The sequence below is a fragment of the Glandiceps talaboti genome, chromosome 2 (assembly GCF_964340395.1).
Source record: "Glandiceps talaboti chromosome 2, keGlaTala1.1, whole genome shotgun sequence".
Classification (NCBI taxonomy): domain Eukaryota; kingdom Metazoa; phylum Hemichordata; class Enteropneusta; family Spengelidae; genus Glandiceps; species Glandiceps talaboti.
The window spans coordinates 24,385,869-24,451,675 of record NC_135550.1 but is presented as its reverse complement, the minus strand read 5'-3'; the positions used below and the strand labels follow the sequence as shown (position 1 = coordinate 24,451,675).

Below are 65,807 nucleotides of genomic sequence, written 5' to 3'. Positions count from 1 at the left end.
CTCTATCTTATTCAAAGTTGTGACAAAGTTGTAAGTGCAGCTTTGGTGAGGTAATTTTTGATAACACGTTCTCTTTAAGAAAAAGAAAAAGAAATGAAAGACTAGACAGAGAATGAAATTCGGTTCCTAACCGTGTCTTTCCGAAAGGGAAGACCTAGGCTGTTTCTTTGTAGTAGCATAAATTGCGATTTGGCCTACGTACGTGTTAACCAAATAATAAGTGGAACGCTTCAATTATAGGGTAATTAACAACTTCACACATGATATTGTATCTAATAAGAGTAATATGGAAATGATAATTATGTTAGAGGCGAGTATGACACACTCTCTTTGTTGAATTGACATCAGTCAGTTGGTTTGATGACGTCATAGGCCATCCCTCGGGTCGTGGAATACAGAAAACTACACTGCTCATGAGAAATTTAATAGACAAAACCTCAAACATCGATAAAATAAACTCGTACGGTAGCTGTGTGCTTCTGCCATTAATGGTCTTATGCCGGGGAAATATTCAACCAGATGTAGGCACATTTAGGTTACAAGTGCCATTTCCCTTTTTTGTGTAGTTGAAGCAGGATGTCTTCTCAGCCTTACATTTGTTAGGAATATCATACATACACAAGATTTTGTTTATAAGATTGTTATAGACATTGACACAATTCTACATTTGGTCGAAAATGCCTCGAAAATAATGAACATGAAATGCTCGATATACTGAAACAGCAACGAATACGTACTCAAAATAAGGACTTCTAATGTAAACAAACGCGGGGCCTGATTTGACATGAGAGGCGCTGAACGATTCAGGTGTTCTATGAAATGAATTACCGGCTATACGTCAAGAAAATTAGTCTTTGTGAGGAACGCCGCTTAAAGGAAGAGGCCCAGAGCAGGCAGTCCTCTTTGGGTCAAGTCATCGATCTGAAAGGTCACCACTATATCGTCAATTTACTGTTTTGTTAAATCAAAGAATGTTAGCCCTTAAAATAAGCTTAATCATTCATAAATGATCATAAAAAAGAAAAGTCATCAATATGATTCAAATTCTGAGAATTTTAGTCAACATCGCCACTGCTACTAGTATGCTGTGTGTTTTTCTTCTAAGAGGCGTCTAGAGTCTCTGTGTGAAATGCATGCAGCGCTTCAACGCCTACACATACAGCTTACAGCCACATCAAGAAGGCATATCGATCTAAATATTTCTACGACGTCGACAACGTAGAGATTATTACAATCAGAAGTATTATAGAATTAATCCTATACATGTATAAACTATGTGTGTGGACTCCGGCGTCGTTCTAAATACAAGTGAATCATTTTTGACAATTTTCCGTGTAGTATTGTTTTCGCCTACTTCCATTGTGACTGTAGGATTGACGTACAGCGTGTATTGATCGACAGGTATCCTGAAAGCTATCTGAAACGGTAGTCGCTGCGTACAGGAAATAATACATACAAAGACATATGAAAAGATATATAAAGACTATACCAAAATCTTCAAGTATTGTTCACAGACAATCCCATTTCTCTTTCCCTGAATAATGAATTTCTTGTAACGTTTTAGTGTTCAAATTTTTGACCGCTATATTTTCATACCTGTGTTCATCTGCGTACTGTTAAAGGACATACGATATAAAATCTCGTGGAAGGTGGTTATATTTTGACACTCGCTGATACGTAGGTGAAATTTTCAAAAAAAAACCTTTCTGACATAATCCCTGATATCCGTCTTGAACACCTGCACCCGACTATGCGTCTCCACTTCCCCTTGCCTACTTTTTTCGTACATGGTATGTGATATATTTAAAAGTCGAAGGAAAGATTTAAAAAAAAAATATAAAAAATTTCCTTACCGATCGTTTATAAATAAATCCATTTCTTAAAGCTATATGTCTCGGGTCGTCATCCGCACCGTTCTTCAACAACTCTACTATGAAATCATTACTGTATATTTTTGCAGAATAGACATGGACTATACACACGGCAAAACACACCAGTAAACACACTGGCAATCTGGAGGCTTCAACCATCGTCTGGATAGACGATAGAATAGAGGGGATTTGAAATCGAGCTCTTCAGGAGAAAAAGAGAGAAGTACCGAAATTGGCCTCAGCTACTCATGGGTCGAAATGTCGTGTAGAATTTTAGAAAAGAATCTGTAAAAACCTCCAAAAAATTAGCAATACTGCTTTCTATTACTGTAGCTCGTACGTACTCTCGCGCTCAGGTTCTTTCCTAGAGTGATTCACAAGAAAGACATGAATTATTAATTCAGTCAGACGAATGCAAATTTTCGCATTATATATTATTTAAAATAGCTATAGCTTACAGTATAGTGATGTACTAGTGCAAAGGTTGAGCGAGAGGAATATATGTATGGAATTTGCATGTTTAAATTATTCATATATGGAAATTAGTGACGTCACGATATCATCCAAATATGGCGGTTAATTGTCTTTCGAAGTATTGCCGATGTATATAGCAGTCGCATTGTTTGTTCAGGCAAAGCTATCAATTATATTAAACAGCACTATTACGGTCAAGCGATGTTTCATCCTTAATGAACTGGACAAACATGACTTACGGTATCAAACCGGAATTTTGGAGTAACGTTTCTCTCATTGATAATCAGGGAACAGGGTGGGGTTAGATCTTTGCGAGTCAAAATCTAAAAGAGTCGAGGAAATAGGTAAACTACTCTCTTGTCAATACGAAACCATGTTGAACAAAATATTACGTGCATTATTGTCGAAAAGACTAATATTCACACGCGTTAAATTTCAGTGTGTTCTATTCTTTATATCGTGTCTTTTTTTCATACTCATACACATATACAGGTAATTGCCCAATATCTTATTTTTCAATTATTTCGTGTGTGTTGTTACGGCGAAACCAAGGTATTTTGCATAACAATTGACGTCATCAAATGAATATATTGGCTTCATTAATGAAGGCTGCGTGCGAAATGTTTCCATAGTAACGACTGACGTTACAAGTAATGACAAACAATGGGAAATAGACGGTGCGGGGTATGATGTACGAAATCCCTCGTAAAGAACGAGGAATGTTATAAATGTACAAGAACTGTGATGTATGTTAAACCATAGATCCTGTAGTGAACTGTTGTCATAGAAACAGTGACGTAGTGTCCTTGCCGCTCGAATAAGGTGTCGATACTGGGGATGATAGAAGTGGGGTGGGGGTTTAGGTGTTAATGTGATTTGCGAAATCCAGACATTTGAAGGTTTATTATTGGACCTTTGCATTATTTACTTCTTGACTGATAGTTTATGTATGTATGTATGTATGTATGTATGTATGTATGTATGTATGTATGTATGTATGTATGTATGTACGTATGTACGTACGTACGTACGTACGTACGTACGTATGTATGTATGTATGTACGTACGTACGTATGTATGTATGTATGTATGTATGTATGTATACCATGTGTGTGTGTGTGTGTGTGTGTGTGTGTGTGTACCGTGTGTGTGTGTGTGTGTGTGTCATGAAAAACCCGACTTGAAAACAAGAAGTAACATGTATTTTACTCTCCATTTATCTTTGATAGCATACTTCACGAGTATACTAGTAATCGGAGAACATAATCCAAGGGCTTCTTAATTGATTGGTGTCATGATATCGGAAGTATCTTCTCAAACTGAAATCTTGAAGGATATAATTGAGAAGTACGAATGTATAGCCCCATCGACATGTCTCTAGGCAGCAGAATAAACAAATACATGAAAAGAAGTATGGATAAATGGATTAAGAAATAAAACAATGAACAGTAAAAATCAGTTTTATTAAAATAATTATTGATGAGAAAATGCTTTTAATATCTAGCGGGTGACAAAGAATGTCTGTAAGTCTGTACCAAATGGTGTGACATTGTTTATCATTCAATCGGAAACGAACACATGACAGCGGCAACTGCACTACCGATCTACTCCCAATCAATACATGGAAATGTTAACATTATCAATCTGAAATAAGCTTACTAAATCTTCGTCCTTCGTCAAACACATAATCTCCACCATGTTATCTAATTCGTATTATGATTTTTTTACAACTATGGTTGCCATTCAGTCAAAGTGATGTGCACAATTGGACTACAGTATCTGACATTTGCGCCAGGTTTGGTTGAAACTGGTCCATGTATGTCAGAGCTAGTGTACATACAAGTACATACTTTGAACATATATTTTGAACAGAGGTCGATGTCAAAATCTCATAAGAAAGCTTGCCATTGATAACATGAGTGTAGACGTTTGAATAAAGTCTAGTATTTAAGCTCCCAGTGTTAATTGCAATATGTCAATTTTTATGACAAAATGTAGATGCCATTTTGCTGTTATCATGAAGGCGATGTGCACTATACATGGTGACTATAGTATCTGACACTTGTCGAAGGTTTGGTTGAAATTGGCCAATAAATGTTCGAGATATAGATGAACATGGGTGGATGGACAGATGAAGGGATGAGTGGGAAGACAGACACATGGGACCCAGGGTAGGAGCCCACCCCTCTTAACTATGGCAATTGGGGCTAAAAATGTGAAAGATAAGAACACGTCAAAGCTTGGGTCACAGGCACGTTTATACCCATTATGAATATATAAAAGCAAACTATGATGAAACTGTTCAGTGACTCCTTACTTTGTTGACAAGTTAAGCTTTTATTAGATGAAATACAAAAATTAGTGCATAAAAAGGCACTACAGATCACTATACAATTGCATTTCCAGAAGACTTTGTAGTCAACAGATGGAAAACTTGACCAATTCAAAATAGCAGCAATTCCTGATATTCTTTACGTAATAACACAATATATCTGTTGCCTCATCTACTATTTCTGCCCAGTCCACAGTAACAGGACAAGTTCTTCCAATTCTCTGTAAATGTTCCCAGAGAGTATCACAACCATTCTCACATGACATTTGCACCTTGAAGAATAATGGTTGACCATATTCCTAGATCAAACATCAGAATATCTCACATGACCATATTCATAGATCAAACATCAGAAAGTCTCAATGACCATACTCCAAGATCAAACACCATAATCTCTCACATGGCCATACTCTTCCTTGGGTACAACATCAGAAACTCTCACATGACAGTACTCCTACAGCAAACTTCAGAATGTCTCACATGACCATAGTTCTCGGTCAAACACCAGAATCTCTCACATGACATTGACAATTTATCATTGACTACTATTACGATCAATTATACACATTACTAGTCACTTGGGGTTGATGTGAAAACTATACACCTTCTGTACAATCTTTCAATTTGTCTTAAAATTTGTAACAATTGTCAAAAACATTCAATTTATCATATCAATCAATGAAACATTGTCATGGTTACATACTGGAAAATGTATTCAAGACATGTATTGTGAAATGTTTGTAATACTTTATTACATTCTTTAAAAAATATGCTAGTGGTAACACATTCTAGTTTTGATTACATAAATTTCTTTAAAACTATAAATTATTATTTCAAGACACATTGTTGGTATATGGTAAAGGAACCATTCAAGCATTCCTCTTTTCCGCAAAACACAAACACCAAACTTATATCACAATTTGGTTAAAATGTAGGAGATTAGGTAATGGTAAAACTTGTAATCATCCATTTTAAGTTTGTCCGGAAAACTAGGCACACATAGTGTATGGTGAGGAAAGCAATACAAGCACCATCCACTTTGTCAAGATCACATACTAGCAATCTATTAATAATATATAAGGAGAAATTTTCAAATGTGTTTTAGTTGGACGGATAGTGGTACTTCAGGTTCAGTGATTTCAAATATCGCAAAGTGAATTCAAATATCAAACAGCAAATGAGAATTGAACTGCTGTCATGGTATCGTGAGATATAAATGTCAAACCTAGGGAACAAATAAAATGAAATCTTCAAACAATCAAGAAAGTTGTTATTGACACAAAAAACTCTACATTAATACATAAATGAACCCTTCATTGCACTGACTGAAAAAAATGTAAAAAGTTGGCTTCCAAACAAAATGTTCTACACCACTGCATTACGGTGGAGTCTCATCATCTTTTGGCAAAAGTTATTTCAGCACATAATTTGTATGTGCTCCTGAACAGTTGGCAAATAAGGTTGGATCAGATTTCATCACATTTAATAGTTACCTGGCTCTGATTTCAAGGAATTTGTTTTACATTCTTGTATTACAGCACTATTTTCTGTTAGGTCAGAGTGTGCTGCAATGCATGCCCAGTTCTCCCCTAATTAATGTATTTAGCTGACAGGTAAAATGCATACGTGTGTTCCCTAAAAATAAGGAAGCGTTTCACTGGACGATTTTGGCAGAAATATGCACATACTATTTATATAAATTCTTGAGTAATACATTGTTGTATTTACCTGCAAGATATTGAAACTGACATGATATGATACGTGTGTTGATATTTTAATTTTCTACAAAAATATGATTTTAATGGAGCACATCATGCAACCATCGACAAGTGATTTCTCTCCGCTGTCAATGGTACAACCTTGTGATCCAGTTTTGTATTTCATATCATAAAGTTATTTATTCTAACCAATAAACTAGGTGACAACATTTTCTGGTAAATAGATAAACACAAAATGGTACAAAAGAGCACACTCCTCATTTAAATTTGAATCTTGACAATCCTTATTACTGGTTGTAGCACTCTATGGTGATTCCAGTTGTTGTAAGTTGCTTATTTTCTGATTCCCGGATGCACTTCCTGAGTGGATGTTACCTCTGTGGTTACATTTTGGCTTATATTACACTTGAATTAACATTTTCATCAGTACACTATGGAAAAACATGTCGACCTATATAATAAATTCAAAACAGTTTGCATAAATCAGGGGTACTGTCAGGTGACAACAACGCCCCATCCCTTCTCCGTCTTCTGAGTAGAAGATATGCATGATTGTACATGCACACTGTGTACAGTATACATGTCACTATATGGGGAGATGTGATGTGTCCTAGAACAGGCAACAGGACAATTAGGTTTGTCCTGGGTAGATTTAAACTTTTCGTTCAAATAGTCCTATGAACTCTGGAAGCCAACTACAAACTATGCTTTGGGGAAAATTTATCACTAGCACAGATCTGTAATGAACGTGGCAATTTTCACAAAATAAAACACTACAAATCAATCAAGTAATGCTACACATCACGGTTCAAGTTTAACAAAATTTACTGTAACAAAATATTTCAGTAAGTTGGAAAAAGCTAGTATCCTTCAACTGTACACAGTAGATCGATAGGTTGTCAAATAGCCTGGGGGTTAGATTTAATGTGTACCAACTCCCATCTGTTGTGAACAAGTATGACTTGATTGGCTATGAATATAAATATGTTTCTCATTCATTCATATTCTGAACAATTTCAACCATACACGTTCATCAAGTTCCTATTGTGTGATGATCATATTTCATGATGTTTTTTTGAACTGTCCCAAGAAAAATGTAAATGAAAAGATGGACCTTCCTCTGTGACGACTGTTGTGATGCTGCTATGAAACCATTTGATTGGTGTTTAACCTTGTGCAGTCTCATTTTCTTTTTCATATTTGCTGTGACATTGAAGCTTTCCTGTTTCTGCATCCATGCACTCACTACTTGGGTTTCAAATGGAAAACGTACTTTGTCAAAATAGATAATATTGACTGCACATGAATAAGCTTTAAGAGAATAATCAATCGAAGGTGTTCCATCTTAAAGGTATCACTTGTGTTGTCTAGGCAACAGTATGTCGTCATGGTAATCACAGCCTATAGTGTGTTCAAATTGTTATTTCTTTAAATACAAAAAAAATTGATTTTCGAATTTCTAATGTACGTGTAACAAAGAGATTCATATAACAATGTGAGTTTTAAATATGTCATGTTTTTTCTCTTTAAAAACGAAAAACATGATGTGTTAAATTAATATCATTTAATATAATATATAAAATAATTCTGAATCTAGACACTAGCACAAAATCCTCAAAGTATTCTCATTTGGCAATTTAGTATCACACTGCCCAAAATTAATTTGGCGATTTAGTATCACACTGCCCAAAATTAATTTGGCATTAAAGCTTATTTATTAAGTCTTCTCTAAAAAAAAATAAATCAGACTTTCTATTGATCACAAATTGATTATTTTTATTAAATATGATAGTGATAAGATAAGTCTTTTGTACACTACTTGCATAGTTAATATTCACACTGATACTGTCAGTAGAGAGAGCACACTAATAAACACATGGCCTAGTACTGACTTCAATGTCATATCAAAATCCCTATTCTTCTATCCGTCATCTGTGACTGATTCTTCATTTTCAGCTGTTTCACCATGATGTTTTTCCATGTCATCAATTTGTGACACAAGCTGAGAATGTTCTTCCAACAACTGCTGCAGTTCAGTCTGTTTCCTGTTGGCCGTCTCCTAGGAAACCGTGAAAAAAGGGAAGAAGACTGTTAGCATGTTAGCTAGGGAAAACTCATCACTTTAAATTACCTTCTAGATTGCTTGTCCACCAATGCACACTTCCCTACCATTTAGCTTTATGCGATCTTCTCTTTATCTAGAATTCTTGATAGTTTCGCAAAAAAAAATCATAATTTGCCTATTATCACTGAAGACATATGTTGATCAGTACTTTTGTAAGAACTGGAGATATGATAATGCAAAATAACACTGCACAATAGATGAACCAATAGAGATAACAAGAGAGCTCATTTCATAACAGGAAAACATATAAATCCTCTGAAGTACTAAATGTCTTAGGTTCATTATTACTGTCTTTTTGTGTGGAGCTTGAACCAGGTAGTAATCTTCAGCAAACACAAATATATAAAATAGTCACTAAAAAAGCACCTACATACACTTTGGCAATGGCAATATTAAAATCATTACAATGGGTCAGTAATTTGGTTTTTGTTACACAGTGTTTTGACATCAGCTCTAACTACATATATTTTGTGTAATCACTGAAGTCTCAATTTGTTTTATGTTGCAGCTTACAAGGGGAATCTTTCCAGAGAAAGTGTACTAAAATACTGAAGATGCTTAGAAAGAAGATGATTTACTGCTCTAAAATGCCATTCCTAAAGGTATTTCAAATAGGTAGGTATTACTAAATGTAGAGTATTTCTTATACCTGGTAAGTACATAGAATATGCTATATAGTACCACTACCGAAACTATGGTATAATGTATGCCAAAATGTCATTTTTTATCAAATTTACCTTCACTACATTGAGCATAGCGAAACTCTGGCATAAAATAACAATCTATTGGTCAAAAATAAAGCAAAATCAAAAACTAACATCATTTGATAAATTGTTTTCTGTATGCTTGTTATGCTTCATAGATGATGGCTTGTTAAGTGACATAGCTCAATTTGCGATATTCACAAAAATGCATTTCCTATTTGCCGGGTGGTCTTGTAGTAAGGACTTAGATCTGCACTTTAGGGTTGCCGAATAAAGCTTAAAGGTGATGAGTAATTCTGTTTGGGCACCGGTTAGGGTTAGGCAACGTTCGGTCGCTTTTGAAGTGAGCAGAACAGCCTAAGGGGTCTAGCAGATACTAATTTGCCAATAGCATTTACAATATATGTACAGAAAAATTCATGTTACTGCATTGTATTACTGTATTGTTGAAGGAAGCAAATTTTCGGTAATTGATTTGGTTAAAGTAAACAAGAAGATGTATTCTTGCAACACTCCAATCAAGTGCTGTCATATGTGTGATATTCATCATATTTTCATTGAACATCACAAAACACATATCTACTTTCACCCCTACAGTACTAGACAATGACGTTTGGCCCCTTCATCACCCCCACAGATAACTGGAGGCTGCATTTCTGAAAAAACTTTTGAGAAATGTGACCACATTTGTTAACTTGAATTTCTAGGCTATTGGTTTTTTTATGTCAGTGTAAAATTATGAGAACAATAGTTCTTGAAATTAATGTGAGAACAAAGCAAAGTATTGTCTGATCTTTCATATGACTGCTTGTCCATGACAACATGACAATGCAGGAGAAAATGTGGATTATCACTGATTAGTCGATAACTTTCCGAGACAGTGGGTGCTCTCATTTGCATACATTATTACCATATGTACCAATATTCTATAAAGTAATGATTTTCTCTTCTACGATGCCCACAATTACAACATCACGTTTTAATCAAAAGTGTAAGGTCCTTTGATCTTCATCTACTAATTATGTGTACAGTGGTGTGCTCAGAATTATATTCAAGGATATAACATATAATATTAGACTAATACAACATCTGAAAGGGCGTGAGCATACTCATTTACAGACATTATTACCATTTGTACATGTGCAGTTTTTGTATTCTGGTGTCTGTGAATGTGACTCTAGTAGCCATACTGTTATGGGAGGATGAGATATTTTTAGAGATGTACTATAGATACTGTTCTGGGAGTAGGAGAGAGGACTCTTACGGACGTATTGATAAAATATGGTAATGAATGTACATATATGTAGACAATAGGTACTAATTGCACAGAGTTTAATATTGAAACATTTTGGACGCATCCAGAAAATATGGTCAAACACGTATCAAGGTTGCACATAATTTTGGGGTTATTCACCAAATTTGGACAAGCATATATCAAGATTGTAGGCATTATTAAATACTGATCCCATTTTGATAAGATATCGATGTAAGTCTCAAATGAGAGCCAATATTTTGACTTTTAAGAAATTATCTTGTGCACAAATCATATATTTTGTAGTCTAGAGGCTATCAATGGCTTCAAATCTCAAGATCTTATCTCTACCCTGTCTAGCTTAATGAGAAATTATGAACCAAAAGTTGTTTGTGCAAATGAATAAACCTCTAACTGTAAAAATGATGTATAAGAAGCATCCTGATATCACAAAAAATATACCACATTTGGACATTACGTAACTGCCACCAATAGCCACTAACTTATCATTATTGGGCAGAATTCTGTGATTGATTAACAAAGACATGATGTTAATGACTGTGTGGCTGGCTTCCTTTGAATTTGAAATTTCATCTCAGTTCCTCATTGACTGAGACATGGGAAGAGATTGAAAGCCACAGATAGCCTCAAGACTATATATTTTGAATCACCACACTCTTCCTTGTATATTAAAGTTCAGCCACTGACATTGTCAATTTAAATACCATTAATTAGATGGAACCTATGATGCATGATTGTTATGTGGCCTACTTGGGGTATTAGCGTGACTGCGTGAAAGTTCAGCCGAAAATATCAACAGTACGAGTGCAAATACCCTACTACCGACATTGACACTCACGCATCATGGAGTTCTGCAGTGTATATGTTTTTAGCTAAAGAGCAACTTTTGTAAAAATTATAACTGAATTGATGTGATTTTGTGGCATGAGTAATTGTGCGTTCACTTGTATACAGGTACATGTATGCAATAATGATTTAGGTACTGCACTGCAAGTACCAACACTGTATACACATTCACCCATGCAAATAATCAATGGTTGATACAGTCTGCATTAACAAAAAAAAAATAGTGTTTACAATTTTGGACTTTGCTGAAAGGATTTGAGCCCAAGCATATTTTTACGAATAATCATTATAAAGCAACTATATTATTATTATACATTACCACAAGTACAATTGAGATATTAAAAGAAGATTGCTATTAGAAATAGGTGATTAGTATTGATAGCCAAGGGAGACAAAGATGTGTTATGACGTGCAGAGAAGTATAATAGCATTACCATATATGGTATAACAACAAGTTTTCAATGCAGGTGACATTTTGCTATTTTAAGTGATAACCCTTAATACCCATTAATTTAAATTATAGAATCAGTTTCTTGTACTTGAATATATTATTTACAGTTTCCATACTGAATTTCACTTTATGGAATATTTCTCATCTAACAATGTAACTACGGTAAAATTTCTTTTATGTAAATGTTTTAGAAGGAACGGAGGTCTAACTGCCACTATTAGCATCTATGTCATCAATCAAGACAGCCTGTGGGCTGACAGTGGTTATAAAATACAATCAAATACACTAAAGCCTTACACAGTTATTGGCGTAATTCTGGTCGATTTCATGTTACAGAGAATTTAGTGAATTGTCTAAAGGGAACTGTGATTGGCAGATGTCAATATGCAAGGCTGAAGCTGATAAATGTAAGTTTTAAACTTTCTTGGATTATCACATCATGAAAATCACTCCCCATGATGATGCGAGATATATCGTTACACATAACAGCAATTATCAGAACATCATCATGTGTCTGTCATCTGCCCTATATTATCCAAATTGCCATATTTACTTTACATGCTTCAAGTACAGGTGTTTATATTAAAGGGACATGGTCTGCAACTTTTGCGTATTTCTTTGCATTTTTGTTTCCTTTTTAAAGGTTACTTATATTATACCACTTACTGTAACTTGTCTAAACAGCGGTTAGTCACTGGCAAACCTGTACGCAATAAACTGCTGTGATACGATATCTGATTAAATGGTACGTTTTTTTAATCGACCCCTGACCCCGTTCAAACCAGTAACGTCGATGTTCAAACGCGAGAATTTGACCCGGTCACCTAACGGTTTTGGTTTGAACGCAATTATGCGCATGCGCACTCACTACGACCTCTTCAACATGGCGGACACCAACAGTACAGATGCAAGGTCGTCCAACTCTTACGGATTCAGCCAGGAAACGAAGGAAAACAAAATCGTCCATCGGCAAAATAAATATATTTGGACAGATCGACCGCTGGAAAGCACTGAAAGAAGCAAATTCGCTACAATTTCACTGGAAAGTCGCGGAGTTTCTAAGTTTTAGACTGGTAAGTAAGTACATACGCATTTCCTATCTGTGAATGACACATGAACAGCTGAGTTGTGTTTACATTCGTGTATTGATGCATTTGTTGAAATTTAGCGAGTATATCACTCACATGCAAGAGTATTTTAGAATTGAAATCTTTAACGCAGATACAGTGAATAGTTGTTTGTTTGTGACACCACATTTACGTTTATGACATTGGCGAAAAAGCATGAATATTTGTTTGTTTGTGACACCATATTTATGTTTATGACATTGGCGAAAGCATGGCGCTATAACGCTCGTATACTTTTAGTAGTAGTTATAGTACGACTAAAATACACACAGCTGCAAACCTGTGATGTTTTGTCTTTGTAAAATGATGACCGGTTGTTTATGTAACTACTAATTGTGGTAAAATTGGTGACAGGCTGTCCAAACCACAATGGACAATACTGCATTCTCACAGTTGTATGTACGGTAGAGTTGATGTTCCATCTTGCTAGTATAGCTTGTAAGAATGATAAAGACAACAACCACCATTGTAGTGTACTATTCTTATGTTGATCATAGTACAATACTATAGCATACATTGATGTCTTATATGAACAATAACTTTGAGTTTTAGAAATACAAAAAATGTAGTATTACATATTAGTGCACCAATATTTTGCTATCACTACAGTTTTTAATACTCCAAAACTCAAATTCTGGAAGAAGGTAATTTTGGTGTGTTTACTTGACACCACTCTAGAGCTACACGTAAATGTTAGTTTTGAAAATTACGAGTCTAACGTTGGTATATGTGCTTATTTTCCTTCCCTAAACATTTCAATATTTTCTGTTTTTTGGGGTTTTGTTTTTCTAAATGTCTAATGTATTATTGTGAATGTTTCCAATTTTACACAGGTACTATGATCATCAACCCAGTAAAGGCAGAGTACTTGCTGAGGGAAAAGATACATCACAGCCAGTAGCCAGTACTTCCCAAGCTACTACAGGAAGAGTTGGCCAATTTCAACAGATCAAGTATGTATAGAGAATATGAATCATAATTTTGATTTTAAATTATTACACAAACTATTCTGCCATTTATTATCTAACCATTATTCTATGCATAAAACTGAAAGTTACAACCATGTAGTTTAATAAAACCATGCACAGTTTTTAATAACTGTATGAACAGTATGTTTATTGTATTCAGAAGCAACCAGCAATATATTGTAAAGTGAGGAAAACATTTCTTTACATGTAATTTAATGTTTTATTTTTATCAATCACATTTTATAAATATTGCTGACTCGGATATCTTACTAACTTTTTGTATTTACACAAAGCTATGGCACTCAGAACATTAGAGTAAATACAATGTAATATTGAATTTGTTTTTACATTTTTGCAAATCATGTACAGTTTCTTTCAAACCATATTGATATCTTTTTATCATTGTTAATGTGTACATTATACTCTACATTTTAAAAAAATAGACATATTTCATTTTTGAATTGGCTTCCAACAATATTACTATTATTATAGTGTGTGCATTTTGTGCTCATTGTAGAAGTGGACACACAGTGCCTCAAACATCAACACAACAACTGGTCACTGAGGTGAAGGTGTGCAGATGTTGGGTCAAATGAGTGGTCCAGATGTGTCTAAATTTTTATCAATGGAATCTGATAGGTAAGATTTCTAGTTATACATAACATATGACATACAAATGTACAATGTATTGTTGTCAAATATTTCTGTTGCTTTCCCATGTTACCAATAACAGACCACTTTGTCCAAAATATCACTGGCATGAACAGTTATCAGACTTAATATTCTTAGTAATTTACTAGCCATGTTGTGGGTTTGCATTTAGCAAGAAGGCAGTTTAGACGTGTATGTGGGCATTAAAAAAATTCTGGCTGTTACATGTATTCTTAATATGACTATTTGGATCAAGTCATACATGTAGCTGTGAACACGACTACAGGTTGACCAATGTTTGTTGCATCATTGAACATTTGGTTTTCTTTCCTTCACAGGGGTTCTATCATGTCAGGAATTAATGTGTTATATCAGAAATCACCTGTAGTAGTACAGTTGTGAATCCTCCATCAAGAATGTACACCTGACTGCAACTTCCTCCCAGTCACAGGCACAAAGTGAAAGGTACATAATTTATGATGATCAATTGCATTTCATATCGTACATATGTGGAAATACATGTACATTGTAGATACTGGTAAAATACATACAAATGGTAATGATTATTTTAACATTCATAGCGAACATGAACATGTTATATTTATTGGTCATACAACGTGGATGTGCTTCTTTGTATTTTTACCCTGTTCCTCATGTCTCACAAATTCTGTATTTTACCTACAGCACCTGTCGAACACAAAAGTGCAAGTGCAAGATTATGTCAGAATCATTCATTGATCCATTTGAGGAAGTACTCACATGATTGCTTACCACATGATGTACAAGCTTGCGTTACATCAGATTCATTGCAGATTACATGGTTATACTTGCCAAATAGTTTGTTGTGTCTAGTTGTACATACAAAGAACTGGTACTAGGAATGTGTCATTATGTTACATATCTGTTTTATTTCATTTATCACTAACAGGTTTGAAACATGCTGAGAGTAATGACTTAGAAGAGTCCGGTGAAGAAGATTCAGACTAGTATGAACCAAGCTTCAATATAACTATGCTGTGAGTATATGTACATTGTATGAAATTTATTTTTGAAATGATATTGACAGTGTACATGTACATACAGTGATGTGGTGGAGTAGAGTGAATGTATTTGTTACTGCGTAGGGGGCAGTGAGCATGTAATTTATCGATTGATCAATCAGTTGATTGATTATTATTTGGTTGAATGATTAATCAATTGAATGATCAATCTTTGTGGTGCAATATGACTTATTTTATGTTGGATATTGATCAATTCACTCATTGAGTTTTGTGGCGATATAAAACTCACTACAATTCTGCCAATGCGTTTTCGGAGACAAATGTGGACACGTAGGAGATTTTGAGGTAGTCTACAAAGATATCATGATGAGACGACGCATCGATTAGCTGAACAATCTAGACTGCATCATTATTTTCGACATGTTTTGATGCGTTTTAAGAGTCACAGTTCAAGATCAGACGCCTTCTTACTATCCATGATTGCTTGTGTTACTTCTGATGACCAGTTCACTCCTCTTGTTGCGGCCATGTTTGCGAATGACTATCTTAAATTCTTAGTCGCTAGGCTCATGGGTCACTTTGACAATGGTAACAAGGTCAACATATACTGTAGGGGAGGGTGTCATCTGAGACAAGGTATGCTTTCACACTGCCTTTGGCACCTTCTTCAACTGTTTGTCTAGTGTGATAATCTCCCAGAAGATGAGAGATAAAGCAAACTGTTAATGTGAGTGATCTCTCACCAATTATGAAATTAATGGTGTTTTAATTTAGATCAGAGGAGAAAAATGGATATGGCATCTTTATTTAGTCAATAAAGAGAGAATTACATACAACTGAAAGAGAGAAAAGCAGATAGGAAAAGAGAACTAAATGAGTGACTTGATCAATATCACACAAAATAATTTTTATTGCACCACAAAAATTGATCATTCAATCGATCAATCATTCAACCAAATAATAAATCAATCAATAAAACGATCGATCAGTCGATCTATGGATCAAACAATTACATGTTCGCTGCACCTGTGGTTAGTGTTAGAGGGTGATTCACACGATAAATAATAATTGTCAATATTTTGTAGGGATGATGGACATATAGAGCCAGATGATGAAGATGCTGATGTTGATATTGACAGTAAGTGACAATAAAGATGAAAGTCTTGACAATACTAATAACACAAGTCAAGTTCAAGGAATTCAACATGTTCAAAGTGATGAGGACAAAGATTCTTTGCTCAGTGATACTATGTGCCTTGTGTATCTGAAGCAGTTACTCAGCTCAAGCCAGAGTTTCCTCGGTGTGCACAATAGCTGACTGCAATGGTGAAATCAATATTTCTAATGAATTCGTTGATTCTGCCTTATACTTGAAGTGGGTGAGTATATTGGAGGAATGACAACCATGTAATATTCATGGTGATCTATATTTCAATCACCGATATGATGTTGACTTGGGTTTTGATACTACACCATCCTAATATACTGGAGTGCTTTAAGAAATTGAAAGGTATGAATGAAACCTATCACATTCTCAATATGTGTATAGGACAGATACCAATGATCAAAGTGTACATACTTTTGGCATTTTACCAATCTTTGTTAGAACCATGGAAATGAATGTATTTTTGAAAAAGATCACAAGTGGTTTTGTTTCAGTTTTGAAAGCAGAATTCCTATTGAGGTACATCAGGCACTGTACTCTATTCAGTAGTCAAATCACCCTACTAACGTTGATATAGTCCTTGTGTTTATGCTGTGATCGCATGCTTGACTTCATCCCTACTGACGTAGATATAATCATTGTGTTTAGGTTGTGATCACATGCTTGAATTCATCCCAAAATTGTAAAAAATATTGTGTTTAGCATTACTGTAACACGCTTGATAGGAAAGTATTGAATAATCATGTGTTCTAGCTATCATTACTAGTTAAACCTTTGATGCTATTTTCAAGTTATTGACTGTGTCAATTTTAGACCATTATTGCATGCTCCATAAGCAAACAAAGAAATAAAATTAAATTGTATGTTTTCTGTGTACCATGTACCAATAAGTACAGCTAAAATGATGTAGGCTTGGTGTTTCACTCATGTGAAATAACTGTTAAATGCACACCCTCAGACAGCTTGTAATGTAAAAGAAATAATTACATAGGTGCTGTGCAGTGTGATGTAGAAGTAGTCAAGTTGAAATGTAGATTATCAGTTAGAAAATAAACAACTGCAGCCATTAAAAACCATCAAGTCCATGTGTAATGTTTTCACTAGAAGCCTGCTTTTACTACACTGTGAAAGAATAGCAATACTAAGGAACCTACTGTGTTTGTTGTCTCTGTTATTGTTAGTCTAGAGTTTAACTATGTCTAGTTCTGTATCAAAAACATAATTTTCTATGAGTGAATCACCAAGCCTACATTATTTTAGCTGTAAATCAATGTGATATAACAAAGCCAATAAAGGTTGTTGTGTGGTTTCTTATTCTCACAGAAATGTCAAGCTGAACATGTTGAGTATGCATGGTGCTCACAACCAATTTTGAATAGGCACTTCCATAGTGGAGACCTTATATACTGTTCTGTGTATTTGTTTTCAGGACAACTTCAGACCTGGAGTCTTTTCACCAACATACATTGAATGATTGATGTATGCATCTAAGTGCTCAGCAAATACACCACCTGTTTACAGGGCAAGAAACTTGCTTGCAGCTCTAGATCACAATGTACATGTTGACAGAGATTTACTGAGGACAAGGGAAGGAGTGATTCGGTAACAATAAATAGTTCTCTTTTAATATAAACATATATACATGTATCAGAAATATACTTAGTACATATTAGGTAAATCATGTCAAAGGAAGAACATTGGATGAAGTCTAATCTGGTACAATATTTCAATACAAAAATTATCCAGTGTAGTTAACCACTAAGACAGAAATATAGAGTCTCATCAATGTCAAAAAGTGTATTCAAAATGATAATGTCAAACACTGAACAGTGCATGAATAAAAAAAAACTTCAATCATTCACTTACACATGCACGCACACACACACACACACACACACACACACACACACACACACTACTATAATGAACATAGATTATAACACTATTTGACCAAGCAGCATAGTTTGCCTATCACAAGCTGTGCTAAACTACCCACTTGTGATGAGTTTTTCTGTTGAAATGTACAAGTCTATCATGTAATCACTATAATAAAAAAATGTCAATCACGTAAATTTGGCTACACTCAAACATGGCTTTCTACTTGACACAACACCAAGTATGCACAGAGTTAACATTTTTCTAAGTGAAGCTGTTAGGTTTTTTTTTTTGTGTGTGTGGGTGTGGGTGTGTGGGTGTGTGTGTGTAATATGTGTAGTAGAATAACTAAGGCAATGATCAAATCTGTTATAATAATCACCAGGGAGGGAAAGATTTGTAGATATGTTTTGAACAGCTGGTGAAAGGCAAACTCGGAAGGCTGAGAGATTTGTGTTGAATGATACACCAAATTATAGTAGCATGCCTGCAGCACTGAGTCTGCAACTTTAGTAACTCCTATCTACTGTCCTGCTAGTAATACTATGTGTATGAGTAAAAGTAAGCTGATGGGGGGGGGGGGGGATTATATGACAAGCATACAGGTATGTATTTTTGTAATGTTATTTGTTTAGGTGTGGCTAATAGAATAAACTGTAAATAGCACAAGCAGGATAGTAGACACTAGCAAAATTGTAAATCAAGTGCCATACACAGGCTAAAACTGCATTAACATGAATGCTTATTGTAACAACAAATTTTGTCTCTTTTCCTGTATTATGAATTTTAGCCACCACAGAGTATTCCAAAAAAAAAAAAGAGTTGTAGATGGGCTATCACACCTCTCAAAGTGGAGAAAACATACCCACATTTGCTTGCCTTGAAGAAACTAATAGTGGACACAAGACTACTTGACTGACAAGGAATGAAGCGAAGGAAGGAACTGGAAGCCAGTGACCCTAGATGACTGTCAAGAAATCTTGCTCCCATATCTCCACCCCCAACAGCATCATTGGTTGAAGTGCAAGTGTTGAGACGACCTTGATTCACTATGCATTCACTGAAGTCTGGATGGTCTAAATCCAGTGTATGTTAAGAATGGGTCAGGGTATCTGTCCCTTATCACCCAGACACAACAGCTTGGAACAACAACATGGTTGCCAACCCCTAGTCTACCATGTTGCCAAAGAACAAAATTTGTGCAAGCAGCATGCTGTTGGCATCATTGTTATCTTCAACATCATCTACTGCAAAAATTCTTGTCGCCATCTTCTGCTATTGCCAGAACAGCCTCATTTGGTACAAGAAAATTAAAGTCCTGTAAAGGAAGAGGAAAAAAATAGGTTTTTTTAGTTTATATGGAGGACAATGTCTAAAATCATGAGTTATATGGTATGAAATAGGACATTTTGAAAGGAAGAATAGTGCAGTTCTTTTGATTTTCAACTTTATAGCAATAAGTGAATCCATCCATAATGCTGCATATACTTCATGTACATGTACATGTTTATTTGTTACATTTAATACATTTATGCAAACTTTGGTTTGTGTAATCTTCATAAACCATTCAATTGATCCAGTTTGATTTGTTTAGATGTGTTATTTTGGTTGAATCACAGTTCAAATGTTATCATCTGCTGTCATTTGTGATGTAACCAGAGACTACTATTCATTTGTCATTACAGTTACTTTTAAATGACAGGATTTCATGAACTTGAAGGTACTTCTAATTTAGCATGATTGCGAAAAGGTGCATGGCTGTCATGCAGCATTCAAAGGGACACGGCCGCTCACAATATGATAATAATTTTTAGGAAGTGAGGCCCAAATTTTTTCTGATGTCTTGTCAGTATTTTCTAGGGTGTACTGCAATGGGCCGTACCATGTATCATCACGATATGATTACGAACAGGTTGTGACATCACAGGACATACTAAGGGAGCCATCAGTAGGGTAGGGCCAAAGGAATCAGGGGGTGGGTCACATTTTACAAACCTGTTCTTGGGGGTCATATTTTGGATAGTAATGTTTAGGGGAGGGTCACATTTTACAATCTGTAGTTTTGTGACCAAATTTAAGATTCAATGATTGTCAATTTGTTTTGTGTTTTGAGATGTAAAAGTGAGATGAACACTCATCATTTACTTTTACGAGTCTTTTACATGCCAAAGTACAAATACATATAATGTAAGAAAATTGTGTATAAAATGATGCATTTTATTGATTGTACCATCTCACCTTATCACTCACAATGCAAAAAGCACTGGCAACTATGACAGTGTTGTTACATATGGTAACTTTGTGATCACCAATATTAGTGCTCTCAGAACTGATACCACAAAATTAGTGTTGAATCAAAGCTTTTGTATTGCTTAATCTTTCGTATGAGTGCTTGAGCATGACAATATGATAGTTCAAAAGAAAACAACAAGGATCATGGGACGAGTTGATATCTGTCCAAAAACAGAGTCTGTCCGAAAACTGCAACAGTGAGTGTATACATATAATGGGAAGATTGATTAACATTCAGTTTATGGAATTATCATGGGGAGGGTCATGTTTTACAAAATGGGACAAAGGGGAGGGTCACTTTTTACAAATGGGGGGAGGGGGGTCATGTTTTACTTAACAGATCATGTGTGATTTCCTCTGGCCCTTCACCCTGTCAATACTGAAGGCTCCCTAATTTGGGAAGCTTGTATGTACAGATCCTTAATAAGCTTTACCACTCCACCTTGTTTCACATTTCTTTGGACAGGTACAAACAGCCCATATGGTAGTAGTACAGTGCTAACAAGATGTCGGTGAAAATGTGGGATTTGCTTCTAAGAAATATTGTTACTGTATGTAGAAATTTCCATTAGATACTAATGAATCCAGAGTTCATGAACATCTATGCTCAAATGTAGCATAGTCTTCATAAATTGTGAATGTGTGTTTGTCTCTCTTGATATCAGAATAGTTGTTTCCTGTTGCATTGTATGCATGGTTCCTAATCTAATTCAAGGCCTTGATAACTTATGACTTACAGTAAAAAACTTGGATATCACATTGAGAATGTACATTTACTTTCGTTTCAATTTTATTGTCACTAGAGGTCCACGGTGGAGGTCATACTACAAATATTGAAATAGTGCTTGTAGCTGATTAACAACCTGTAATACTAAAACTGTAAACAACACAGAATAGTAAATGTAGATCGAGATGAAAACATCACTAACTGTAACTGAAATGTTTTTTTTTATTGGACAGCCCACGATTAGAAATCAGTAATATTGTTTTCATCAAAGCAGTACAGTATTAGGTTGAAATTGTGATGTCATTGGATAACTACAATTGTAACAACAGATTATTTGGTTTAGATTTATAGTGTGTGTACAGATACTGTATGTTTCACCACCTGTGATTGTATAGTGGTCATTAGGGTGGACAATATCATTAGGAAGTCATTACATCTAACAAAAATATGGACAACAAACATTTCAGAAGCTGCTAGTGCAGCTTTGAAAGAAGCGTTTGTGAGATGTGAATAATGTCATGTTCATTCTGTGGTCAGCTATTAAATATATATGTACTCATAGACCCTTGAGGTTCTATGATGTACTATTGTTAAAATGAACATATGTTCTTACTTCCATTCTTTGTTGTCTGTCTTGTAATTGGTTGTCAATATCACCAATGGTAGGCATACTACCTTCCCTAACCCTACCCTGTTACCCCTTCCTGTCATTCTGCATACAGCACCCTCTTCCAAACCACTAAAACTAGCCTGAAGAAAGAAAAGTAGCACTTACATACATACATACATACATACATACATACACACACACACACACACACACAAATACATACATACATACATACATACATACATACATACATACATACATACATGTTGTGTATGTGTAATAATAATGTTCTTATATAGTGCTTTCCCACTCCATGCTCAAAGTGCTTTAATTATTATCCCTGGCTCGGAAACGGCACAGCGGCCCTTTAGTCTTCCTCAACTCCCTGGGGAGCATACAATCCATTGCAGCCATTTAAGCACATAGGATTAAAGCCTTCACATTGCAACCTACATCCCACCAGGTCCCCGGTTATACAGTTGGTTTGACTGAGGCACAGTCATGGTTCAAATTTTGCCCAAGGACTTTAGCCACTCAAAAATAAACAGCAGGCAGCAACAGGGCTCGAACCTGCAATCTGTAGATTTCAAGCCACGCTAACCATTCACCCATCATGACTCCACAAAGTGTGTTTGTGTATATGTGTGAGTCTATGGGGGGGGGGGGGGGCATGGAAAAATAAAGTACTTGCAGGGGGGCATCAATTTTTCCCAAGTTTTTGTGGGGGGGGGGGGGCTTGAAAAAAATACACAAGGAAAAGTGGAAATCCTCTGGGGTCCCCCTTGAAGTAAAATCTGGACACTCCCTTATGTACTTTATTACATGTATTTACTTGAAAATAATGAAACAATACATATATTTTGCATACATTTGATAATGGACAGATTAAAGGAAAATAAAACAAAAAACATTTGGAATCGTATGGGACCTATCAATGAGTATCATGACACACATTGGGGAAATAACCAATACTATGCACAAAAATTGCAGCCAAAAAAGTTGCATTCTTGCACAATTTATTTCAAATGGAAGTTTCCTGAAAAAACAATTGTATTTGTAAATTCTGGTTCGATTTGTCGGCAAAAGTAATGCTTTCTGCTCGTTACATGTCCCAAATAACTTTGACCTTCACACAACGCAATTGTTTTTGTACTTTGATGGCCATAAAACTTGGTTTGTGCAAACAAATCACCAGTTTATTAGATCTAGAGCCCATGCCATCACGATGTCACACACAATAAAGATTTTACTATTTGCACAAATCGTCTACATATTCTCATCAAGCGATGACACATTTACAGATTTGCAATATGTGGTGGAAAGATCTCGAAAACACTGGTTAGAAACACGTGTATTTGTTTATATACTTACATCTGACATGGCTGGGTCACGTTCCGATCCTGGGCCGGCCGGGCATAGGTCACCGAGCTAGGTCACCGCATAAATTACTTCTGCGCATGCTCATTACATGTGGTTGTCAGGTGATCGATTCTGAACGTTTTGAATCATGGCGGGTCATACATATTCTGCCGTGGGGTCAACTCAAACTTTATCGCTCAGAAACAACGCCGGAAGATGAATTTTCATACAATTCACGTCATGTATCCTTTTTACACTTGTACTAGAGTAGTTTTGTGTAAGTATTTAATGTGCATCGAAATAATGTAAAAGCATTCAGTTGCAGACCAAGTAACTTTAATATTAATGCAGTTATCAAAACTGTATATAGCCAAATTGCTAATGTGTGTCAGGAATGGAGTCAAGCACACTTGAAATACTAGCTTGTCTCAAGTCTTTGTTGATAACATTTCAATGTACTATTACTAATTCATTTAAATGATAAATTATACTAATTCATTTATTATGAAAGTCAGGAAATAAAGTGATGTGTACAAATGGAAGTACAGTAGCTGACAGTTGTGTGGGTTTTGGTTGAAACCAGTCCATGCACAGCAGAGGTATACATGAAGACTTTGAACATTTTGACTATGAAGATAGAGGTCAAAGTTCAAGGTCACATATGAAAGTGCTGCATGGATATCATGGGTATAGGCACTCAAATGCAGTCTATATCTGGTAAGCTTCCAGAGTTACAGAGCAAATTTGAATTTTTATGTATTAAAGTATGGCCGCCATACAAATATTAACAAAGTAATGCGCATATGTGGACAACTGTATCTGACATTTGTACCAAGTTTGGTTGAAATCGGTCATAAATGTCAGAGATATACATGTACACTTTAATAATATTATACCTATTTGACCTTGAATATGAAGGTCATTGGTCAAAGTCTCATTAGAAAGCTTGCTATTGATAACTGGGTATAGGCTTGAATAAAGTCTATCTATCAATAAGCTTGCAATGTTTATGGGCAAAATGTGAATTTTTATGAAAATATGGCCACCATTTAGCTGCTATTGCAAAGGTCATGAAATAAAATGAAGTACATATGCTGCTGTCAATTGTATCTGACATTTGTTGAACGTTTCATTAAAATTGACCTATCCTATACATGTTTTAGCAAGTGAACAGCGAAACGCAGGAAATAATGTACTGTAGTAGCAACCCATCTGGCTTTGCCTATTGGGGCTAATTATTTATAAAGATCAGAGGTAGTGGGGGATGGAACTTGGTATATTAAAATATATGCTTCGTAAAAATGTCCCTGAGCACTAGTCTCAAAGAATTAGAAGTAGAGGCATTATTATCTCAATGGGAAGAGTAAAGATGAGGCAAATGATCTTTAATGTATATTATTATTATTGAGTACATCTGATGTTAGTATAATTCCTGCCTTCTACATATATAGAGAGATAATTATTGTTATTGGACGTGTGAACTTTTCAAATCAGTAAACCCAGTATGGAAACTGTAAGGTACCCTTATAACTAATTCACTTACGATGTACTCAGCCAGTTGTTCATCAGAAGAGTGAGAGTTTTGAGAAACCCCTTTGTCAGTTTGACCTGCAGAAAGCACAGTGAATGACAGACAAAGATGAAAAACAAACGTTTAAAGTACATAGAAACACACCAAGTTGAAAACAAACACTCTGTTTCAAGTCACTGCAGGACTTTTTGTCATACTTAATAAGTCCATATTTCTGGTATCAAGATATCAAAGAACTGGCTTCGCCAAAAATTTGCATGTATGTGATTTTCTAGAAGGAAATCATAAATATATTCATGCTATGCAAATATTTGGCACCCTTTGTGATCATGAAATTGTGCTCAACTGTCTCACATGTCCACTTGACAGTAATGAATATTTATCGAAATAGATACAAATTGGAAAGTAATTTTGATTTGATTAGTTTGCAAGGCAACAAAATTTGATAAATTTCTCGCAGTTTAATAAGATAACCTGTAGTGACTTGACAGAGTTCAAGTGAACAGACATAATCCTGAAAGTAGAATTTCAAGTCAAATGGAGTGAAAACAGTCTGTAGAAAAGATTATTAAAGTCATCCATAATCCTTGTCCCATATCACCTGTAGTATAAAGACACCAATGTCAAGGATGTCCTTTGACAATAAGAATTAGATATGAATTTTTTGCATGCTCACATCTTAACTGTCATGAAAAATCAAGATATGGAGAAATGATTTTTTTTAACTCTTAGTTTTTGATAATTTAAGTGATAAAAAAAAGTTGTAACTGGGGCATTTTTGTGCCATAGTCACTTACTATTGATGTCGTAAATCCTGTTCTCATTGAATATTCCTAGTGGCAAACTTTGTGCACATGCTCATATTGTGTGACAGCATATACATGAAAATCTATATATTGTTTGGTGAGGAAATTTCAATCATATTTACAATATCAAGTTTGGCAGAACATGTGTACAATATCTCTACACACTAATTTATTTAATGAAATATATGATACAACATTACTCCAGACACTCACAGTCTTAGAGATTAACGACTGTATCACAGTTAGAATATTAATCCACATTTGGAATTTATGAAATCATGGGTTCTGTAATCTTCCTCTATGACGTTCAAACTATCAAGTTATATCAGAAAAGTGCCTGGACAGGAAGCTATACATCAAATAGGTAAAAGGTAGTGACATATGGCCATAAATTTTGTGAAGAAGGAAGGGTCTTTATTACTTTGTGATATTGACATAGAAATATTTACTAAACATGATTGACCGTGGATCAGACCTCACTGTTGATTGTGACTAGTGATCACCATACAACTACGTCATAAAGTGGGAGAATTTACCTATTGGCTAAATCAATTAAGGAAATAGACAGCAAAAACCAAGACTGGAAATATCACACAGATTTATCTCAATCCATTCTACAGATTATAATAAACTGCTTTGAATCCTTTTCACTTGAGGCTAAATAAAATGGTTGACATTTTCTGTCTCTATGTTATAATTAGATTAGAAGGAGTAGATCTGTGAAATGGAAATACCTAGAATCACAGACTTTCATCTGTATGTTAAACCATGGTAAGAGGTAGGTAGTGTTTACTGACCTGTTTCAGTGGGAGTATCGTCAATCACAACAGGCTGACTTTCACCATCATCGTTTTCCACTGCAATTAGAATAATGGGTTGTGGAAGATTTGCACTAGGAGCTGCTGTTTCAGCATTTTTATTTTCATTCTCTGATAAAGTTTCCTGACTTTTCACTGCTGAACTTTCAGAGGGACCTTTCCCAGAATCCTCTGCTATTGAGTTATCAACTTTGGCATTTGACCCTTGTTCCTGATCATTTGAGTCTGTTTTCTCAACAATGGGTCCTTCATTTTCACCAGTCTCTTGCACCTGTTCATTTCTATCTTCACTTTTTAATATATTTTCATTTTTATCTGTGCTTTCTTCATATTTTAGATTTTCACTTTTGTCGGTGGCATCTTCTAAATTATAGTTATCATTTTCATTTTGTTTAGAAGAGTTGTTGGTTTCTTCCAGAGGTTCCTCTTCTACCAGTTGTGGGGTTGATGCTCTTGAATCTGGTTGCATGTGATCAACGGAAGGAAGAGACACCTGAATGCTGCCTGAGATAGACATCTTATCATGATCTTCTTGCAGGGGATCCTTATAGGTTGATGAGGCTCCTATACACAAAATAAAAAATCCATGAAAATTAATGTCCAGTGAATTATTTTACTTCATCATCCTCTGTGGAGTTGCCATTAAAACGAAATACCACACTGTAAAAGAGAGCATTCATTACTTTAACAAACACAGCAGTCACTACAAACTCACTATTTGGAAAGTTCAGCAAAGATAAAAGGGGAACATAGATAATTCAAAGACTATGCAGCATCTCAGGAAACACTGTGAAAATGGAAGTTCCTTCTACCACATCATGTAAAGAAATGTGAATAGATGCTGTTCTGTACATTGCGAGGGTGGGTGTTTTGGGAGAAAATGGATTCATCCAATGGGATTCATTATGGAAACCTACTCCCACATGACTTAATCCACATCTTATCCTGAATCGGTGACAGCTCACTGTCTTTCTCTGCAAATGCTGGTAAGTAATCCATCACAGAAAATAAAGAATCGTTTGAACTTAAAATTACTGAGAATAACAGTGCATTGTTGCAACACTATAAACAAATATAATTTCATGTTTATTAAAGTGCTATTTAAGGACATCAAATATGGTATGAGTGTATACCATATGTATGTTGACGGATGCCTGTTTAGATGCCTGTTCTGATCCATGGTATGAGTGTATATACCATATGTATGTTGACGGATGCCTGTTCTGATCCAATGCATTCCAGTTGTATAGATACAACTCCAATAAAAGGACTGCCTCAAGAGAATTGCCTAGCACTTGCTAGAATGTTTCATCTGCATAGTCATTGGAGCAATTTTTGCAATTCATTGTTTAGTACTTTTGATAACTTGTGTGCAAAACCAGAATATAGTAACATAAACTGAGATAGAATATAACATTGTTTCAAGTTCATAACAGGGATGAGCCTTTTCAGTGTCAAGGAATGTTAGCCTATAGGCCTAATTAGTACAAAGCATGGCGCCAGACAATGCATGTCAGCAGCATCTTTGACCTGATAGCAGTGCTTAGCATATACAAATGTATGTCAGAATGTATGCATTTATGCCAGGTGTGGTTGAAATAAAGTAGTAATTTAAGTATAAAGAACACAGATAAATATATACAACAGTCTAGAGAGTTGATGCTGTACAAGACACCAGTCCCTTGAGACAACTTGTATAGCATAACGTAAATCGGTAGGGAATAGTCTCCTTACACAGTTTAATATTTAATGTCCCTACAAGCATCAAACAATTTAACTTCTCAATTACAACAAAAAAGATATTTTTTTGGTCGAGATTCAGTTCATTTCAGTCTCAGATTACATTGATGAATTCAAATGTGTAATCAAATATATTGGATTTCTATATGTGAATATATTCCATTGGGATATCCTTGCATATCAAATCAGCTTACAGCATTAGAAACATTATTACAGAGTAATAAAGTCTTAATGACAAAGTGGATTTTTCTGTAATGCATATTATTTTGTCTAAAATAACCAATTTTGACGTCATTAGTGTGTAATAAAACACTGGACAATATGCAGTCTTTTATAGTCACTCTCTGCAGTTGTATGTCATAAGTTCAGGTATAATGTATATCGATCATTTGAAGTTGTTGCAGTGGCTGTGAATTCAAAACTTCAAGAAAAGTGTTTATGATGTGTTGAACTCAAATATTTAATAGGAAAATGAGTGAAAATGATAGGAAAGTGAATAGAATATACAATATCAATTCTCCAGTGTGTTGTTCATGATGTGTTCAAAGCAAACACACCATCTGAAAGTCATTTGATTTGACGTTATGTATTATAGATGGCTTTTGATGATAAAGCTATGTCATAAAACGAGGTCATTTGTGCAAAGCAGAGTGCCCGCTAATGAAAGACAACATTTTGTGTTGTTAGTCAAAATGATAAAAATACGCTTTTCTTCTGTGTCACCACACAATAACAAATAGGGGGTCACCAAATTTTGGTGGGTTAACTTTAATACACAGCCTAGGAAGTTAACCCTTTGTGCAAAAATTTTTAGGAGCAATATGCTCCTAGAACATAAAACTTAGGAGCAAATAAAAATAAAATAAAAAAATATATATATATCAAACTTTCATTCTTATCAACATTCATTTCGACAAATGCCATGTTTATCTGTTGAACAAAAATAATCATCAGTTTTGTTGCAAAAAAAGAGAAAAGATTCCTAATTATCATGAAAATAGTCAATATACAAGTGGGCTTCAAAATGTGTCTCTTAAATGCAGTTAAAGTTGAATTTTTACCTGTTAAATGCCAGTCAATTTAAAATGTCACCTGCTGAATGCAGATATTTACAAAAATTCACCTGCATTGAACCCTTTATCACCTGCAAATGCCAGTAATTACTGGCAACTTCTTAAACTGTTACAAGAATTTGATGTGCATCAGTGGCACATGAACTTGACCTACAGGGCATATTGGTGAAAGTATGTTTTGTGTGTGTGTGTGTGTGTGTGTGTGTGTGTGTGTGTGTGTGTGTGTGTGTGTGTGTGTGTGTGTGTGTGTGTGTGTGTGTGTGTATCTATGTGTGTATCTGTATATATATATATATATATATTAACACTTAACACATTGTTCATGGTTCATATGTATGGCCACAAAATATATATAATATATATATATATGATCTTAAAGATCAACTAAAGGATCCTGCATGGCAGCTCCATATATATGTAAGAGTTATTGAATGTACAGAAATTAGTTCATCAAACACACTTCATGCCTATCAGCAACGCTATGAATTAGTAAATAAAACACAGTTGAAATCAATCTGACTAAAATCTGATAGTGGAGCTGGCCTAATTTACCTTATGTATCGCCATTCACAAATTCCACATTTTTGTGACCTTTGTCTGATTATATTATTTGGGTGTACACATATTTGTCAATCAAATTTTTTCCAATGTAAATCACATGCATGGGACTTGTCAGCTGCTTAGACAATATTTTGCAAAAGCATAGTGTTGGTATTGGTTTTTTTCTACTTTGGAATGTAATAGTCCGTGTCACCTGTGATTCCAACCATATACATTTGAAAGATGGTGACTAGCTTGCTGACAATTTCCATCGATATGCAAGATTTGGAACATGATTTAATGGAAGAGAGAGGACATAGTGCACAACCAAATGATGTAATCAAATCATAGACCCTAAACGAAATCATGTAGGGTCTATGATCAAATGCACAAAACTAAAATACAGTGGAAATAGAAATCATTCCAATGGTAGATTAGGCCTGGTTTACATCAGCTTTAGTGCATTTTGAATACAGTTAGATCATCACACAGTGATATCACACATTTAATTCTGGTTCACAACACACACATTTTGAATTTTTTCGTCTAATTTTGCTAAAGTAGCAAAATGACTCCTGGTTTGCGAGTATATGAGCAGAGTGAATGTTATGCAATTAACTTACCCACAGAGTAAGCGTGACACGTGCAACACTTGGGGAGGAAAACAAAATTGAATTTGTCAAAGGATTAGAAGTGATGGTTATTAAATATTGATATTAACCGGGGTCACATCATAACATCGCTACCCTATATATCTCAACATAGAGAGTGATTAATTTGTACACTAAGTACTGCATATTAACGTCAGAATCTTTTACATCTCATCCTATTTTAAGGTGACTATTTTTCCTCTATCAATCATCAATCATATTACACAGACAGCCATGCAGATGTGAACTATTGCTATAAAGACAAACCAGCATAAAAATAAAACACAAATTTATCATTCAACCAGACATTTTAAACTCACATTTTGGATAAATTACTGAATTTACGGCTGAATTTATACTCACACAAAGATAGTCTAAATAGTATGTGCTTGAGTTCAATAAGGTCAGAATGAGAGAGTTTGTAGTGAAGGGTTAATCTTATTATCTTCATTTTTTCTTATATTTAACTGTAAGCAAAGTCAGTTCCTTCACTAATGACTACAGGTGATTAACTATAGTCTTTTATTGCAATTATTTTGTTAATGTGGTTGTCAAAAAAACATTAAAATCAAGAATATGACACCTTCTCATACATCATCAATGTGTGTCGAGATGTGTTGAAAAGTTGGCAGTACACTAAAATTTGATCAAAAAGTGTGGGTGGGATCCAGGGAAGGGCTAGCTTGTGTGGAGATACATGTAGTGACCGTCAATAATACATGTACTATGTAGGATAATCACAAACACAGGAAGCAGCTTCTATGCGTAGGCAACATGATATATGTAGACACACGTATTTGTTGTTTTGATGATGTACATAACTTACAAAAAAAAACCATGGGCAATTAAAATGAAAGTTGTGAACAAAACTGGTAACATGGATGGATTCATCTATAACGGATATCAGTGTAATGAAAGAGCAAAAAATAGATTTATGATTTTAATTTCGTATAAGAACACCTACCTGGCATTGTTGAATCTTGGGCTTTCATTAGCATTTCTGTCACTGACGGTGAAGGGGAAACCATTCCACCCCTTTCCTGTGTAGGTGTAGCTGTAGGCACTGGTGGATCCACTCTGGTGGTCTCCTAAAATATACATGGCCAAACAACTCTAATTTCAAATTATAAAATATCAAAGACTCAAACCAAAATGTCTAACCCATCCTACGTACTTCTTGCAAATTATCTTGCGCTTTAGTTTGACTTCTTGTACAATAAGTATATATGGTATTTTGTAATTCAATTTTTATTTTATTTTCTTTAGTCTCGTGTGTTTCATGTCTAAACATTTATATTGGTGGACTTGTATGGTTCAAAGAATCAGAAAGTAACGCAGAAATCAGAAAGAAACATACAGAAAATTTAGAGGTTAACTGCACCATCAACTGAGAGTAATACACTGTGTTTGTGCCATTGTAATTACACCTTGCACACTTGATTTTTGGTGTTTCAATTTGAAATGGCTGGACTGAGGCGTTATGGCTGTTGAAACTGATTCAGAAGTGTAAACCTACAAACTACACATCTGTGAAAGTAATTAAGCTTTAAGATATGATAATACATTTTTGCACCAGTCCGGTAGAAGCTCTTTCTTGTAGTGAAATGAATTAACTTGATAGTAATCAGAAATCATTATTAAACTTGTTAAAGCATTACCTTCTAATTGCAATACTATCATCTTTATTGAACACTGTTTATTACAAAGTCAAATAACCAGTCAGTTTGCTGTCTAAATTTCATATGGTAACATAGCTCAGAGATCATTTTTAACACCCCTAGGATTGACATCATTATCAATATGAAACCCTAAGCACCAAGTATTTTGTGCATGTAAGATTCTTTTAAAGAAGCAAATAGTCTAAAACACACACTGGACCAAGTGTTTTCCAGTCTTGCCCTATAAAAACCTACAATGCATCACCTATATTTAATATTTATACCATGCACAAGTCAAGTCATTGTCTTAAACTGAAATATGGGATATTTCCTGGTCATACTACATCATGAAAACCTGTATCTACGTTACTGGTTCTGTGGGCTTAAAATATGAGTAAAATCATTCCAAATTGCCATAATTGTCCCCCCTTTTTCACAAATTATGCTTGGGGAGGTATAATATTCTCAAATATATTTCTTCATTCTGCTGGAAAATACTTGACCTAAGGGTTTTGTCACTACTCGCCTTACAACTGATAGTGACAAGGACTCCTTAGGTCACTCATATTTTTCTTGGCTGAACGAAGCAAAATATTGGGGAATAACATCTAATTATAATAGCCTACCTGGGAGTCAACACGTTTATAAGGTTCTCTGTCCATCATTGGTAGGTTAGGTAAAGAGTCTGAGTTGCTACTTGTTGTAGGAGGTGGGTGACCTTCAATCACACTGGGTGGTCGTTTACGTATATGTTTTGATGATGCCTGTCTTGAAATGGCACCAACCCCAGGTGCAGCCAAGATCTTTGCATTACCATGCACAGTATCTGCAAATAGTTATGGGTTTAGTTAACATTGAAAAAAAATAAGGTACAAGAATGAAATACTTCATGTAATAAAAGAAATGGCAAAGGGTAGGGATAGATGTTGGGGATTAGAGTCCCACTGTTGCAAATATATTAACCAAGGTATAATAGATTTAAAAAGATATGAGTGTAAATGAAAAATTGTGCCAACAGTATTACAGCACAACTGAATACACTTTCAAATCATTTATTTTTAAACAATGGCCTAAGGATATCTGTGGCAATCATAAAATCAAACTTTGGTTAAAGCCCACCTAGGATGATAGCAGAATGTTGGATTACTCTATAAAATGCATTTCATTTATGATGAGTAATGTGTTAGTAGTAATTTTGATTGTGTATGGGGAAATAGGCATTTGTGGGAAGTTTAAATTGCTAGTTATGATAGGAGGAAATTAGTCAGCAGATAAAACAAGATACAATAGATACATAGCTTTGTGCAAAAACAACAACAACAACACGCACGGCAAACAAAAATCAGTGTGAAAAGCAAAATAGGAGAACTATATCAAGAGTCAAACATGATCACAAATGAGTGGTTGAAAAACAAACTGATATGATTACTGTCAAATCTATGGGTGAGTGAAAGATGCAAAACATTTCAGGTGTTTGGCATAAATTTCTTACCAGGTCCATAAGCCACTACTATTTGCAGAATGCCAGCTTAGTAAGTTAAAAGTGGAAAATATACCAAATGTTGTGAAAAAAAGACAATGGGGAATAAAAAGTGTACACGTGTCTACTACTGCAGCAGTTTGAATCCACAAAAGAAAGGGGTAAATGTCAAAACAGTGAAATTAAATTAATAAGCTCTTGAGGAAATTCTATCATGACACTTTTAATATTTGATATGCCATATGTCCCCTCGTGTGCTTCTTATTAAAGATAACATTATTTTTTGCTGTAAGAGGACGTCAAGATATCTCTCTCCTTCACAAGATCAATCGGTTCAATAATGATTTTACCATTACAGGCAGTTTCAATTAAGAAAGCGTAGAATCTATGTAGTGTGTATACTCCCTGCTTTAATAGTAATATTTGATAAACCTAAAAATGGAATATATAGATTTTTGTAATGTTCTCAGTTTCAGCTCATACATATGTAATAGTTGTGATGGGAAAGGTAATACGAGACAATTTAATAATGTTATTTCACTGATTTCATTGGAACAAAACATCTTTTCTGTCTGAGACCATTATAATATCAGCAAGACAAATCTCGATTAAATCTGTTAATGAAGATATTGGAAAATGTGTGGGCACGGCTAACAGACATCCTGTCTCTCATCAAGCTATTGTGTTGTAATATACAATACACATATGTAGGCGTCAGTACAAAAAATAAAACTACAAATATGGAAAAAAAAAGGAAATGAGAACACTTAGGATCATCTAGCAGATTGCATGTATTCTAGAAATGTCTCATAAAAAAATAAGCTCATGACAGATTGACATTTACATTAATATTATCTAATAGTCTTTTACATTTACAAAACTGGCAATCACAAAATGGGAAAAGGTACTGCAGATTTGAAAATTGTATGTGAAAATGTTCCATACCTAAATCTCCCTCTAGGGCATGGTACAGTTTCAAAATACCTCTTTTATGTCTAATGAGCCATTTGTACTGATTACATCAAATCTTTAATGCTATAGTTCACTGAATGATACTCGAGGGGGCAACTTCTAGTAAACTTGTTCCATATGTTGCTCTGTAACAGTATGACTGTAAATATGACAAGCCTTTATATGGCAGATATTGTGCAAATCTGAATGGTTTCTAGATACAAAACTCCATCATTTATTGACCGATTTGCTGTTTGACCTTGATTATGGAGATCAAAGTCAAAGATCAAGATTTAGAAAGCTTACCCTTGGGTATAGCCATTTTAAGTGGAATCTTTGTGTACTCAAATTCTTAAGTTAATGTAGAAAGAAAGATTTTGGTCATTTCACCTTGAAAATGTTTGTCAAGGTCAAATGTCAATGTCTCATTAGAAAGCTCATCACTGATACTATGAGGGTAGGCACTTGAATCATGTCCATATGTATCAAACTTTTGGAGATAATGGAAAATGTGATTTTTTTATCACAAATATGGCTGCCATTTTGCTATACAGGTCAAGGTCATGAAGTTAAGTGACATGCATATGCGTCATATAGTCAAACTCAAGTTATGATTATAATAATCATCATCATCACTTGAAATGTTTGATTAAAAAAAAATATGAATATAACCCAAATTTGGCTATTTAACCTTGAAGAAGACTTTCAAGATCAAAGGTCAACAGCTTAAAGGAAAGCTTATATTTTATAATATGGGTGTAGGCACTTGAATGGAGTCACTACGTATTATACATCCAAAGTTATGATGCATATTGTGAAATTTCACAAATATGGCTGACATTCGGCCATATTTGATTCAGTCACAAAACAATATCATGTGCATATATCTCACATAGTATGTTACCTTTGTGCCAGGTTTGGTTGAAATTAGTCTGCATAAATTAGTATGCATGCCAGGGATATGAGGGTGAATGTACGCACGCACCCATGCATGCACGCACACATGGAGGGATGGACAGAACCCAACGTAAAAGTTCCCTCCCGGTGGTGCCTGTTGGGGACTTACTAAAAATATGCACAATTCTTGCAGGCACTATAATTTTTCATAATGGCTAAAAACAAAATTCAACACTATCAACTCTAAAAATGCCCACTGAACTTAAAATACCAATCACTTTCCATAAGGAAATTCAGTGTACAATTATCAATATTTGTTGTTTTCAATATGTAGTCAGCAAGTTGGTAAGTATCATGGTGTTTGTTCCAAGGATTGTTCTATTTTGCTGTGTGTGTGGTACATAATGATTGAAAATTCTGAACGTCTGAAAAGTACTAACATTCACTATAGTGTTAACGTTATCACACTTACTTGGTAATTCTACCACTTTAACTCTGCCACTGCTTACATCAGCAGCTCTGATCATTTTTCTGCCATCATAGAAGTATGGTGCTGGCACAGTTGGTGGCCTGTGCTGTCCCTTAGTTGACTTTGGTCTTTCAATTTCACTATACTGGATCACGGTATGGGGATTTTGGGGGTTCCTAAAACTTCTGTAAGGGAGAGAAAGATTGTAGTGGGAGATATCAGCTAGGAGAGTGTCTCAGATTTCTGAACAAGTCAAGAGAGCACTATTTGGTTAGGAATTTTATGGTGTTGAACTTAGTATAGTGTACTTGTATCATGACATATCTCTTTACATCACAACTCGTGTACTTGTATCGTTACATCTCTACATCACAACTCGTGTACTTGTATCATGAATTATCTCTTTACATCACAACTCAAGTACTAGTATCGTGTTGTACACATGGTATACAATGATCTTTATGGGTAAATAAAGATTCAATTCAATTTCATACCCATAATACACATGTACTTGTACAAAATTGTTTTTAAAAAAGTATCCTATATGTGGAGAAAATGTGAAGTTGACCCCCCCCCCCCCCCTCCATTTGAAAGTAAACACCACTGAATTCTCCAATAATGTTATGGTACAGGAGAAATGTGCTTGCCAACACTATTCTCACCTGTGTCATAGAATACAGCAAGGTCTTTGATTTGAATGAGTTGTTTTTGTCACTTACTTGACTGTGAGTGGTGCCATTATGGATTGGTTGCGTGATCCCATGTTTACTCTTCTCTGAGGTAGTAGACTACGTAACATTGCTGCATTACCCTGGCAACAACCATTAAATGCAAATAAGATATTTTAGTAATAAACACTATATGCAAATTACATATTTGGCACTACACATTATTTGCAAACTACACATTTAGATAAAGTGTCTCCCTTTTTTTCAGAAAGACAGAAATTTTGATTGCACTCTTAAAATAAAATTAGTTATGCATACACAGTTTTATGATAGAGAGTGTTATGTTGTTGATATTATGTTCAATAATGAATATTTTAATAGTATTTCTTGTAGCATACACTTATGAAAAATTAAAGTTAGATATCAGTAAATAATAGATGAATATAATTTATCAAGATGAGAATACGATATATCAGGATGAGAGGTGATACAAGTAAAATGCAATGTATCATGTGGCACTGATAGTAAACAATACACTTACAAGTTGAATGAAATGTATGGAACTAAAACAAGTTGAATGCAATTCGTATTACTGACTATATAGATTAGCGAGATCTTCATGGAGAAGTTTAAGCAGAGCAAAATGGAGCCCAACTTGTCCATAAAGATTTCTCTAATTCTACTAGAATGTAAAAAATGGTTAGTTTGATTAATGTCATTGCCAACTGTCACTCAGGGAATCATACAATAGTTTCACATGCAACAGCATTGTCAACATGCATTGTCAGCATATCAATGAGTTGGGTATTGAATGTAGCCTAAGCCATTGTTCAACTACTCTCTGTAAAGATGTCAACATGAAGTAAGTCACTGCTATAGTAGTAGATGAACTAGTATGATTAAGATTGGTTGTTATACATCTGGGTCAACAAAGGTTGGATTCTAATTACATGATGGATCTGTAAAACTTGGTTTTTAGACAGAAATGGGAACATCAGATGTTTCGTTTCACCTTGTTTTGTGTTACATGTAAGTACACGTAAACAGCAAATTCATGTTTGATGGTAAGTTAGGACGAGGTGTGATAAAATCAATAACAAAGAATTTGTGCATCATAAACACACACTACTGGTAATCTGAATGTCACACTGATGAATTAAGAAGATGTTAGAAAATAAAACTCAACTAAAACAGTTAGCATGTTGAAAGACAACAATATATTAATAGAGTTAACACTAATTAAAGTATGACTTGGAGACTTGTTTTATGGCATCAGGTATTAGACAATTTATGAGATGTTTCATTACTGTTTCATAGTGGAACTTGGTATGAATAACTGAGAGGTACAGTAGAGAAGTTAGCAGGTTGATGTGACTTCATTTTAACTGACTGAATCATAAAATATCATCCCTACCCATGACCTTTTCATCTGTTCTCTCCTTTCTTTTAATGTGGTCATTTTAAAATCTATTTAAATTTTGAGTTTGGTGCACCAGCTTTTTGGGTAATATTTCTCAAACATTATTATTGACCAAATACTCTTAATTAATTCCTGTAGCTTAGTTTGCTCAGTACAGTACTGTTTTTATAACATTCTCATATGATCATTACAACGTGATGAATGGTCTAACAACAGAATTTAAAACAATTTTTGAATCTTAGAATATCTCAGAGAGATTGTGACAATTTTTCACATTATTGTTATAATTTAATTAAATGTTATCAGCCGACTATTAGTCAAAAATATACCTCGAACTATGCGAGTGTCAAGTCTACTTTAAGATTGTAGAACTTGTTAGAAAGTTTGAAATTGAAAGTGTAATTGCCTGAAACCAGTCAGTTTATGAGATAATCAGGAGAGAAATTTTCATCATTTATAGGAACAATTTTGAAGTTTTATCAATGAATTTCTTTGTCAAACCACCAATTGACTTGTAATGATGATGTGGGATATGGTTCTGGCAAGATAGCTCTACAATTATTGACATGACATGGCTTTAGACATTAAAATACCATGAATTCAAAATTCAAATGTTTTCATCAAGTGTGTGCATGAAAATTCTACAACAAAATCTATGGCCAAAAAATCACGCTTACACACTAGAATGATAATACATGGATGTCAATGGCTAGATTCTACTATGTGTTTACGTTTCTAAAATTAAGTTCTACAAGGCTAGCAAAACAAAGCTACATGCAACATGCACAAGAATGCTTAGATTTCTCAAGCTAAACTCAGCAGGATAATGGAAGTTACAAGCAGTAGACGTATGGATTTTCTACTATTGAATTCACACGAAGATTAAACCAGGCTAAACATGCACAGGATATTTTTACATTTTAAAAATCTCTATCACATTGGAAAATCTAGCTAAGATATAGATGGAATTCAGTATCAATTGATTTCTACTTTAAAACTCTAACAGCTGGAAATCCAAGCCAATATATAGATAGAATGTAAGGATTTTATACTACATGTACATTCTTACAAGCAGATGGCATGTGGAAACTTCTAAAACTAATATCTAAGACTAAATATGCAGTTATCTTAAATTTGAAAGCATGCATGAATTTCTTAAGTTAATTTCTACAAGCAAAAATGGAGGTTTCTTGCTGAAGATTTTGCTGAATTTTCAACTATTAAATATTTAAATGTACAAATACTAAGTTTACAACTAATACAAGTACATGGGATGCAGAAATTTCTAAAACAGCCCCCTCGCCCTAAATAAATTTATTTCCATGTGCTTAATGGATAAAATTTTATTTCTGAATTTGACCCAGAAGATCGAGGTCAAATGTAACGACACAGGTGCCGCCAAAGCTCAAATCTGGTAATATGGTCAGATAATTGCATTAAATATCTCGTAGTCTGTCTTTTTTTTTTCTGAGCTACTGTACAACCTTATAGTTTTAGTTGTACTACAAAGTGATATGAGCACCAAAAATAATGCATCTATGAAGTTCTCTTGTTCTGAAGTACCTAGCACTAGAACAGAAATATAGGATAGACACCAGAATAGAGTCTCTGTGTATCACTGTGTTTTAGAGATAGCAGTAAATTGCAAATTTTTATGACAAATTTTATGTCATGAAACAAAACAATGTGCACATAGCTGCTATAGTAATTCACCTTTATATCAAGTTTGAAAGAAATCAACTATTGCATGTAAGAGATATGACAGATGGATGGATTCCATTGTTATAGCTCCATCTTCATGCAATGCCTGGAAAAGGGGGCTCAAAATTGTATTCCCTTATATAATGGAAGGATAAACAAGATTGAAGGCGATGTGATTACTAGATTTGTTTTACTAAATTCTATGTGTAGGAAAGCTAAGTCTACATGCAGATGGCATCTGTAACTTTCAAAAACAGTATGTTCTAATGCAATGGAAGGAAAATGAAGCTTAAACGTGATGGTATGCATAGATTTCTATGACTGGGATTATAGTACTATGGGTAGGTAAATAAGCTTACATGCGGAAGGGTTTTGCTGCTACTTGCTGAATTCAAGTACCTCTGTTCTTGACTGTACCTGATTTGGATCTGAATTCAAAATAAAAGCATGCAATATCAAAGTCTCAACTGTTCCTTTCAAGCAACAAATGGTTTATATGTTATCATACCTTACACTTACAGTAAATATTTGGACCTTTAACTTTGGTAAATTTTTGTAGTCTGATTCACAACTAATTCTGTTTTTTTCTGTTATGACCTATTAATAATGATCCTATGTTCTTTTCAACACTACAAGTATTATTTTTTAAAAATTTCTACAAACTAAAAAAAAGTTTTCTTAAATTTTTTAAATAGAAAACAATTTGAATGAAACTGCATCTATTTCAAAACAATGTTAGCACAAAGAGTTGATTTCCTCTTGTTTATGACTTTCAGAACAGTAACTTCTTGCCTTATTCAATACTGTTTGGGAGGTTTGTGTTCAGTTGACATGTAATGCAAACTACTGAAATCAAAATCAACTGCTACTGTTCGTAAATGCAATTGTTACTTTTCTATAAAGCACTATTCTACATACTAGTAGCAAGTGCACTTTCCTACAGTAAGAATCATTAACCCCTCAAACCACCTTGTAATCAATCAATCAACTTTCTGAAAAATGTTCATTTTTGAACATAATCTGAGTATCCTTAAATGTGTTCATCAGGTTAAACCATAGTAAACCACTGTATCATGACCACGGGTTCTAATTACTTACAAGAAACATTTCACCTGTTCCGATTGACAGACTTTATCAAACTGTCCGTTTGCTGGCTTTAATGCTGTCTTGCAGTAAAGTCTGCAAATGGACAGTTGTGACAAAGCCTGACAACACGAAAGGGTAAAATCGTTAACGTTTTTTGCAAAGTAATTACAACCCTTGGTTGTGATACAATATCTAATTATTAATAATCTGAGTAATAATGCCACATTGCCAACAATATGAACACTAGTATAGTCACAGAGGAATGAAATAGAAACAAACAAACACACAAGTCAATTTATTATTGTGCAACACTGCAAACCAGCAAGACATGCAAAATCAGCATGGCAACTGACCAACCCAACTTACTTTACAGACATTGTTATAGACATCATCTAGTCCTAGTAAATCTCTTGAACTGGATACAACTCGGTGAATTTCATCGAGTGGGTTAGGAAGACCATTATCACTCTTACTACTCTTCAGTCTGTCTCTAGCTTCCATGTACTCTACGTGGCTTACACCATTGTTTTTCACCATTGTGAAAGACCTAGAGCTTTTCCTGACAAACAGAAAAGGGAAGAAATTGATTCAATTGTTCATTACTGCTTTTGAACAACTTTTAAAAAGAAAGAAAGGAAGAGTTATCATGCATAAACTTGTAACATGAACTCTGACATTTCTAATTACTAAGAAACCTATGGAACGGGCTATGGAAGACCAGTGAGGACAGGGACCTGTGCCTGCCAGTTACAAAACTGCGACTTAATTGTTCTTTTTTACTTTAGGATATTTTTGGGGTTATTTTAGGGGCACCTTCTTGATACAGCACGTCAGGTAGCATATTCCCTGCAAATTCGGCTAATGGTTCCCGTATAATTATAACGCTGGCGTGTGTACTATGAATTGCCCAGCGAAAAGATGGCTGCCGTGCTGTGCCAAGGCTGTGTGCATCATCCAACTCAGTGCATTGGCGAATGTAACTTTGAGTGTATTACGCATAACATAGTCATTTTATTATTTATTTTTGACCACAACACTTGCAAGAGCGAAACATACATGTGTACTGGTAAGATTAATTATTCCACAGAGTATGCGTTGACCCAACGCTAGGTCACACTCACAGGTCACAGATCACTTCGAGAGTACGAACAGTACGGCAAATAGCTAGGTCATGGGGTTGTATAAAGACAGCTTTTCGAGGCTCCTTCGTGTCTGGACGAAACTGCATGGCCAATTGGCTAAATCGCCCTTGTCAACAATAAATACCCTAATCTCTAGTATTACGAGAAAATGAGAAATCGAGGCTGACAAGTCACAGGTGTCAGTTTTCCAACTCGTATGTCGCAGTTTTGCAACTTGCAGGTCGCAGTTGTGCAACTTGCAGGTCACTGTCCTCACCGGTCTTCCATAGAAACTGGAATCAACTTCAGCTATTTTATATTCAATAATCCCTGCATCTGCATTTGAACAAATGATCTGAAATATCATAGTGGTAGACAACCTACCTTGTCAGCTGGTTATAATCAGGAGATATTGGTCTCCCTCTTGGTGATATGGGGTCGAGGTCTTCCTTTGGCTTTCCTATTCTAGGCCTACCACGCTACAAACAGAAGAACAACATTTTCTCAATGACACATGTACACGTAAAATAGCTGATCCAACAACTGTAGTGCTCCCTCTACAGTTCTAATGAAGAGGAAAGTGACCTTAAATGGTAATTTTCCAAAGGCCTGCCAATCAAATCTGCAGCTGCCTTGCTCAATCTTTCCGATTAGATTTTATATCAATTTATTATTATCTCATAACTTACAATGTGGCTGTGAGGGCGCCCTTCTTAATAGTAAAGGCCTCACTCAAACTAACTGATTACAGTACTGGAATTTTTTACAATTTGTAATCTTAATTTCAAAGTCATGTTTACATTCCGTACACTTGACATTCAAATCAAATTTTTAAGTTACACTTTCCAAATAAATATATGTATTTGTGACTTTAAAAAATTGACCATTTTGACACATAATCAATCTCACATTACTTTCTTGTGATAATTAATCTGACTTTACCATATCAATGTCAAGAATGGTTGAACTGTAAACTTTTGCTGATCAAACATCAAAATTCTGAAATAAACTTTGCATTCCTTACATTACTGCCACAGTTTTCTCATTATTATCATTCTATAGTATATGCATTACAAAAACTTTGTTACGTGGTTCTTTATGTAATTTAGGTAATTGGAGATAAGTTTCATTAATATTATACTCTGTAATAGTTTGCTATTCAATCTTAATTTCTGAGGTAAAATGATAAAACATCACTCTTTTTTATCTAAATTTCTTTTATCATAATTAGCTAATCTCTCCCTCATAATAACATATACATTATACATGTACTGTAATTTCATTGAGGTTCCACATAATGTAAACAAGGCGGTATTTGGTACATGGAAATATCTATTTTTACAAAACTTCAGTGACAATGTAAGTTGACTGTAAGCATCTTCTAGATGGCGAAGATATCTAAAGAATATCATAGCAATACAGTTCTTTGATGCACTTGGGGGTTCACTTTAAAGGCCGGGTTCTTGCATTTAATAGTGCTATCACATCAGTAGAGCCATAAAAGTTAGACAAGATATTCATTTTAGATAGCTCTAACAGACAACTAAGAAGCTAAATTTGAATCCACATTGGGCCATTAAATATATTGATAGTCTTTATAATACATGTACTGTATTGCTTTACGTTCCCCTTGACTACAAACACAACAACCACTTTTGGTGCCTGTACGTCTATGATACAGATAGATACAGAACAGATACAGAAACAATGATGTACGCCAAGTACCTTTCACTGCCTATCTTGGAATATGATGGAGCTTCTCGAAATTCTCTTGGCAAGCTTGCAAAATTTTGGTGTTGTTTATATTGCATGAAATATGTTTTATTGTAAAAAATGGGACAGGATGTTGATTATTCTAAATTCTGTTTGGCTGCAATCTAAATAAATGAGTCATGTTACTCTAACTAGTTGAGAAGTACCACATACATGTACAGAGCTACAACACTGTAAACTATGTCAACTAACTGTAGTTGTGAAGTACCACATACAGAGCTAAAACACTGTAAACTATGTTATGTTACTCTAACTAGCTGAAGAAGTACCACATACATGTACAGAGCTACAAAACTGTAACTATGTCAACTAACTGTAGCTGAGACAAAATGTGAGAAGTACCACATACAGAGCTAAAAACACTGTAAACTATCAACAAACAGTACCAAGGTTTAATGGAAAGAGGAAGTTGTTTCTCAAGAATGAATGAAAGGAGTGTCCTTCACTATGACAAGGTCAACTCAGCTGGAGGTATATGTATGTAATTAGTCCTACAACTGTACTATGTGCGTGTTGGCCAACTTAAATCACTTTATATGAATTTGTAACTTTTGGCACATTGGAAGTGAATAACTGCATAATCTTATACGTGCAGATATGCTAAACCCCATTAACCTTCCGGCATGCCGACAGCCTAAACTTGGAATGACTACAACTACATGTATTCTCCAAGGAAACAAGTGCAGATTTCCCATCACATGTCATTTAGTGACATGTATGGGGGTTTTTGTTGACAAAGACATCCACAAGGCGAAGTTTGAGATTAAGGTTCTTGACATTTCTCATATGCCTAGGATAACAGCAAACCCCAACACTACAAACTCCTTAATACTACTGGTAGTATTCTAGTGGCTGCTTGATTAACTTCTGGTAGATCTTTTTTAATTTTATAACACTGTCATCAGTACATGTAATATCATATTGGATTCCTGCAAGTCTGTAGGTTTTAAATGTAATTGTTAAGAATGATAGTTGACAGAGACAAAAAGATGGTGTTGATAGAGACAAAAAGATGGTGTCAAATGACATTGTTTGCCTATATTTGTGTATCATAATAAGAGAACTGACTATTACAAGTTATACAGGAAAGCTGGTTGGGTGGTTAGGTTATTACAACTGTTTATTTAGAATATATACACTCATGTACTGAGTACACAAACTTTTGTAGAAATAGTTTATATTTAGAATGTAATGAAATGTGTTTCAAAATGGATCCTGTGATTTCCACTGCAAAATATATCAATAGCTACAGGTATGTGCTCATCCAAAGTTGTTTCCCCAACTTACATTTCAAAGTATGACCCATGATCATAAAAATGCTGTGATATGGGGACAAACTAGGCACTGCTATTTTGAAGTACCAATTCATATGACCCCCAACCCACCACAGAGCGCCCCCATGTGTTCAGAACAGGACATTAATTGTCATAGTTTCTTCAAAACAATTAATGTACACAATTTTGGATTTAGAGATATTGACAATACTCAATACCTTTATATGTAGAGTATGTGAAGCAAAACAAGCAACAGGGTATTGAGGGCAGTCAAGTAGTCTACTCATCAATATAATCAATAACAGTAGCAACTAAGCACTAAAGAGACACAAATGCACCATTCAATAAAGACATTCCAATTCAAAGACCACCCTTCACTCTTTCCTTTTCTTCTTCGCAGTCTTGATATAATGTTAAATAATTCAGTATTAATTTTGTGCTTTATCTTGAAAACAGATATTCATTGATAATTATTTGTGCTCAATTCACAGGTTATATTCTCTCCCTTTTACTTTTAAATACAGAAAGTGAAATTTTGACTATTAAACTCGATTCAACTCAACTCAACTCTCTAATGCAATGGAATGGGGATACAATCAGAATCCATTGATTATTCAAGATGGATAGGCAATATCGAGCTAGCCAGCTAGTGAAACTGTGACTGACATTTAATGTTATATGGCATCCTTAATTTAATATAACATTTGCTGTGTGCAGCACTTTCCATTTATTTGATTTTACCAGTCAGTGAACTCAGGATTTGGAGCACATTGACAGACAACATATTCTATACTGTGACATAGACTTATCATGTGATATATATAATTATATTAATCATGTGATATATAATTGTATTTATACTGTTATCATAAACGTCATCATTTTATCATCGTTCTCATTCAATACAATCTTCAGTATAAACCATTGCATATTATTAAATTCATAATCACAATCTTTCTATCAAGATTACAGCACAACTAACTGCTTTTGTTAATTTCCTTCTGAGAATCATGACATAAAATTATTGCCATGGAGTTTATATTGCAGTCACTGTTCACAAAGTTGAACTTTCACTTGAAAATCAAGATTCATGACAACTATTTTCTCTATTTTTGGGGGAAACTGTTCATATATCCACATCATATATATGATGTAGTTTGCATGAAACCAATCCAAAAGATCTGTAGTGGTTGACTGTCCTGTTGTATGAAGACCCTATTTAAAATACTGACATAGTACATGTACAGTGCACATGGACATATTGAGAGGAAAATAAAAGTACTATTAATTTCTTACAGAATACAGATAAAGATTTAGTGAAGCATGTTTATCTGGCCTAAATTATGATGGCTTGAAGCATATATATAGTAACTATACAACTATGGGCCATACATCCAATATCTGGGTTATACAGGTTTCCTCTTGTTTGACATAACTACTATTGAGTGAAATGAATAGCATTTTGCTTCTTCCTTTTTAGCAATACAGCTTGAACATAGAGATTGCATCATTCTTTCAAAATTGATTAATTTTAATAAAGTAGCAATGAGATAAAAAAAAAACCCACTGTCTAACAGAGTTGACTGAGAGTTGACTGTTATTTGTTAATGATGATCTATAATCATTAAGGATGTGATAAGAAAATCACCGACAGATGAAAAATATAATTTCCTTGACATACATAGCTACAAACCCTCCCCAGTAGGTGTACAATAATTTACAACACAATATGTGTATAGAGTCTGTTCAGATCATTTTATGTTTCAGGAACTGCTGTCTCCATGGTTACACTGTGTGATCATGGCTAATTCAGAAATTTACAACTGTGTTATTTATGTTTTCTTGGTACTTAAATAAATGTCAGCTGCCTATATTGTAAATACAAATTACTAATAAAGCTATGCTAATAACTCTTATTATACTTCCATATTGAAATCAATATATTGCCAAATCACTTTTTCTTACCCATCAGCCTTAGCAATTTTCTATTTACAAATTTTTCTCATTTATTAAATAAATAGGTTATCTGAAATATTCATGTATCATATATGCGAAACAATTATTGACAGTGTGAATATCTTGTAAAAAGAGGATTATATTCTAAGTTTTAATGTACAAGAAGTATATTATGTCCAGCTTAAACAAATCACTAACAGCAATGACAAGAGAGAGGTTTCCCTACTTTTGAAAAAAAAAATTGGGGCATAAAACGTACAATATGTTGATGCTATAATGTAGATTTCACAAAAGAGAATTGCTGTGATCCCTCATAGCTGATTTGAGCCTGAATGATGATGGCAACCTCCCCCAGTCCATTTCCAAGTGAAGAGTAGAAAAGTACTCTCGCTCACAAAATTCAAATGCAAAACTCACCTTGATTGGAAGTGGGTTGAATCCCCGCTGTTCTTCTCTTGTTCGCAACACCTCCACTTTCTGGTGAGGAATTGTGGGAAGGAATGCAGGAAGACGAGGAAGGAGAATAGGTTCAGGAAGATGACGAGAAGGCAGAGGTTTAGGTAGACGGAGGGAAGAAAAATAAGCACACGTCCCATGATCTCGAGTTTCAAAAAATGCATACTGCAAAACAAAAAGACAAAAGCACCCATTCTCTCAATCATACAGCCCTGACTACTGTACTACTAATACTATACATGTATGTCTTGTCTCTAAGTGATGTACTGGGGACTATTAATTAAACTATACACAAACATCAAGTCTAGATGTATACACTAATGTAGCTCCAAATTAACAAAAACAGACTATATACAGTACATTACCTTGCCATATCAACCAGGTGATTTCTGTAGTTGGGAGATACAGGTATACATATTTTCATTTATTACATCACATAACAAAATAACAATTGTTTCCTTTTAAGGTAGTGCAGACTAATGTTTGCTAATACAAGTAGTACTTACAATATACTAAATGTTTGTGTTTACAGTTTGTTGCTTTTACTAGTAAAACTATTGACTACTAAGTCAACATGTACATGTAGTAAAATCTGCTGATAGCTCAAGGCACACACAAAAGTTATATAACATATCTATTTTAGGTACTAGCTGTTGTGGGTTTGTTGAATGTTAGACAATGACATTGTCTTCACTCTTGTGCAGTAATATACTCAAGAGTTTTTATTTTCGTTGAAAATGGAAGTTAGTTATTATTATGCCTGTATATATGTATCAATATCATTTCCTTATTTTTGATAGAACTAAATTTTTAGAAGAGATATATGATAAATCCAAGTATCAAAGGGAAGGCCAATCGACATCTTTAATATTCTAGTGGAAAGGGAGCCCAAAATAGCTCCCCCCCTCGCAAAAAAAAAACAAAGAAAGAAAAAGAAGTCACACCAATGGCATCCAAGAACACATTAGTGGTTTAGGCAATGATTGATGAGGTAATACTAATAGTTAATGTTGCTATGGGCATAGTCTTGTTGCTAGGCATACAATGTGTTCATATGCCTATCCATCCCTATTTTTATCTTTGCAATAAACGCTATTATGTGAATGTTGCTATGGACATGATCTTGTTGCTAAGCTTATATGCATTTACTTTCGGATGTTTCTCCACTTGCCTACCCATACCTGTTTATTTTTTTTGCAATATAGATCATCATTTTACTCTTGTTATGAGTATGGTCTTGTTGCGAGGCATACATATGTTGTTTTTGAATGTTTATCCACTTGCCAACCCATCTCTGCTGTTACCTTTGCAATATGCACTATCATATGATTGTTGCTGTGGGTACTGGGTGTGATCTTGTCAAAATGTAGGTATTTCACTATTTCTAAGGGTCCAGTCACATATTTGCTAGGAGGGACATGTGTGTCAATGTCTTGTACAACGTTCCTCTGATCATTGACACTTCTAGAACACACACACATACACAGAATTTCAGCTCCATCCATGGCCACCCAGTTGATTTTGAGACATAACTTTTTGACCTAACTTCACATTTTAGACCTAATTTTCACATCACTTGTCTTTCAATCCATAACACGGTTCTTCAATTCTGCTACACATCTGCTACAAATCCCTAGAAATATCCCACACACACAGACACACACACACACACACACACACACACACACACACACACACACACACACACACACACACACAGACGGACAGACAGACAGACAGAGACAGACAGACAGCAAGACAGACACACACACAGACACACACACAGACACAGACACACACACACACACACACACACACACACACACACACACTGGCAGACAATTCACCATGCCTATAGCACAACTGAACTGAGGTCCAGTTGTGCTAAAATGATGTGAAAATGAAGCTTTCCGTGGTGTTTTGTGTTACACAGAGAGACCTATAACATGTCCCCACACTCATAACTTAATTACATTTCATAATATACTACAGAAATACCTATTTTTGACTTGAAATTCAAACCCTGATCAGCACAAATTTTATTCATTTTACATGCCTGACTAATGTGTTTAGAATGATTCTCTGTCACACAGGTACAAGTATGTACGTATATATGTACTACAAAGCTGTGTATAAATAACACATTGTAGGTCAATCAGAATACTGTGCGTGGGTGCTGTCTCAGAAATTCCAATGTCTCTATCAGAGGTGGAATTATAAATAAACCACTAAAATCTAAAGGACGCAGTTCATGGTATATATCTATTTAGAGAATTCCATTAGTAATGGTCTATTTATATGGGATAACATGCATGATATTTTTTTTATTGTAAACCTAGATAATTTTGCCACTAGGAAATTTTGTGATTTTTTTTACAGTCTTCAGCCAGTTCTGACAGACTATTTTTTACTAATTACCAGACTGGCACATTGTGTTCATGTACAAGAAGGCATTTTAGTCACTACTTGTGTTTGCGTTTTTGTTGTTGAGCAAAGTAAAAATAAATCTTTGGTGAAAATTTCCCGGTTTACAGTATGGTCTTATCGTATATACAAATGTACATATATATGTACATTGTATATTCTTTAAATATGTCCATGTATGCAAGACCCAAATCCACACAGAAGAGAAGCTTTTCATGCCTTTTTTTTTGTAATTTTTTTTGGGGAAAGTGAAGTTGATTATGTACGTAACATCATATTATTAAAATGCCACGTTGACTTCTATGTAACACTGGACTGCATTACTTTGTAGAATATCACAAGATTTCACTTGACAGAAATATTGATTTGAAAAAAAAAATGTGTTTTCTTAAAATTAAAATTCAGCATTAAATCAGACTGATTTTTTATCATTACATGTACAAATTTGAAAACCTTGTTAGTCAAAACAAAGAGTCGATTGTTGCCACATTTTTATATTTTCAAATTTCAAGTCCTCATCTTGTTCTGTGATACTAATAAAGATTCAGAGAGGACATAAACCTTGAAAGATAGATTAAGTTACAAATAAATTGCTTTTGCTTACAATTTTGTACCTCCACTGATGGCATTTCTTTCTTGTCCTCAATGACTCATTTACGAAGACCAGTGGGGTAGCATTACTGCCCATGTGGTGCTTATTGAGAAAATACATCTTAAAAGGTTTTGCATGCTCACTGAGTTCCATTTTTAGAAGCAGAGACACTGCATGACATCTATAGAAGTGCTCACAAAATGTAGAGGGATTCTAAAGAAAACATTTACTCAGGCAGACAACACTACTCTTGTCAAATGACACAATAGTGAATGAACTCATCCCCTGGCTAGAATTTAGAACTTTTCTTCAGGCTCGCAGTGTTGTCATGGCAACAACATGACTTGGTACAACAGCCTACTGACACTTGAATAGAAACATTTGTACAATGTACGTACATGACGATAACAAGAGGTAAATTGAGATAAAGAGACTAACAAGATTTGCAAAGTATTCACAAGCTACCAAATTTATATGCACACTTTTAATTCATTTCCCATGTAAGAGGTATCAATTTTCAATCATGTTTATCCCACAATAATTAATTCATTTTTCCATCATTCCTATTGAATATGTTATATGTGACATTCTGTTATGTGAATTTTTAGATTAATGGGGCCACATGAATGAGGATTGGGTATTTACTATTCATTTTTGATTTTTAATTCATAAAACAATTTTATCATGACGTCCTACTTGAAAAATCAATGTGAAACAACATATGCCTTTAAGTCCTTGTTTGTAACTCAATAAATTGCATAAGATTGATAAAATAATTGTTACTGTACACATACTTTACACATTTTTTAGCTTTGTGCATTGTATTGAGTTACAAATGTTGTTTCACATTGATTTTTTGAGTAGGATGTCATGATAAAATTGTTTTATAAATTAACAATTAAAAATATATGTATGTATGTATGTATGTATGTATGCATGCATGTAGGTAGGTATTAAGGTAGGTAGGTAGGTAGGTAGGTAGGTGTGTTTGTGTTTGTTTGTTTGTGTGTGTGTGTATGGTATTTGTTTATGTGTTATGTGTTGTGTGTGTGAGTGTGAGTGTGAGTGTGTGTATTCTTAGATAATTACAATTTGATTACTGTTTTGCATATGTGAGGGTCTGATGATAAACCTTTCAAAACTACATATGATCACATGCATCTAACATTGTAGGTTAGGTAAATTGGTTTCCCCTTTGATTCTCTGATTTATCTCTTCAACTATATGTACCACTAGCAGCAGTATGGTATTTTACAGCCATTCTCATAGTATGTAATGAATGTTTTAATAATAAAATTCACCAACGGCATCACGTTTATCGATATAAACTTATTAAATTATTATACAACGTGTAAGAAAGTTTTGACATCACAGGCTTTACAGAAAATATTAGATTACAAGTCTGATAATGTTTTGTTTGAAATTCTATGAATTCTGTGGTGTGTACCATTCATTTGAATTGTAATGTGAAAATATTTGACAGACTGAGTTCAAATCTGATATAAAGAAAGTTGTTACAACATTATGAAAACCATTTTCAATCAACGCCATGTTTCATTTCGAGACTTTTTCATGAGGTCATCTTGTGAACCACATATAACTCATTGTATTGATCGGAGCTTAGCTGATTTGATGTGACATTTGTTACTATATCTCCAACGTTGTTGAGATATATGGATTTGATATATTTCATAATTCATTCAATGTGGATACATTTATGAGTTTCAACAGTATTACTTTAGTCATCAATTATCTGAAGCCAATTCAATGCACCTGTCTCATTATGCTGTAAAATGCTGTCTACTTATTACATGCATTTTAATTCAATTTCTCAGATTGTGTCGACATTATGTCGACATTATTTTTTTTGTATGACACATTTTAGTACTTTATTGTATGGCAATTTTTAGTATTTTATTAATCGGTACCTTTTATATGCAATCCTCTTTATTGTGTAAAGAGTACTGAGATGTAGTGTAGTGTGCTTTTAAGAAATCAAATAATAATAATAATATTAATACTACATCACAGCTTGTCAACAATTTTTTGAATTCATCACCACCAAAAGTTGTCTGAACTATATCTCTAGTAAAACATTATGTTTACACTGTACAATGTTCCAAGTATAGGTAACTTAGAGTCTGATAAGAGAGACCTGCATGGATAAGTTTGGGGTGGAGCAAAGCAATAGTTGACTTCAAATCAAATTTCTCCTCATATCAACTTTCCTATTATGCTTCAACAAAGAACTTTATTGTCTACTAATTTCTGGTGAAACATTCTATACATAATTTAACTTTTCTATAAATGCAGAAATTGTTTAAATTAAAGTTTTGGAGTATACATCATATTTACATTTCAGTTTGTCAATGAATTTTCATCAGTTAAAAAATCTGAAGGTGTTTTATTGCAATTCTGAAAGTACATTATGTGTGTTGTACAATTCAATAGATTCATTAAGTACTCTAGGAAAGAAATACAATACATTGTTTGCCAACATGTTGAATCAGTAATTTTGGAGTACTGGCTGCTATTATAGTATAATGGTCTCAAGCTCTCAATAATTGTTCACCCTGGTTTTGCTGCTCTTTACACTGCATTTTGTGATATGTTACTGTATGGTACATGTATCTACTTATTTACTGTTTATTTACTCATTATCCATACAATTTGTTTAATCATTTCATTATCTATTTCTGTGATGTACAATGCAGTTTACTTTTTTAAATATGTAGCATGCAAATGGCATGAACTAGTACAAGAAATTTCATTTTGTTCTACTAATGGATCGCTATCCACATATATGTAAAATTTAAAAACAATGGATATTGTTATTTCAAACATTCTTGTAACTAAGGGTGTGGGGGGTATAGTAGTGGTCTTTTAACAAAACAGGACAAGCTATGACTTTCAATAAGTCTAAAAATGGTATCCATGCTACAGTAAAATCACCTGGGATATGGATTGCTAAGGTATGTAAAAGTACTATACTACAAAATTTAATTATGTTACAGAATTATTGATGTAAAACACTGGAATACTTCACTACTGGTGGTGTATGTGTTCTTTATAGTATTCTGAATACTAATCTGGCTTAATCATACATTATTGACTTTTCAGCATTACGATTGGAAAGAAAACCTGATTATCTATTCTTGAAATGATACAATCACACTCATGCCATAACTGAAACCATATCAAATTCAACTATACTTACATGTCTTTCCAACTCCCCCTGGTGTCTGAGTTGATGGGAAGTTCTTAGACGGGCTAGCGGTGGAATATTGTGACGTGGTTTACTCTTGTGAACACCTCTCACCTCCTGTACAGAAAATAACAAATTGAAAACAATCACACCTCCTTCATTTAGACATATTTTCCAACATTTTTTTTCAACACACACAAAATAAATGCTTCTTGTACTTCCTACATGTATTATAGTTTATCTCAGACAACCAACACAATCAATGCCATGAATGGCAAGAAAATTTCATAAATGGCTATACATTACATGTATATATTTGCAAAATTCAGGCGCTGACCCAATTCTGTAAAAATTTACTACAAAATGTGCACTTGGGATACTTCTTTCTCTAAATTATTTCATTTGTTCTGTGATTATTTCTGATCCAGAAATGAATTCATCAGGGAACTTGAACTCTTGGTTCCAAGTCAAATATAGAACCTTCCTTCTTTGTATTGGAATATGTTCCATTATATAATGCCTCAACAGACAAATAAAGAGGACCACTGGGACAATATCATTTCTAAAGATAAAGATCCCCATGTTCAATCATTCTGAGCATAAACTCTGATCATCTGAATCCTCAGATGTGCCGTTAGACTTCCTGTATTCTATTAAGTAAGTGCATATACCAATGTATTACCATTGTTAATAAAATAATCAACTTTGCTCCAGTAGATAAAATCATTGTAATATGATAGCAAACCTGACAGAGTTGACATGACAAGATGTAGCTGCTATTGACATCTTGAAACAATTTTGTTTTCTTTCAAAACCATAAAAACTAAACAACTGAAAGGCAGTTCTTGCTCCAGCGACAGAGAGAAATTAGGGTTGATGTGTGTCGCATTTCTTTTTAATTAGTTTTCATTCCTCAGTTGAGGACATCAGCATGGCTGACTATACATGAAAATTGCTTGTCAATATACTGGGTGTCTTGGGGATATCTAAGTCCACTGAGCATTTACATTGTACATGGTACAATCTCCTCTTTCATTGGCATGTTTTGGTAACCCAATCCTAGATTCGTTTTACAGACACTGATCAAATGTGATGTCCTGGAATGATAGATAGCCTTTGCATGGGGTCTACACTGATATATTCTGAACCCTCCTGTATAGTTCACTATTTACGTGTACAATTGTATTGGATTAAACCTTGAAGGTTTGAGTTGCCATCTCAAAATAATCTTGTCAAACAGATAAGATATGAAGATGGCCATTCAACCATAATTTACCCATGGGAAGAAAAACAATAACAAACCTCACACAACAGAGAGTATTGTCATTTTATAGTAATAACCAACTTTTATCAAAACTGTTGCAAAAATTCACACTGACATCACAAAAATACCATTCTCTTTCACATTTTAATGAAATAAAATAATTCTGACATACATCAAAATCCAGAGAAATTTGACAAGCACATATTTCCTTTTTTCGGGGGTCAAACATTTAATAAACTACCGGTAATAATAATTCTGACACAGAATGAATGTTGAATGAAAGAGTTTTTGATTGACACAGACAGCAACAAAGTAAAAATTGGCAATAATGATGTATAGTGATGTATTGTATCACAACTGTGATATTATATAATTATATCATATTCACGACAAGGTTCCCTATCATATATACAAGTACAAGTCAAAGCATACACCAAATAAATGCAACAAGTGAGAAACAGAAGTTTAAATAAATAAGAAACTGGTACAAGGTTTCATAGCATATGACATATTGAACTCATTGGAGACCTTCCCTTTCCGGTGGCTCAGCCACAAATCATTAAGTTAATGCAGAAAGCATGACCCACTTTTACTATTTGTATCAACAATATTACTCATTTAGCCTCACTGGTCAATCATCACTGGTTTGATTACTTTACCAATGTACTGGTGAAACTCTAAATAGTCACTCATGGTATCACTACTATATTTGCACACTGGAAAATTTCATTTCTTTAGTAAAACAACTGCTAATATGCATGATATTACACCAGTATTGATGGCGCAAATCTAGCGATCTTATTGATTTAGACATTAAAATAACTGTGCTATATCACTATTTTAGCACAGTTGGCATGCCTCCAAGAGGCCCTGAATGAGAATAGTATACTGATATTTGATGGTTGATCGATATTGTCTGCATCCATCATGAATGCAATAATCTGAACCGTTGATCACACGCACAACACAAAGTTATACATGTCAAACATTGATTATATCTTCTTTCATTAAGGGGAAATGAATGAGATTTCCAAAAGCCCCAAAATTGGCTGATCTTTTCAAAACCATTGCCACAGGGCAGCTCAGCATAGGCCTATCACATTGTTCTGATCCCACGATAAAAAGTAGATACAGCAAGGCAGATCATATACATAATCTGCCACAAAAACAACCTATGGTAGCTTCAGACAATTCACAAATGAATTTTCCTCTGTACAAAATACACAACTACATGTACATACATTCTATGAACTCAAACAAACAGTTCAACATTCAAATGCAAGTTTAAAATAGTGACTTCACATAGCAGAAATAGTGATCTGACATTTACACACAGTATTGCAAGGCATCACACCATTAACTAATACAATTACATATTCAGACCCCGGGGCCAATCTATACCTGCAATTTACTGCCACTCCAAACTACTTTGTTTTCCTATTTTTCTACAGCTTTGCTGCAAATTTCAATATATCAGTATAATATAATAACAATAAAGAATTCTTGGGGATGGTATATCCTTTGGGATTAAATACATGTATTTGCCTTGGTAACTGAGGCTAGGTGGGAACCCATCGCAGGTTGCATATAAATCACCTTGCATGAACCTGGAGATATATATATGTATTATGCTTTGTCTGACAGTCTTCCCAATATGACAAAGGCCCCATGAATGAAGCAAAATGTTTTTTTACAAAATGTATATCTGATAAATTTTTACAAGTTTTCATTTTGTTCCATCTAATACATGTCTTTTTTAGAAGTTTTTATGCAAATATTTGTGGCTTCTGTCACATGTATATTTTCTCTGAAAAATCAAACAACAGCACTACAGTAATGTGTTCATTTTAGCACCCTCATTTTTTATTCTATTTCTAATGTATATTAATCTAAGTATTTTTTAATCTTTGAATTTATTCAAGACATTTTAATTTTAATTCCTTTCTTTTTACACATTGTTAATGTTTGTCATAATGTATTTTAACAAGTTTTTTTTATGGGATTATGGAACCTTGTCCACCTTTATCTTGAAATAAAGTTAATAAATTAATAATAAAAATATTATAATAACATATGTCTTAAAAGAGTTCATCTACATGTACAGACATGTTTTCGTATACATTTTGTGACTGTCTTGGAGAATTTTGAAGGTCAATTGACAATCATTAAATAGATTTGTATCTTTCAAAATCATGATTAGAAATTTTGCTATCAAATATATTTCTATCAAATACATTTTGTAATAAATACAATTTGTTACAGCATACAATAATCAACAAAACAAAAACTTGTTAGAATAGAAGTACTGGGTAATTCTAACATGGCAAAAGAAATCTGAGGTCTCGCAAACTACTACAAATAAATATTAAATAAATAATCTGCGACATCGGAAAATTACAAAATAGATCAGTTAGAATAAAACTACTTTTAACTTGGTACACATTGCCATAGTTCAGGTAAAATATTAAGAATTAGAATAATATAGCAAACATCATGTACAACATGGAAATTATCAAAACTTTCAAATAGCATTGTCATTTGGGCTGACTGAACACTTTGAATTACTTGTATAGTAGACAGTGACTAGACTAGTAGTGCAATAAACTTTCAGACAAATCATAAAAATACACATTCCAGAAAAGGATTAGCAAAGAATGCCTAAAGTGATAAGACTAGTCCTGAACAAAGCAACATAGTCAGTTGCCAAGGTAACATTCAATACTGATATTTTCTATTATGACATTTAATCATATAGTACCATTTCAGAGATAATTGCTATAAATCACAACAAAAAACTGTACAATACTCTAGGTAGTACTGGATATCAAAATGTCTGCTGTGTCTAGTCTATTAAAAGTACAAATCTATTCCAAGACAGACATAACCTGAGATGACATTTAGGGTTGCGATTCATTAGTCCTTCGGAGTGCAGTATGAATTCTGGCTTGCTTTTCAATACAAAGTGACAGAAAATATGACAGAAAGTGAAATTTTACAGTGTTTTCGTACATCAAACTACTCCTGCATGAAGCAAAATGCTGTACTTCTTAGAAAGGCTTTTGAAGAAAATTGACTCCAAAAAATCATCCAGTTGAATTGAATTTTTTTGAAGATTTTTCTAATGTCTATTCAAATTACTTTATATGAAGCATACAAAATCAATACAAAACCATAGTATTATTAGTAATGAAGTGCAGATTGTATGCTTTGTGATTTCACCCCATCACAACATACCATGTTTACAGAAAATGGAAATATTCAAAGTAAAAACTCTTGTCCATATGATTAATTTTTACGTTATTTATAAGCTTATAAAAATTGAGATTAAACTAACTTAATTTAAATGAGCAAATTGTCATTAATAAAAAAAAAAAACAATATTGATGCAGTCCCTGGATGTAATATGGTTTACCATATAGTATATCTGGGGTTTTTTTTTCCATCAAACCCACTGACCCACTCCACGTCTTACATGTAATATGCTCATTATGCTAGTAATAGTATGCCCATAGGCAGTGGACAAAACAATCCATGTGTATTTGTGCTCCATTCTTATGACATCTATGTGCAGGTGTACTCAAACAGGCAACTGGCACTGCATGTGCTCTTATTGGGCTTTCAATAAGGAAAGTCCACCATATACAATTTACAATGATCAGGATTTTGAGGAAACAGTTCACATATCATCTATTTGTTATTTTCCAATACTTTTGAAAAGTCTATTTATTTTTGTTTAAATATTAGACAATGAGACATAACACATGTAGGTTGTGTCTGAAACTCAAGCTCTTTGTTGAGGCAGGAATGAAAATGAACAGGCCAGTGAATATCTAAACTGGAAACTAATGTTTATAATTTCTTTGTCTAAACAGTTTACAAGGTCTAAAAATTGTGGAGAAAAAAGAAAGGAAAAGAACATTGAGAAGAGATCGAAGACAATATCAGAACGTTTTGGAAGCACATACATTTTACAATATAATTTACTCTAGCTCTAGGTACTGGAGTAGTGGAGAAATTACAAAGTAAACAGTTTGATAAATACTTACGGTGCCAAGGTAGACCCCAGTCATATTTCGAACCCGCGGTGAGTCGCAGTTGTCCCGAGTTGAATTAACGTCGGGTCGGGTCGACATTGCTACACCGCTGGAAATGGTAAACATGACACCTCTTTCTACAACTGCCGCCTTCGACACGTTCGCCACTGGAGGTAGATCGGGTTCCGGCGACTGCCGGAGCGTTTTCACCACTGATCGAGGAATTTTGATGTCAATGTTGATCCTTTACACGTTGGCTGTGCCATCCTCGAAGTCTTGAAGAGGCGCCGTGCTGAAATTCTACGCCGAATCTGCGGGCAACAAAGTGTTGTTCATAGCGATGAAACACGAAGCATCACAAATCGATTTGTTGGAAAACAGTACTCAAATGAATATAACGTAACGCTGTATTTATGTACCAAATACTGATCGAAACGTCATTTTATAGCTTTATATTCGTAACATTTGGTGACAACAATGTGTATATGTAAAACCATAATACAGACATTTCATGTTTACATTACTAGTATTACTAATAGCAAACATAATTTTTACGACGTTATAAGTTCTATGTAGTTACACTGACAGTGCGTTTATGTTCACCCACGCTTTGTGGATATGCGTGGTACGTATGTGATATCATAGAACCATGGTGGTATCGAACGCCAACCAAGTATCCTAGATCAGTGGTATGCAATATTAGGTAACACTGACAGTTTTCACCCTCTTGTAGCACAAGACTTGAAAAGAAAAGAAAACTCTGCATGTCTATCAATACAAACATTCTGACGACACGCTGACAGTTTCTATTTTTCCAGACAAAGAGTTGTATGTGATAAAACTGTCACCGTGAACAACTTCTTCAACTTACCCCGGAATCGGGAGCGTGCCTAAAGTTTGACCAGTGACCTCTGCTACTCTTTGAACTTCAACAATGCGTAGCAAAGTAAACGGGCGCACATGAAATCTAGTTAACCTTAATTCACCGGAATAAAATAGTCCACCGCAAGCTTTTTTTGACTCACAGAACAGTTTTTGTACAAGACACTATTCTCTCGTTACACGTAACTCCGCCATGATAACACACGTACAGCCTCGCTGTGATCTCCACAGAGGAGTTGTGACGTCATATAGCAACAAGAAAGCAAAGTATTTTGACGTGACGCGCTTGCACTGGGGCCCGGTGACCACAGCTACGACTACGTTCTTTTGTTTGTTTCGCTATCCGAACCCGTACATACGTACGTACAATACAATGCAACCGTAGTCAGCCTGACTCAGCCAATACTAGTTCTAGTACGAGCAAAGTCACATGAAACTTTCAAAAGTTTTTCTTACGGTGGGGACAGCTAGGAAAATACGTTTTTTCTTCTTCATTCATTGAGAAAATTAAAAGTCTGAAGACCCACTAAGCTTACCCACGACACATGATTTGATTCAGGACGCAGTAAACTATATAGCTATCGATGACATTGATGTTATAGCCTGATAGAGATTCTAGGACTGCGAAATTGAACTAGCAGGAAGAAGAAATGATTTCGCGGTCCTTTTGAAACTGTGGATGTTGCATTCTTTCTATTTCACACACCAGATTTATCGTTAAAATCAGGGTTAAAATCACGTCAATATTATAGACAAGTCGTGTCATACTGAAATGGGTTACTCACAAGTCACGTACGCGAGGCATACGCCGTGTAACTACACTACACCTGCTCAGACTGACGATAAACATGACAAAAGCAAATTACACGCTTCTCAGACAAATTACTTACATGTAGTCGTTTGAGGCTCTCTACATACGATATTAGTGTACTTATTGTCTTGACACCCATGTGAGCCATCGCTATAAAAGATATAAACGGTGTCATGTCTGAACCTAAACACAGTAATTACAAATTCATGATGTCTAACCATAGACCCGAATGGGTCTATGGTCTACCCTTCCCACCTGCGGTTACTTTGTAGAACCTTGGAGGAATTATACTGACTGTCAGTATAATTCCTCCAAGGTAGAACTAATTAACACATGACTAGGAAGAACAGTAGGGCAGGGACCTAGACGGATGATGGGTACAATACCATACACGATCTCACAATTTCGTCCGTTTTATAAGTTTTATGGCCTATTAGTAAAAATTCAACTAACCCTAAACCCTAACCCTACTAGTCCTAACGTTGGTTGTCTGTGATCCAGAGCTGCTGTGATCTATCTAGCCTTCTTTCGATAAGCGCCAATGGCCTATTCTTTAACTTCCTTCGTTTATAATTTTGTGACGCATGGATTCAAGGTGCATCACTATATTGGATGTTTTTCCTAAAATTGGTAATCTATACACAAAACAAGTTACCAACTCTCAAGGAATGATCATGGTTGTTTTTTCTAATCCGTTTTGATAAAGACAAATACAACGCTGTACATGCAGAAGTCTGATGTGAAACTATATAGAAACGCAGCCATGTCCCTCTAGCAAAGAGACGGTGGGGGGGGGGGGGGCAACAGTCCCTTAGTAAGGTAAACGGAGATGTTATGGCGCTCGGCAGATACGTTTCGAGCTCGAGCCTTTATGTTGGATCAGATAGCCTATTTCACCTCCAAGTCAAACTTTACTGTACGATATTACATGTAAACTGTACCCAATTAGAAAACTCGCCAGTGGCACCAATACAAAAACAAATGAGTGAAAGTGCATTGATTTACATTACAAATACATGTAGCCTAATTGCCAAAATGCAAAACAGACTTTTCTATTTGAAACGGTCACTTTTTTGTTTTAGGGAATTACAATGTAGTATCAGGATATACATGATACACATAACGTTCTGAATACAGACCAAAACGTGCCTGTCATGATATGTATGTCGGATGTCAAATGGTGGTTGTCCATGGCATAATTTAGTTACATGTATATTTAACATTTAACGGTAGAGTGAGGGGGGGGGCGGACAACCATAGACGACCATACGGGGAGAGTCCGCCGGAAAGGGGTGTTTTTGTGTTCATACGCTATGAGAAGGGGTATATTTTTCATCCACCCCGCCCCCAGTGTACCTATGACAGTACTGACAACAGCCAATGTCCAATCCATGCAAGAAATTACTTCTGCAACGTTTAATTTGAGAATTTGACATTCTAATTTACTGTCCGATATTTCATATTTACACATTCGACAGCCACACAAGCCTGTGGGAGGCTCGTTAAGAACGTTGCCGTAAAACAGGCCGTGGTTTGCGACGATGGTCAATAAACAGCGACCTCTACAAGACAATATAAATTTGGCTGCATTTCACTCACCAAGTAACAGCGACCTCTGTAGGCAATACAAGTGTAATCATCTCGTCAGGCCCAAATTTTTACCGGGGGGGGGGGAAGTCAAGCCATATCTGCTGCGTAAAACATGACCCTCCCTGTTCAAATACGTCATAGCACTTTGGGCACATACTATGTGTATAAAAACCAACTTTGGTTGTTTTCTACTACTACCACCATGGTGCAGGGAAATTAGGGGAGTGCCATATTTTAGAAAATGCAAATTAGGGGAGGGTCACATTTTTGCTTTGTATTGTATTGTATTGTATTGTATTGTATTGTATTGTATTGTATTGTATTGTATTGTATTGTATTGTATTGTATTGTATTGTATTGTATTGTATTGTATTCTATTGTATTCTATTGTATTGTATTCTATTGTATTGTATTGTATTGTGTAACACTGAATTATTTTGGTTTGTTTGCCATCCCATTGCTGCCACCAGTTCCAAATCCTATTGCTGCCATTCGGGTTAGGATTAGTGTAAGGGTTAGGGTTAGGTACCACGATATCAGCCTATATCAAGCAAATTGTTATAAAACCATGTTATAAAATCAATTGTCAGTTGTGGTGTGAGGAGCGGAGTGGGTCTCACAGGTATAAAACAGGAGCAGCTGGGTAAGATAGTAGGGTTATTGACATGTTGACCTCGCTCCTGACAACACCAGGAGCATGCCAATCTTATCTTTGGCAGTTGAATTGTGGCCTTCAGCTCAGCCAATGAGATACAAACACAGGTATGTATTACTGCAGTAAGCGTGCCTTCACATACATCCATATGGTGGTAGTAGTGGAAAATAACCAATGTCCTTACCATTGATTCTGGGACTCACATCCTTTCACATATCTGTCAGCATTTAACTCTCATTTTGAACTACAGTACTTTAATAGGGGGGGGGGTCATCTTTTAGAGACAGAAAGTTGGGGAGGGCCACCTTTTAGCATGCTGGAATCAGGGGAGGGTAACATTTTATGTAACAGCCTGGCCTGATTTTCCCGGCCCTCTCCCCTTAATGTAATTAACGAAGGTTCCCTTACCTTATTGAAGAAGTGTAGCAAGTTTCATTAGAATCGACTCAGTAGTTTTTGAGATTTGTGTTCACAGACAGACACAGACAGACAGACAGACAGACAGACAGACAGACAGACAGACAGACAGACATAAATATAACATAACCTCCCCTTACAGGAGGTAAAAAAATATAAGGCAATCATTACAATTGCCCTTACTACATTACCTTCACTTTAACATACTTATTCGCCAAAGTTTTCAATATATAAGTGTACAGTGCCTCTGAACTTTTACTTCGTATACAGGTGGATACAGGTGCTCTATACATACATACATACATACATACATACATACATACATACATACATACATACATACATACATACATACATACATACATACATACATATATACATACATACATACATATTGATTGATTGATTGATTGATTGGTTGGTTGGTTGATTGATTGATTGATTGATTGATTGATTGATTGATTGATTGATTGATTGATTGATTGATTGATTGATTGATTGATTGATTGATTGATTGATTGATTGATTGATTACTTAAAATTCTTACGTATGTGTAACCAGTATACATATGCATATATTTTCAACTTCGAAACCCTCCTCCTTTGTCACGCCATGTACAACAAAGAGATACACAATGACTGTACGTGGATGTGAAAGACTGGTTTAAAATACTTCCGCTAATTGCTAACCTTGAGCAACTAGTTTAAAATTACTGACGGTTCTTACACAATTTGATACATTGAATTCAGGAAGACATTTCACACCCACCAACCACCAAGTATTGAAACACACCGACCTAACATATATAATCTGTAAACCATCACGTCTTTATTTACTGGTAGTATACGTAGTTTCGGATGCCAGTCAGGTAGAAATCGAAGTGCGTAGTCTGTCAACTCAGGAGTACATTTTACCCACACGACGGTACGATGGATAACATGCAATCCACGCTGACATGTTTACATCCTAAAGACTGCGGGCATTTTATAAAATATAATATTTACAGTTGTGGTATCATTTAATACGATATTAGATAGTACCGCATTGTCATGACTATAAGGACATAGGATGGTGGTCTCCTGGGTTTGAGTACTAGCAAAAACTAAAATACATTCATTTATGGTTACAACTAGACTTGCTCAAGTCTCCAGGCTTTATTAATTCTTTTTTGGAGTACAATAATCTTCTTCTTGTTTTTAAATTTGTGTGAATCGTGGAGTGAGTGATTGCGAAACAGTCGGGTGACAGTGTAAGCCCTCCTTGGGGAATGACTAGTAATTGAAAAAAAGGAAATCAAAATAACTTACTGGTAATATCGTACACCGCATCACGTACCTAGTACCTGTGGATAAACGTTTTTTGTAGTTGCATACGTATACACGAAAAATCACATTAAATTGATTTTTGGGTCCGCATCCAAAAATCAGAGCCCTTAGAGGCGATCACGATTTCAACCTGTTTCTGTACAGCTTATGGATCATATCAACCACTGGTTAACATGTCTAATTGTTGGTATTTTAACAATTTTTAGTGAATACTTTGTGGTTGTCTGATCGAAAAATTATACTCTAGTTACAACAGTACACCTTCAACATGGTGACAGACTCAAAACCAAACTTTCGTTCAAGATTTAAACTTGTTATTACACTACCTACAGATAATATTGACCACTAATTAACAGACACAATGTCTTTTTACAAATAAATGACCAATTTCTATAGTCTTTGGTTATTTGATGATGAAAAATGCAGTTACTGTAATTCTTTCACACACCACATTTCCCATAACTTGAACTCACCACTCGGATAATTTAAAGATGGTGGGTTTGGAAATACACTTTTTCTAATACATTGTAAAGCTCATTTTATTTGTATCGGGAGATCACTGGTGTTTGGTTGCCAATAAATGTGACACTGCTATTGCTTGTGAGGAGTTATTGGGGAATTAAAAATAATATTTATCCAAGATGAAACATACTGAGAAAAATATCCTAAGAAACAGCATATGGAATAGAGTATCGTTTTTATTAAATCAGTAACAGTACACGTCGTTTAACAGAAAGTTTCTAAAATCCAAATCTTTCATTCGTATGTTATATTTATAATATTACAACATGCATGATGCCAGTACCATTCCAGTAATACTTACACAATTGTTTTTTGTATGTTTGACTGTATATTCGTGAGTAAACATTGTAAATTTACATCCATGATTTAGGGAAACCAAGCGATATTTTAAGAGACCTTCTACTTGTGCTAGGCAACATTCCGTTGCTATATGAAACTCTAACTTATAC

At 34.7% G+C, this 65,807-nt stretch overlaps 2 protein-coding genes across 4 annotated transcripts in view; both read right to left on the bottom strand.

The window, feature by feature from the left end:
* LOC144453577 (neuroendocrine convertase 2-like) overlaps positions 1-2,225 on the bottom strand; it is a 32,295-nt gene extending 30,070 nt beyond the window's left edge. For both annotated transcript variants that reach the window (XM_078144896.1, XM_078144897.1), the window contains exon 1: positions 1,854-2,225. In XM_078144896.1, the coding sequence (XP_078001022.1) occupies positions 1,854-2,030 (177 nt within the window). In that variant the 5' untranslated portion in view covers positions 2,031-2,225. The remainder of the gene's footprint in view (positions 1-1,853) is intronic.
* A 2,875-nt stretch (positions 2,226-5,100) lies between these two features.
* Positions 5,101-60,226, bottom strand: LOC144453578 (uncharacterized). 2 transcript variants are annotated; one of them, XM_078144898.1, is made up of 14 exons: positions 60,028-60,226; positions 59,169-59,467; positions 53,871-53,975; positions 47,599-47,658; positions 42,563-42,657; positions 41,424-41,616; positions 40,331-40,399; positions 36,902-36,993; positions 36,186-36,367; positions 33,012-33,211; positions 31,692-31,815; positions 26,704-27,288; positions 25,113-25,177; positions 5,101-8,454 (listed from the first exon to the last, which is right to left on the bottom strand). In XM_078144898.1, exons 2-14 carry the CDS (start codon positions 59,280-59,282, stop codon positions 8,317-8,319), a joined length of 2,022 nt encoding a protein of 673 aa, XP_078001024.1. In that variant the 5' UTR covers positions 59,283-59,467; positions 60,028-60,226; the 3' UTR covers positions 5,101-8,316. The 2 variants fall into 2 exon arrangements, with proteins under 2 accessions (XP_078001024.1, XP_078001025.1); XM_078144899.1 differs by lacking the exon at positions 40,331-40,399.
* Between the last annotated feature and the right edge of the window lie 5,581 nt (positions 60,227-65,807).

Bases quoted from the DNA above. Each gene is read 5' to 3' on its own strand.
- LOC144453578 (XM_078144898.1), bottom strand. From the start codon at position 59,282: ATGTTTACCATTTCCAGCGGTGTAGCAATGTCGACCCGACCCGACGTT. The intron at 31,816-33,011 runs GTAGGCTATTAT...TGTATATTTTAG, and splicing joins ATAAACGTGTTGACTCCCAG to GAGACCACCAGAGTGGATCC. The intron at 8,455-25,112 runs GTAAGTGAATTA...ACGGTTTCCTAG, and splicing joins AACAACTGGCTGAGTACATC to GAGACGGCCAACAGGAAACA.